Source organism: Thunnus maccoyii, chromosome 17 (genome assembly GCF_910596095.1).
Source record: "Thunnus maccoyii chromosome 17, fThuMac1.1, whole genome shotgun sequence".
NCBI lineage: Eukaryota > Metazoa > Chordata > Actinopteri > Scombriformes > Scombridae > Thunnus > Thunnus maccoyii.
In genome coordinates this window covers 858793-930533 of record NC_056549.1, presented here as the reverse complement: position 1 = coordinate 930533, position 71741 = coordinate 858793, and the positions used below count along the sequence as shown (strand labels likewise).

The 71741-nt window shown below is 40.7% G+C and overlaps 4 protein-coding genes and 1 long non-coding RNA gene across 13 annotated transcripts; 2 read left to right on the top strand and 3 right to left on the bottom strand.

The window, feature by feature from the left end:
* Positions 1-1589: 1589 nt before the first annotated feature.
* On the bottom strand, positions 1590-8183 carry myh6 (myosin, heavy chain 6, cardiac muscle, alpha). Its single transcript, XM_042389664.1, has one exon. It carries the CDS (start codon positions 7389-7391, stop codon positions 1590-1592), a length of 5802 nt encoding a protein of 1933 aa, XP_042245598.1. The 5' UTR covers positions 7392-8183.
* A 5467-nt stretch (positions 8184-13650) lies between these two features.
* On the bottom strand, positions 13651-29856 carry pak6b (p21 protein (Cdc42/Rac)-activated kinase 6b). Of its 8 annotated transcripts, none has more exons than XM_042389723.1 (12): positions 29711-29856; positions 26397-26482; positions 24984-25090; positions 23806-23869; positions 21453-21738; positions 18362-18958; positions 17206-17658; positions 16367-16500; positions 16016-16142; positions 14653-14778; positions 14408-14542; positions 13651-13898 (listed from the first exon to the last, which is right to left on the bottom strand). In XM_042389723.1, exons 5-12 carry the CDS (start codon positions 21657-21659, stop codon positions 13731-13733), a joined length of 1947 nt encoding a protein of 648 aa, XP_042245657.1. In that variant the 5' UTR covers positions 21660-21738; positions 23806-23869; positions 24984-25090; positions 26397-26482; positions 29711-29856; the 3' UTR covers positions 13651-13730. The 8 variants fall into 8 exon arrangements, with proteins under 8 accessions (XP_042245657.1, XP_042245655.1, XP_042245658.1 ...); XM_042389721.1 differs by having other exon boundaries at positions 21453-21704; XM_042389724.1 differs by lacking the exon at positions 29711-29856 and adding an exon at positions 27779-27818 and having other exon boundaries at positions 21453-21704.
* A 2582-nt stretch (positions 29857-32438) lies between these two features.
* On the bottom strand, positions 32439-45046 carry bub1ba (BUB1 mitotic checkpoint serine/threonine kinase Ba). 2 transcript variants are annotated; one of them, XM_042389730.1, is made up of 16 exons: positions 44943-45046; positions 44055-44094; positions 43186-43379; positions 41561-41652; positions 40552-40676; positions 40391-40473; positions 40159-40187; positions 39809-39848; positions 39510-39728; positions 38503-38640; positions 37725-37819; positions 37036-37191; positions 36548-36684; positions 35590-35740; positions 35384-35499; positions 32439-32645 (listed from the first exon to the last, which is right to left on the bottom strand). In XM_042389730.1, the coding sequence occupies exons 2-16, from the start codon at positions 44078-44080 to the stop codon at positions 32528-32530; spliced, it is 1719 nt and encodes a 572-aa protein (XP_042245664.1). In that variant the 5' UTR covers positions 44081-44094; positions 44943-45046; the 3' UTR covers positions 32439-32527. The 2 variants fall into 2 exon arrangements, with proteins under 2 accessions (XP_042245664.1, XP_042245665.1); XM_042389731.1 differs by having other exon boundaries at positions 39809-39845.
* Positions 45047-46565: 1519 nt separating this feature from the next.
* Positions 46566-51376, top strand: LOC121881970. Its single transcript, XR_006091975.1, has 3 exons — positions 46566-46646; positions 51010-51057; positions 51363-51376. It is a non-coding gene; the product is annotated as an uncharacterized LOC121881970 (long non-coding RNA).
* A 240-nt stretch (positions 51377-51616) lies between these two features.
* Positions 51617-59765, top strand: LOC121881898 (NLR family CARD domain-containing protein 3-like; the record flags this gene model as incomplete). Its single annotated transcript, XM_042389709.1, has 8 exons — positions 51617-51685; positions 51971-52069; positions 52252-52480; positions 52757-54560; positions 54660-54833; positions 55031-55242; positions 57434-57445; positions 58771-59765. Coding segments are annotated over 8 exons (3219 nt in total), but the record flags the coding sequence as incomplete, so codon positions are not given.
* Between the last annotated feature and the right edge of the window lie 11976 nt (positions 59766-71741).

Sequence of the window (71741 nt, the reverse complement as noted above, 5' to 3'; positions counted from 1 at the left end):
ATTACCTTGTGAAGCACTTTATTAAATTAGTCTTGAAAAAGTGCTGATAAAGGTTATTATTATTATTATTATTATTATTATTATTATTATTATTATTATTATTATATGTTCTTCATTTTATTTCTTATTTTATTTTACTTAATTATTTTTTAATATTATTATACTGCATATGTATATACATGTATATTTTTATTCTATTATTATTATAAGTGATGAAGAAACAACAAAACATCTCAGTGCTCAGCAGTGATTTTATTTCTCTTCAGATTAATGACATTGTTTATTATTTTTTTAATAATGCAGCTCCTCCAGGTGATCATGATGTCATAGTTTGATTGATCAAGTGATTTTATGATATTCTGGTATTGATCTTTCCTCCAAACTGGAAACTGGTGGAACAACTGAAGGAAAAAGCTGAATAATGTTTGGAGATTCACTCTGAAGGATTCAATTTAAAACATCTGATCACAGGAATTTAACGTCTGAACGTCTGAACGTTTGAACGTTTGAACGTTTGAACGCTGTCTGCGATGCAGAGCAACAGCTGTTGGTTCCAGGATCAGTCTGAAGTATTATATGACTTGCAAACATCATTAAATATTAAAAAGATTATAACACTCCATTTTTTTTTAGCACTTTAACTCCTCTTACTTAAGTTAAAGAGACCCTGTGGAGATTTTTACTAAAACACATCACGTGTATCCAAAAGATCTGCTCAGAGGAAGAAGATATATCAGCTTTGATACACACACAATATTTGTTAGATTAGTTCATTTTTGGTTTGGATCCAAACATGAGATTTGTTGATAAGAACAAAAATATAGTAAATCACCAGAGTTATTGTTTATATTAACTTCCTCTTCTGTTTTATGGAACATCAGCGCCCTCTGCAGCGCCACTAGTGATAATCTCCATAATTTAGTTTTCCCTCACTGTTGATGTTTTGGAATCTGTCTGGTTTCATCTGGATCAAAACCAGAGAGTGCATCTCTACTGAGCATTTGTTACCCCCAATTTTAAATGACTAGTGATTAATAATTAACACTAAAATTATTGTTAATGGTGTTGAAAAACTGTTGCTGCATGCAAGTTCCACACTGGCTTTGGTAACAATCATCCCTCCAATCGCCAGGAACAGGAACACCTGTCAATCAAAACAGATTTATGAACGGTCAACTCACAGAAAACATCCACAAATATACAGACTTCAGTTTCTCATAAAGCTGCATCAATAAACCAGACTGTGACTGGACTGAAAGGTCAGTGGATCAAAGGTATTAATTCATTCTAAGGAGAACCTGAATGTCTGAACCAGATTTCACAGTAACCCATCTGATAATTGTTGAGATATTTCAGTCTGAAAGTCTGGCTATCAATCAACATAAACAACACAACACATTGGATGAATATTCCCAAATATATCTTTGCTGTTGGGTAAAACCTTTATAACTTTAGTCTTTTATGTTGAGAATATATCTGCAGTGACCCTTTTAAACTTTAGACGCATGTTTGCTGTTCTGCTCTGTGGTGCGTCATGTTGGACTGAATATTAATCAACACACCTGTGATGTTGATGCTCTGGGATCTCCTCACTCATCCAGGCCCTTCTTGGACGATCCGTCCCTGGTCTTCGCTCTCAGCTTGTTCACCTGAGACTCGGCGATGTCGGCCCTCTCCTCGGCCTCCTCCAGCTCATGCTGCAGTTTGCGGAGTTTGGCGATGTTGGTGTTTGCCGCCTCCTCGGCCTCCTCAGCCGCATGCTTGTAGGACTTGACCTTCAGCTGCAGTTTGTCCACCAGATCCTGGAGACGAGCCATGTTCTTGCGGTCTTCCTCGGTCTGGTAGGTGAGCTCCTTGATGCGACGTTCATACTTGCGAACCCCTTTGATGGACTCTGTTCCTCTCCTCTGCTCTGCCTCCAGCTCGTTCTCCAGCTCTTTGATGCGAGCCTCCAGTTTCTGGAGCTGCTTCTTGCCACCCTTCATGGCGATCTGCTCAGCCTCATCCAGGCGGTGCTGCAGGTCTTTGATGGTCTGCTCCATGTTCTTCTTCATGCGCTCCAGATGGGCACAGGTGTCTTGTTCCTTCTTCAACTCCTCAGCCATCATGGCTGCATCAGTGATGGCCTTCTTTGCCTTGTCATCAGCATTGCGGTTCTCCTGAATCGCCTCCTCCATCTCATTCTGCAGGTGCAGAAGGTCTGCTTCATGCTTCTTCTTCTGGTTGATCAGGCTGGTGTTCTGGGAGTGCAGAAGCTGCATGCGCTCCGTTGCGTCAGTCAGCTCCTGTTCGGCCAGCTTCCGACTTCTATCCGTCTGCTCAAGGGCGGCCCTCACTTCCTCCAGCTCTGCCTGGATCAGGTTGTTTCGGCGCTCCAGGAGAGCTATGTTCTCTCTCAGGTCATCGTTGCCATGCTGAGTATCATCCAGCTGCAGCTGAGTGTCCTTCAGGAATGCCTGGAGGCTCTTCAGCTGTTTCTGGGCGTCGGCTGCCTGCCTGTTGGCTTGGCTGAGCTGAATCTCCATCTCATTGAGGTCACCTTCCATCTTCTTCTTTACTCTCAGGGCTTCATTGCGGCTTCTGGTCTCAGACTCCAGAGAGGACTGAAGCGACTCAAGCATCCGTTGGTAGTTTCTTTTGGCTTGCTCCATTTCCTCGTCTTTCTCCGCCAGCTTCCGCTCTATGTCTGCCTTCACTTGGTTGAACTCCAGCTGAGCTCGGAGGATTTTACTCTCTTCATGCTCCAGGGAACCTTCAGCCTCCTCCAGTGCTGACTGGAGCTCGACCTTTTCTTGTTCAAGCTGCTTCCGAATCTTCTCCAGTTCATGAGCACTCCTGCCGCCCTCCCCAAGCTGGTCGGTGAGGTCCGAGACCTCCTCTTGCAGGTTCTTGTTCTCTCTCTTCATTGTCTCCAGTTGATCCAGACATTCCTCATAGGCATTCCTCAGTTTGAAGAGCTCAGTGCTCAGAGATCGAGCCTCCTTCTGGGAGGCCTCCAGCTCACATTGTGACTCCTCAAACTTTTGCTTCCACTCTGCCATGACTTTATCAAATGCTCTTTGCTTTTTGTCCAGTGATGCAGAGGCTGCATTGGATCTCTCAAGGTCCAGCATCAGGTCTTCAATCTCATTTTGGAGTCGGTGCTTGGTCTTCTCGAGGGATGAACACTTTGCATTCACTACCTCGATGGCCTCTTCCGCCTCCTGCAGTCTCTGAACCAGCTTCTTCTTTGCTTCTTCAAGCTCCTCTGTTCTCTGGATTCCATCAGTTTCATATTTGGTCCTCCATGCTGAGACCTCGGTGTTGGATTTGGACAGAGCTCTCTGCAGCTCAGCCTTGGCTTCCTGCTCCTCTTCAAACTGCTCTCGGAGCAGATCACAGTCGTGACGAGCAGACTGCACAGCGTGGGCGAGGGCATTCTTTGCCTTGACTTCCTCTTCCATTTGTCTGCGTAGATCCTCGACCTGCTGGTTGTATGAGTTCTTCCCTCTGGTTAGCTGCGATATCAGACACTCCTTCTCCTCCAGCTGCCGGCCGAACTCACCGTTCTCAGTGAGCAGCTTGGCCCTCTGGGTAGTCAGATCATTGATGGCCCGTTGAGCCTCCTCATATTTACTCTTGTACTCATTCATGTTGTCTTCCATTGTTCGGCACATCTTCTCAGTGTTTGACTTGTTCTTTACCACACTCTCCATATTAGAAGATAAGTCATCCAGCTCCAGCTTCAGCTCACTCTTTTCCTTCTCCAGCTTCTGCTTCACACGCTGTAGGTTGTCAATCTGTTCGCCCAGTTCAGCGACGCTGTCAGCATGTTTCTTCCTCAGGGAAGCAGCGGTGGACTCATGTTGGAGGGTGGATTCCTCCAGCTCCCTGCGCAGCTTCTGATACTCAGCATCTCTCTTCTTATTCAGCTCCACCTGAGCTGACGTGGCTCCACCTGCTTCCTCCAGGCGCTCACTGATGTCTTCCAGCTCACGTGAAAGATCGGAGCGCTGCTTCTCAACTTTAGCTCGGACTGCACGCTCAGCATCCAGCTCCTCCTCCAGCTCTTCAATCCTTGCCTGGTTTTCTTTCAGCTTCTTTTGAAGCTGAACTGAAGCGACTTGCTCGTCTTCCAGTCTTGAATTTATTTGGGTGGCCTCAAAGTCTTTTTTCTTGAGTTTTTCCTCCAGCTGCTGCTTGTCATTTTCTAAATCCATCAAACTCTCCTGGTTCAGTTTTAGGTCCCCCTCGAGCTTTCTCTTTGAGCGCTCCAGGTCCATCCGGACTTTCTTCTCTTGCTCCAACGAGCCCTCCAGGTCGTCCACCTGCTGTTCTAGCTTAGCTTTGGCTTTGGTCAAACTGTTGGCTTTGTCTTCTTCACTCTGAAGGTCATCCAGTGTCTGCTGGTGAGCCTCCTGCAGTGCCTTTTTCTCTTTGGTCAGCTTCATGATGTTCTCATCCTGTGAAGCCATCTCCTCCATTAGGTTTTTCACTTTATTCTCTGTGGCATGTTTCTCTTTCTCAACCTTGGCTAACGTCAGCTCAAGGTCATCTATATCTTTCTTTAACTCGGAGCACTCATCTTCAAGCTTGCGTTTCTTAGCTGTGAGGTCTGCATTCAGCTCCTCTTCATCCTCCAGTCTTTCTGTCAACTCTTTCAGCTTGGCCTCCAGTTGAATCTTGCTCTTTATGAGTTGTTCACAGCGTTCTTCAGCATCTGTTAACGTGTCCTGTTCAGACTGAATTTGCAGAGTCATATCGTTCTTCTCTTGGAGAAGAGTCACAATTTTCTCCTCTAGTTCCTTTCGTCTTGCTTCAGATTTCTCCAGAGCTTCCTTCAGCTTGTTGAACTCATCTTTTATGTTGGCCATTTCCTTCTCGGACTCAGCACTCTTCAGCAGGGGTTTGATCTTGAAGAAGAGCTTCATCCAGGGCCAGTTTTTTACTCCCAGGAAAGAGCGAAGGTTCCACTGGATGACCATCAGAGCATCTCTGCGTTCCACGAGCTTAGCAAACTGTGCCCTCATGAGGATCGCCCGGGCATTGGCCTGGATCCTGGTGATGATTCGAGAGAGTTGCTCATCTCGCATCTCCTCCAGTGTCCCCAGCAGGCCTGCTTTAAAGAAGACCTTGGTGTGGCCAAACTTGTATTGCGTGTGGTCGATGTCCAGAGATCCCAGCAACTTCTCAGCACTTTTTTTGCAGTCAATAAACTGACCCTCAGGGATGGCAGAGGCATTCAGGATTCTGTACCGCTGTTTGAAGTCTCCATAGAGCACCCTGTTTGGGAAACCCTTCCTGCAGATTCGGATGCCTTCCAGGACACCGTTACAGCGTAACTGGTGCATCACCAGACAATTGTCCATGACTCCTGGAGTTTTACTCTCATTAGGAATCAGACAGCGGACAAAGTGGGGATGTGTAGTCTTCAGGTTGTTCATCAGCTTGGTCAGGTTTTCTCTGTGAAGTGCAGACACTGTCTGAAATGAGGAGCCTTTCTTCTTGGCTCCTTTGCCGCTTCCCTTATCACCACCGTCAGCTCCTGCATAGCTTGAAAACAGCAGACTGAGGAGCTTAAGAGAGGATTTCTGGTAAAGACCGACCACAGTTTCATTCAGGGGATCTTTGTTTTTGACCAGCCAGCCACCAATGTTGTAGTCCACTGTGCCAGCGTAGTGAACCAGGGCAAAATGAGCCTCTGCTTTCCCCTTTGCCGGCCTTGGCTTCTCAAACATTTTGTTCTTGCCCAGATGATTATCATAGAGCTTGGACTTGAAGGTCTGGTCACTGGCTTTGGGAAACATGCATTCTTCTTCCAGAATCGACATGATTCCCAGCGGTTTCTCAATGAGATCAATGCAAGCTTGCAAGTCCATCCCGAAGTCAATAAACTCCCAGTCAATGCCCTCTTTCTTGTACTCTTCTTGTTCCAGAACAAACATGTGATGATTGAAAAACTGTTGCAGTTTCTCGTTGGTGTAGTTAATGCACAACTGCTCGAAGGTGTTGAAATCAAAGATCTCAAAGCCGGCAATATCCAGAACTCCTATGAAGTACTGCCGGTGCTGTTTGGTGTCCAAGGACTGGTTGATTCTTACCACCATCCAGTTAAACATCTTTTCATACACAGATTTAGCCAGAGCCCCGATGGAGTAGTAGACTTGGTCCACACTCTGGCCTTTGGTGACATACTCGTTTCCTACCTTGACTCGGGGATGGCACAGCCCTTTGATGAGGTCAGCAGAGTTCAGCCCCATCAGGTAAGCTGATTTATCAGCAGCCTCTGTCCCATCAGGTTCTGCCTGCTCCTCACGCTGCTTCTGCTTGAACTTCATGTTGCCGTAGTGCATTATGGCGCCGGTCAGCTTATAGACACCCATCTTCTCCTCTGGAGTGAAGCCGAGCACATCGAAGGCGCTATCGGTGGCCATCAGCTCCTCTGAGTCATTGATGGAGGTGACCGTTACCTCTCCTTGGGAGATGTAGGAGTAGTCATATGGGTTATTCGTGATCAACAGCATGTCAAGCAGCTCTGGCTTCTGATTGGACAGGATCTGGTAGAAGATGTGGTAGTCCCTCTCGGCCTTGAGCTGAAAGGTGACACGAGACTTCTCCAGCAGGTACGTCTCGATGTCAGCGGATGACAGCTTCCCGCTGTTGCCAAAGTGAATTCGGATGAATTTGCCAAAACGGGACGAGTTGTCATTTCTCAGTGTTTTGGCGTTTCCAAAGGCCTCCAGCGCCGGGTTTGCCTGGATGATTTGATCCTCCAGAGTTCCCTTGCTGGTGTCTCTTTTGCCTCCGCCGACAGCAGCGATGCTGGCAAAGTACTGGATGACTCTCTTGGTGTTCACAGTCTTCCCAGCGCCGGATTCTCCAGTGATGAGGACAGACTGGTTTTCCCTATCAGTCAGCATGTACTGGTAGGCATTATCAGAGATAGAGAAGATGTGAGGGGGAGCTTCGGATCTCTTCTTCCCCCTGTAGGCTGCCACCACCTCAGAGTCATACACAGGAAGCCACTTGTAGGGGTTGACGGTGACGCAGAAGAGCCCAGAGTAGGTGTAGATCATCCAGGCAGCGTAACGCTCTTTGAGGTTAAACAGCACAGCCGGCTCATGGAGGAAAGTGAACATCGCCATGTCTTCGATTTTATCAAATTTGGGTGGGTTCTGTTGGTGCACATCTGTCTCCTTCACAGTTACCGTTGTTCCATCTTCCTTCTTCACAGTCACCTTCCCTCCATCTTTGCTCTGGATTTGTCCCTTCATATACTCCACCTTATCATCAACTACGAAGCATTCAACCTTGATATCAAAAGCTCTGGTCTGTGCCTCCAGACGCTCCCTGTCCGACTTTCTCAGGAAAGGAGCAGCCTTCCCAAACTCGGCCATCAGAGCATCACCCATGGTTGAGCGCTGAGTTCCTTGGCAGTCAGAAGAGAGATCCGGCTGGAAGAGTCTTTATCCTGCTGATGTAGAACTGCAGACTGTTCCCAACAGGCGGACGATTATAAAGACTCCCAGTGGACCAAATTAGGAGATAACTGCTGAAAAGAAAAAAAGTCAACGCTAAATTTGTCCCGGGATGTAGACGCACCACCAGGGCAAATTCAGGACCTTTGGCTGTTAGAGTCCATTTTAGGAAAAGCAGAGTTTCACTGCTTATCTGCCTGCTGATAGAGATTCCTGACACCTCTCCATTTAGACTCTACTCATGTGCTTATACTCTGTTTCTTCCACAGTATAATCACTCACCTGCAGCTGTTTGAGACCCATTTAAAACCTTTAAAAGCTAAACATTATTTACATAAAACAATGACTTCCCTGCCATTTGTTACTAGTTTTGATGTCATTTAAAACATTTTGTATTCCCTTCTTGTTGGTGCAGAAAAACTTCAACAATCAGTAAAATAGTCCCTGATGTAAATTTAATGGTCCATTTATTGGGATAACTTTCAAACAAACACAAATATAATAACTTATTTAGTAATATTTGTGTGTACATTAATGGCAGTAATAGTATCATTACACCAAGCTTTAATACGTTACTGAACCCTCCACTGTCTTCATCCAAACCAGATATTTAGTCTGAATTTATTTCCTTTAAACAAGCAAATGAAAGAAAGAAAACAACATTTAACCTGTTTCTTAAATACAATGAATCCCTGACATAAAGGGCGGTTTATCTTACATCGTTATCATAAAGTTAAACAGAGATTGAATCACTCATACAGACATTTATTTTGTGGGTACGTGTCTCTAAAGGCTTTTAACAGGGTGTTTCTGTCCTTTGTTTGCTTTTTTTAATTTAAATTCAAACTTAATTTCTGATCATCTGTTCTTCGTTTCTTTGTGTCCTTTTGATTTAGTGTTTCATACAATATACAGTACGTGTTCATACATGCAACAAACTCACCTTTCAGGATTATCTGTGGTGCTTGATGATTATTTTATATAACACACATATTTATGTCTTTTCCTATAAATGAATTATTCTCCAGCAGTGGCTCCAAACTTTACTCATAAGTTTATTTTAAATTCTAGTGAAGATCCGAAAGTTTTCAAAAATATCACAATCGTGTTCGGCAGACAGGTGGAATATTGAGAAGATGGCGTCTGTGGTTTGAATATCTCAGACTCTGATATGAAAAGTGTCGCCTGACTGACTGAAGTGGTTTTGTCTCTTTATCTGAACTCATCAGCTCTCAGCCTCCAAACAGAGAACAGACACTCGACCTCTGAGCTGATATCCTCCTGCGGACCAGACTCCAGGTGATTTATACTCACATTAATGTTCACCTGCTTTATTATCTACAACTATAAGTTTTCATTTATTTTGTACTTTACAGTGAAGCAGATTATTGACATCTTCTGTCTGACAGGAGATGTTTGTGGTGGTTTATTCTTACCTTATTTTACTGACACCAAAAACAACAAATATTATCATTTTAATGGAGCTGAGATATAGGGAATTATGTCTAAATACCCCTTATGTCCAGGAAACAGGAAACAAACACCAGAGCTGAAATGACAGAACATTAATTGGCAACTATTTTGATAATTGATTGTACTAAAGGACTTTTTCAAGCAAAGTCCCAAATTTTCTCTTTTTCCAGCTTCTGTTATGACGATTTGCTGCTTTTCTACTTAATATGAAAATGAACTGAATAAATAAAACGTTCTGATGTTTTATAGAGCAAACTATACATCGATCTACCAATAAGATAATTCGCAGATTTATTGATAATTGTCAGCAGCAGACCTAAAGAAAGAAAGTTTCAGGATCACAGTGAGATAATTTATTTGAACTTTTAGTGTTTTTATTCAGTTTCAGGCTTCAGTTTTGTTTTGTTTTGTTTTGTTTTATGTTTCTGGTTTGAATCTGTGATTTTGTTTGTTTGTTAGTTTTCTTGGTGAATATGTGGAAAAGCTATTAATGTGTAAGTTGTTTTATGACAAAATAAAACAAAAACAAAAGTACACTGATGTAAATACGGACCAGCTGTCCACATACTTCTGTCCAGTCAGATGAGAGAGGGGTCGATGTTTACTGGGATGAACGTGGTGACGTAACACAAACAAAATCATTTTTCTTCTTTAACACGTTTTTGTAAACAAACTAAATTCGACAGAAACCAGCAGAGGAGCCTGAAAACGATTCATTTACAGTAAGTTTCCTGAAAATATAATTTGGGACTAAAATGAAAAAAAAAAACACAGAAGAAGAGAGGAAATGACATAATAATTACTGAACTTAGACAATAGAAGAGATAAAGTTCAGCAGAGTTTATGTTGTTGAAGAACTGATGAAATCTCAGCTACAGAGAGATTAAACAACACTTTACTCTCAGGATCACTTCTCCTCATTCTGACTGTCTGATTGTAAAATTAAAAGATTTAACTTTATAATGACAGCAGAGTTAGTGTCTTCAGGCTTGTGTACAGTAATGGAGTTCCTGGTCAGAGGTTTGAGTCTCCATGTTGCATCATGTGTTTGCCTTTAATTAACAAGAACACAGACGCATAAACTTCACGTCTTTATGTTCGGCTGTGCTCTGAAGAAATAAGTCATAAATAACACATCAAACACATCTTCATACCGAAACCACAGACCAGTGACTCCCAGAACAATCTATGTGACTGGTTTTAGCACAAAAACCACTTTGTTGGGATTAAGACACACAGTCGCCACTTCTTGCCTTTTTGCCGCCATCTGTTAACTATCTATCTGGTGACTTTTTGGACTCTTCATTGAAAACACAACAATAATCAGATAAATCCAGCGTGAACTGGAAAACTGAAAATATTCAGTTTTGTTGGTCAGTTTGATCAGTTTCACTAAAACACAGATGATCAAGTCTGATTGGTTCTAAGACTGAAGAACTGATCACATGACTTTTTTTTTTTTTAAATGCTTCATGTTTGTGTAACTTAATACGTAAAATGTTTTATTTCTTGAGTTTTACACGTTGGTCTCGTTCCACAGAAACCGAAGTGTAACTTAAATGTCTTTTTAAAATTTCAGAAGATTGTTAAAAGTTGACTTTTACTATAAATAGAAATCTCAACTGCTGAAAAACATATTTTCCACTAAAGAAACTAAGAAATGCCAAAAAAGAAAAGAAAAATCCCTGTTTTTTTTGTTGAGGCTGTTACAGAAATAAAGTGCTGATATGTTTGTTGTAATTTAAGTGAACTGAGCCTTTAAGTATTCATGTCTTCTACGTATTTAGTTTGAAACCAGTCGCTTGTTTCTGTAGCTGAAGGTTTAAATCAGGGTTGAGCTGCATGTTCAGACTCTGTTCACACTGACGCTCATTAAAATAGCAGCTGATTATCTTCATGTTATCTGAGAGCAGACGACACACTGACAGCAGCTGCAGAAACACAACGACATCAAAGTTACATCTTCAATGAGAACGTTTAACAACGAGGTACAAAAACTCCTCAGTAGTAACAGACAAGAAGAAGTACTCAGATACTTTACTGCAGTAAAAGTAAATAAGTATTATGAGCTTGATGTAGTTAAAGTATTGCAGTAAAAGTACATAAGTATTATGAGCTTGATGTAGTTAAAGTATTGCAGTAAAAGTACATAAGTATTATGAGCTTGATGTAGTTAAAGTATTGCAGTAAAAGTACATAAGTATTATGAGCTTGATGTAGTTAAAGTATTGCAGTAAAAGTACATAAGTATTATGAGCTTGATGTAGTTAAAGTATTGCAGTAAAAGTACATAAGTATTATGAGCTTGATGTAGTTAAAGTATTGCAGTAAAAGTAGTGGTTTGGTCCCTCTGACTGATATATTATTATATATGACATCATTAGATTATTAATAGTGAAGCATCAGTGTTAGAGCAGCATGTTACTGTTGTAGCTGCTGGAGGTGGAGCTAGTTTACACTACTTTATATACAGTTAGCTAGTTTAGTCCAGTGGTTCCCAACCTAGGGGTCGGGCCCCTCCAAAGGGTCAGCAGATAAATCTGAGGGGTGGTGAGATGATTAATGGGAGAGGAAAGAAGAAAAAACAAAGTTCTGATACACAAATCTGTTTTCAGTTTTTTGGACTTTTTCTCTAATCTTTGATTTTTGCTGAAATATTGGATCATTTGAAGATTTATTGAAATGAAAGCATGTGAGAAGTTTAGAGGGAAAAATCAAAAACCTGCAGCAGAACTTTAACATATAAATAAATGTTCACACAACACTGATTAACAGATAAATCTCTGTATTAACAGTATACAGAGTTTTAAATCTCATGTTGGGAGACATTCCTGCACAACCAGAATAATAATAAATGAATAAATATAAAAAAAGTAGTTTAAAATGGACAGAAGCCTATTTAACCTCACAGGACGGAACATGTGTGAAGAGTCAAAAGTCTTTGTGGTTCATTAAAGTATTTAATGAACAAATATAAACAAATATAAACAAATATAAACAAATATCTCCATAATGAGATTTTGTGGGTTTTCTTACTGTTTAACTCACAGTTTGTGTATCAAGCTGCAGCAGCAGAGACGTTTTACAGATTTCAAAACCTGATTCAACAAAAATACAATCTGATATAAAAAGAGAGAAACAACAGTTAACATTTTAAAACCCCTTCAGTTTTATTAACATCTTATAAAAGACAAAATAAAAACATGTAACTCACGTGTGCAAAGTCACATTCTGAGTGAAAAATGTGCAAAAATAAATCTGTCAGTTTATAAAAGGAACAACGAGGAAAAGTCCAACAGAAGAGGCGTTTCATCATCATCATCATCATCATCATCATCATCATCATCATCAACACAGGAGCATCATGGGAAAATAATCTGTGCGTCCATTTCACAACGAAAACATGCAAACTGGATTCATTTAACAGGATCACATGGTTCACAGAGAAGAGAAAACTGCAACAATCATCTGATTAAATGATTTTCATAATCAATTCATTGTTGAAAGTAGAAACAGACGACTGACGACCTTTCACCTTTCACCTGTCACCGTCTGTAGTAACTTTAGTTTAGATGATCAAACAGACGACGGATCATTTGTTGTTTCTGGCTGCTAGCGTTAGCTAGCGTTAGCTAGCGTTAGCATTAGCACTTCCTTCATCAGCGTACGTGGTGGCAGACAGAACTGCAGAGTGAAAACGAGGCTTATAGGGAACAAATCTAAACGCCGATGGTGTCGTTACTGTTACACTGTGTCATCAACATCGACTTCATGATGAGAAGTTAAAGCACAAAAGTTGTTTATTTCCACTTTAAGTCATTTTTTGAGTAAAAATTCCACAGTTCCAGTTTCTCAGATCGTTTCTCTGTTTTCTGTCTTTATAAACTGAATGTTTAGTTTCAGACTGTTGGACGGACAAACTGAGACGTTTGAAGACGTCGGCTCAGATGTTTTAGACCAAACTGTCGATTAATTAATTGTGAAAATGTGCAGATGAAAAGTCGTCAGTTGCAGCTGTAATCAGATGGACTCTTCACCTCTCTGCGCTTTATAAAGGTTAAAGTCATGTGACGTCTTTCCTCTCTGACAGACAAACTAAAACCTCATGACCAGATACTGAAGTATATATATATACTGGTTGTACTGGTTTTATAATCACAGGTTCCTCTCCATAAAGTTGTTCTTAATACTACAAGTTTGAACCTTTTTTAACAGAATTCATCAGAAAACAGATTTAAATAAACAGTCCAGGATATTCAATTAATAACTTTACTAAGATGAAATGTCAGAATAATAATAAAAACCTCCGACCTGTCAAACAGAGCAGGAGGTCAAACAGCAAACAGGAAGCAGCATAAACGTTCACCTGAACAGGTGACCTGACAGGAAGTGATGAACAAAACTGTCAAAATAAGATGCAGGAAGTGAACATGCAGGTGAACGTTCTCTGATCACTTCCTCCCCTCTGTGACATCACTTCCTCCCCTCTGTGACATCAGCAGCTTCAGGTGAACATGTCTCAAAGTTGGTCATCAGGTGTGTTCAGGTGGTCTCAGGTGGTCTTAGGTGTGTTCAGGTGTGTTCAGGTGGTCTCAGGTGGCCTCAGGTGGCCTCAGGTGGTCTCAAGTGGTCTCAGGTGGCCTCAGGTGGTCTCAGGTGTGTTCAGGTGTGTTCAGGTGTGTTCAGGTGGTCTCAGGTGGTCTTAGGTGTGTTCAGGTGTGTTCAGGTGTGTTCAGGTGGTCTCAGGTGGCCTCAGGTGGCCTCAGGTGGTCTCAGGTGGTCTCTGGTGTGTTCAGGCGTTCAGCAGAGCGACATGCGTTTGCGGTATTGCTCCACCAGCGGCACCAGGCAGCGCGGCGAGTCGGCCTGCAGCAGGAACGGGTGCTCCAGCAGGTCGGCGGCGCTGCAGCGCTGCTGCGTGTCGCGGGTCAACATGCAGCCCAGGAAGTCCTTCAGAACCGGAGACACCTGAACACAGAGAACATGACATCATCAACCTCAACACAGCTGAGCGTGACATCATCAATCACAACACAGCTGAGCGTGACATCATCAACCTCAACACAGCTGAGCGTGACATCATCAACCTCAACACAGCTGAGTGTGACATCATCAACCTCAACACAGCTGAGCGTGACATCACTTTGGTTTTGCATCTTATTGTTTATGTTTTAACCTGAGTTTTAATAAATAAATGTATTTCCTGTAAACTCTTACATGGATTCTCTTCTGGTCGCATTACTGAGCCAGTTTGTGATAAACGAAGGCTCGTTGGTCCAGTTGGACCCTCGATGTTACTGACAAACCTGGTTGGTGACCAGTTCATGAAAGCTAAACTGAGTTTGGTTTGGATGAAAGCAGCACCTGTCCCCAATTCATTTGCAAAACTATTTGTTTAGAACAGTATATCTATATATCTATATATATCTACATGTAGTTGTGATGGTTTTGGGTTAGAAAGACAACAGAGGACAAACCCTCTGGATGTTCTTCACGCTCGGTGCTGGTTCGTCTCTCAGCTTCTTCATGGCGGTGATCGGTGTGTCGCTGAAATACGGCGGCTCTCCGTCCACCATCTCCACCACCATGATGCCCAGAGACCAGACGTCCACCTGAAGGAAACAGGAAGCAGGTGTCACAGCTGAGCTGTATTTACATCCCTTCATGTGAGACTGTTGAATGTCTTCAGATTGAACATTCAGGATGTGGATCAGTTTGTTACCTCGGTCCCGTACGCCGTTTTGGAGATCACCTCTGGCGCCATCCAATATGGCGTCCCCACTAGAGACTTCCTCTTCGGGACGTCTTTACTGATCTGAGCGCAGAAACCAAAGTCTGACAGTTTGATCTGCAGCAGGAGAGAAGAAGAGCCGGCAGTCAGCTGGTTGTTGTTATGTTTAGAGACGCAACTAACGATTATTTTCAGTATCGATTAATCAATTAGTTGTTCGGTCTGTAAAATGTCAGAAAATGGTGAAAATGTTGATCAATGTTTCCCAAGATGACGTCATCAAATGTCTTGTTTTATCCACAACTCAGAGATCTTCAGTTTACTGTCACAGAAACTAAAGAAACCAGAAATATTCACATTTAACAAGCTGGAATCAGAGAATCTGGACTTTTTTTCTTCAAAAATGACTCAAACGATTAATCGATTAACAAAGTAGTTGATAACTAATTTAATAGTTGGCGACTAATCAATTAATTGACTAATTGTTGCAGCTTCGGGTGTTTCTCATATTTTTGTTTTTCATTAACATAATCGCAGCAGTTCAGCGTCACCACCAAACTCCAACTTATAAAACTAAATACTCATCAATAATATGACATTAACTAACATTACCAGATTTAAGGTAATGTGTGAAATACATTACCATTCAATATAACAGACTCCAGCAGCACCCAGTACGACCTCAATAATAAACAGGAAGTAGAATTATCACCTTTCAGACAATATCAGCAAAAACCGAAACTTTATAAACTTCGTATATATAGAATTTATGGCAGATCTGTTGTAATGGATTGCACAGCTGTTCCTAATGACGTGGCTGGTGAGTGTTATTATTATTATTTTTATTTTTTTCAATGGAAGTGATGGAGGCCAAAATCCACAGTGTGTCCACACAGTCATTTAAAAGTCTGTGTGAAGCTTCTATTCAGCTTCATCAGTCTGAGTTAGTCATATCAAGTGGATATCTGACACATTTACAGTCTTTTTAGCATCAAATTCCCTCTTTGTGTTTCCTCGGACAGTGTTTCCCTGTTGAGCTGCAGGTGGAAGTATAGTAACAAAAAGAGGAACTTTGGTACTAAAAAGACTGTAACGTTGAAAGATATCTACTTGATTTGACTCATTTTGTGCACAGAAGGAGGACTGTGGATTTTGTCCTCCATCACTTCCATTGTAAGGTCATTATGAAGGGATCTTCTAATGGTCAGTATGAACAGGAGGAATGATTACAGCAAGAAACACAGCTTTAATGTTCATTTGATGACTGACTGCTGGTTTAAGACACACTTGATAAACTGTGAACTCGTCCTTTAAGGTGTGTGTGTGTGTGTGTGTGTGTGTGTGTGTGTGTTACCCTCCCGTCCAGTGTCAGCAGGATGGAGTCGCTCTTGACGTCTCTGTGGATGACGCCCTGAGAGTGAAGATACGACAACGCCTGCAGGACGCCTTCACACACCGTCGCTATCTGTTCTTCATTCAGCCTGACACCCACACACACACACACACACACACACACACACACACACACACACACACACACACACACACACACACACAAACACACACACACACACACACACACACACACAAACACACACACACACATACAAACACACACACACACACACATACACACACACAGTATTAAACCACACACGGCTCTGAGGTGAACACCTGTGTGTGTTCGTGTCGACTTCCTGCTCACCTGGTTTCACTGACGATGTTGGTGAGAGCGCCGCCCTGCAGGTACTCCATGATGACCCAGAGCTCCTCCTCCACCAGAGCGCTGCGGAACATCTGCACCACGTTCTCGTGCCGGTAGTCCCTCATGATCACCACCTGACATCACACAACAGGTGACATCACACAACAGCTGACATCACACAACAGCTGACATCACACAATAGGTGACATCACACAACAGGTGACATCATACAACAGATGACATCATACAACAGGTGACATCATACAACAGGTGACATCACACAACAGGTGACATCACACAACAGGTGACATCATACAACAGATGACATCATACAACAGGTGACATCATACAACAGGTGACATCACACAACAGGTGACATCACACAACAGGTGACATCACACAATAGGTGACATCATACAACAGCTGACATCATACAACAGGTGACATCACACAACAGGTGACATCATACAACAGCTGACAGGTGAACCTGCTGATGTCACTGCAGCAGGTAACACAAGGTGTCAGATGTCTGACGTGTTTGAGGACAGCAGAATTAATAAATTACTGAAACAATCAAATGATGAAATCAAGTCATTAAAATGATTATTGATTCATTATCTGTTGATGGTCTGATTGATTAATCGACTGATCATTTCTAGTTGTGAGTTTAAAATTTTATTCAAAACATCAAAAAGTGTCAAACGTCACCGTCTAAACTCTGCTTTGCTTCCCACCTGATTCCTCAAACTGACCATCTGATCATCTGCTGAGTCTTTAACCAAACTGCATGCTGGGAACATGAACCAGGAAGCCCCGCCCCCCCTCCACGCCACCTTTACCTCGTTGAAGAGAAGCTCTCGGCGCTGTTGTTTCCTCACGTCCATCATCTTCACGGCCACCTGCCGCCCGCTGAGCTTCTCTCTGGCGATGCACACCACGCCCGTCGAGCCCTCGCCGATCTTCATGAAGTTCTCCAGCGTCGCCCGCGGGTCCCCCGGGTCCACCACCATCTGCAGAGCCGCCTTGAACTGATCGTGAGTCACCTTTGGAGCGCCGCTGTCAGGCGCTGTAGCAGGTGCGGTCTGCTGCTTGGGGACCTGGGGGGAGGAGGGGCAGCGTCCCGGGGAGCCCGTGGGGGAGGGGCGGGGCTGGTTCAGGAGCGTCTGGGTTTTTGGAGAAAGTCCAATGTTGAAGCTGGAGGAGGGGCGCAGGGAGCGCTGAGGCAGCCCTCTACCTGTGAGGGGGCTGCTGGTGCTGTTCGGGGGGGGCAGCAGGGAGGGGGAGGAGGTCAGCTGGAGGAGAAGAAGAACAAATAATATCTGCAGTTATTCATCCCTCTGAGCTGTCAGCTGTTTTAGAGAACTTACACGTGTCGTGCTGCTCAGAAAACATCAACATCTAATATCTAATTAATCAAGTTGAACTGAACAGCTCTGCTCCTCTGCTCATATTCACAAAGACTCATTTATATGTTTAAAATACAATAAACATGAATGAGTCCAAATGTTGAATATAAGATCAAAAAGTTCTTAAAATGTCCTGAAATCTTGGAACAAACAAGATCAGATCAATAAAATATTGTGTCATCTGCATAGAAACGGTCGTTTTCATCAGGTAGAGACTGAACAGGTTGTTGATGTAAACACAGAGCAGCAGTGGTGTAAGAACAGATCCATGAGGAACACCTGGAGGAAACCACAGGAAGCTTTAAAGGAAGACTTTGTTCTTGCTGAGAGTTAAATGTTCAACAGCAAATTATAATTTTACACTTCAGATTTTGTGCAGAAAAAACAAACAACATGTTAATCAGAGAGCTGCTTGTTGGTGGATGTTGTTACCTTCAGACAGAGCGACGCTAGCTGTTTCCACCTGTTTCCAGTCTTTATGCTAAGCTAAGCTAACTGGCTGTAGCTTCATATTTAGACATGAGAGAGGAATCAATCTGAAGACCTGACAATAAAACTGTTAACTGTTCCTTTAGAGGACGGGTCTCACCTTGAGGTCGTAGGAGGAATGAGGCCTTCTGGGAGTTTGTGTGGAGGAGGACAGCAGGTCGGGCAGCTGGTTCACAGGTGTTTTGGGTCTCAGCTGAGGTCTGCTGTTGGTCTCCAGAGTCTGCAGGTTATAGTGGCAGGAAGTCGGCCTCTGTCTGCTCACCCCACCTGTCTGTCCACGCCCGTCTCTTAGCCCCGCCCCCTCGCTGCGGGCGTATTGTCCACCTGTTAAACCTGTCCTCTGAGGCGCGGGGGGCGTGGCCTCAGACAGAGTCCCCACCTCGCAGGTGGACTTTGCTCGTGGCAGAGCTCCGTTCAGTTTGGGGCTGCCGCCCTCGCCGCGAACCTGTCGGATCCTGTCCTGCCAGTAGGTGGAGCTCCCGTTATTCTTCCTGTCGCCACGGTGACTGAGCTCTTTGTACTGGTACGACTCGTCCTCTGCCAGTTCTCCCAGTCGGCCCAGCGACTGTGCCCGTTTCCGTGCCGATGGGCTGCTGCGGCGCAGAGAATTGGAGCCGGTGACGGACAGGCGGCTCATCTCAGCGATCACATGAGAGATGTAGTCACCATGACCGATGAAGCTGCCGCGGCAGATCCTCTGTACAGGAGGTCACATGATCACATGTTTACATATCAATATTCACTCAAAACATGATTCACAGACATCAGTTGAAACAGCTGACAACTGAACTGAGTTTAAATTAAATATAGAGATTTAGGACATTTGATTCAGTGTTTCTGTATTAGCAGCGGCGGCAGTGGCGGCGGCGGCGGCGGCGCGCGCGGGGGGGGTGTTAGTTCAGTAGCCTATCAGTTGGTGGGAAAAGCAGTTTGACAGTCTGGTGGTTCTGGTTCAGATGTTAGAGTGAGTTATGAGAGGAGGTTTAGTTCACTACATATATAAGGTTTTGGTTTGGTTACTCTGTGATCAGTTTGGTTTGTTTGATGTGAATCAGGTGACTCCTGCATTTTCACCCGATACTGCGCTCTGTCTACACTAACAGTATGTTCTTTGGCATAAATACACTGAGACTGTGGAGAAATATTATCAGCATTTATAGTAAAACTTTGATTTGTGGCAACAAACGGTGAAAGTGCAGAAGTGAATCCTGTTAATGTTTGTCGGTCTGCAGGTCTGCGGACATTCAGCCAATTTGTTTTTGCGTTTGAAACCAAAAACAGAAGTCACATGGTTTTTTCCTTTTTTCATTTTAAACCAAAAATAAATCACGTGATCTATTCCTTTTTGATTCCCAACGAAAACCCAGAAAGACCGTCCAATTTTGGTTTAGAAATCAAGTATTTTTGTCAGTTTTGTACGATAGCAGAAGCGGCTACATTAGCCTACCCATGATCCTCGGCGACCGTTGCTATGGTGAAGACTCCTCCCGCTTCACCTCTAGTACTTATTAGTGACATCACCATGATGTCACCGTGATGTCACCATGATGACGCCGTGTTCCCAGATATGGTCACGGTTGTTCTACGTGACAGAAGTGTTGGACAGAACCTGCAGATGACAGTAACAGAGTAGAGGGGGGGGGGTCAGGACCTTCTTGGGTCCGAGCTGGACGTCAGTGATGCTGGACGGGTCCACTAGGGGGCGCTGCTTGATATTCAGATTTACCGTTTTTGGGTTTTGAATGACAAATGAATTACGAATTATCCGATGACACCCGGACCTTAAACCCTGTGAACTCTACACAGGTCAGAGGTCAGCTCAGGGTCCTATCTGATGTAATGACTGTGATGAACAGCGGTTCTGATCTGTGAACAAGGTGACATCACTGTGACGTCACTGATGGGTCAGAAACACGAGCCGTCAGACGATCAGACAGGAAACAAACCAACAGTTCATCCGCTGACGCGAGGAAACAACATGACTCAGCAGAAACATCAAGTAGAATTATATTACTTTATATATCACTAATTTACTACTTTATAGACTGTTAATGCAGTAAGGATTTTACTGAGCTCTTTATTTTCTGTACGTTTCTTCATGTTTGGATCCAAACCAACAATGAACTGATCTACTAACAAGTATTGTGTGTGTATCAAAGCTGATATATCTTATCATATATATCATATCTATATATCTTATATATATATATATATATCTTATGTCAGAGAGCCACACTGCTGCACTGGATGAAATGTTCCTTCATCACCATGAACACATCGTCCTGCTGCCAGAAATACTCACTAGAGCACTGAATGTGGATTAATCCGCCGCTGAAAATAGTCCCCAACAAATGCAACGTTTCCTCCTGTTTGAGTAACGGTTGCTGAAAGCTACAGTGAGCAGCTGTGGGAGGAAATTACTGAGCCTTTTTAAAATGAAACTATATTTGTGAGCTGTTTATTAAAGATTTATGTCTCCAGTAGGAACCAACGAGCTCGGAGCTGAAAGTCAGACTAACATGTTGGATTTGGACTTTTCATGAGATTTGTTGACAATAAGAATAATATGTGTATGTTCGTTTGTTTAGAAACAGCTCAAAGACAAACAACACTACTTGTCTTCATTTTCTCTTTTCAAAGAAGTTTGACAAACCTTCTGTCTGATCGTCTGACTGCTCCTATAGATCCAGTATATACAGACACTGCTGGTTTATTTACCTGAAGGAGAGAAGCCAACTACAACTCCCAAGATGCAATTCAGCAAGAAGCATCCAATCACAGAGCTTCTAACAGCCGACAGAAGCTAAAGACTGAACTGACTTTTCATTTCTGGGTCACTTTGAGTGAATTCTGCAACTATGGCGCCGCCTTTTGTTTACAACTGCAACATCGAAGCACTTTAAATTCACTACTGCTCTGATTCACACCTTCTTCTCCATGGCAACAGCAGCTGAGGATCATGGGTACAGTGTAACGAGATGTCGTAGTTTACAGACGGAATCTGAAACATGAATACGGACTTCTCCTCCCGCTTCACCTCTAGTACTTATTAGTGACATCACCATGATGTCACCGTGATGTCACCATGATGACGCCGTGTGCCCAGATATGGTCACGGTTGTTCTACGTGACAGAAGTGTCGGACAGAACCTGCAGATGACAGTAACAGAGTAGAGGGGGGGGGTCAGGACCTTCTTGGGTCCGAGCTGGACGTCGGTGATCCTGGACGGGTCCACTAGGGGGCGCGGCCTCCTCAGTGTGTCGATGACGCTCTGCCACTGCGGCGGCAGACCCACGTAATGTCCCGTGGCGACGTTGAAGGATGTGTGGACGCGGTGCTGGAAGTCCTGCGGTGCCGAGATCTCTGGCCTGTGCTTCTTCTTCTTACGGCGGAACATCACCGCGGCAACGACGCAGCGGCTGCAGCCGAGCAGCGGTGAGACCTAAAGGAGACAACAGGAAGTAGCACGCTCAGCGCTGGAGGAACAACAACAATACTGATCGGACAAGATGGAGGGACCAAACACACACACACTAAACTACACACTGATGTCATATCAAAGCTTAGAAAAAGGTTAAAAACTGAATGTTTGTCAGACGGTTTAAACATCTTTACAGTTAGCTTCAGTTAGTTTCAGTTAGCTTCAGTTAGCTTCAGTTAGTTTCGGTTAGCTTCAGTTAGCTTCAGTTAGTTTCAGTTAGTTTCAGTTAGCTTCAGTTAGCTTCAGTTAGCTTCAGTTAGCTTCAGTTAGTTTCATTTAGTTTCATTTAGCTTCAGTTAGTTTCAGTTAGCTTCGGTTAGCTTCGGTTAGCTTCGGTTAGCTTCGGTTAGCTTCAGTTAGTTTCATTTAGTTTCATTTAGTTTCATTTAGCTTCGGTTAGTTTCGGTTAGCTTCGGTTAGCTTCGGTTAGCTTCGGTTAGCTTCAGTTAGTTTCGGTTAGCTTCGGTTAGCTTCAGTTAGCTTCAGTTAGTTTCATTTAGTTTCATTTAGCTTCAGTTAGCTTCAGTTAGCTTCAGTTAGTTTCAGTTAGCTTCAGTTAGCTTCAGTTAGTTTCAGTTAGCTTCAGTTAGCTTCAGTTAGTTTCATTTAGTTTCATTTAGCTTCAGTTAGTTTCGGTTAGCTTCGGTTAGCTTCGGTTAGCTTCGGTTAGCTTCGGTTAGCTTCAGTTAGTTTCATTTAGTTTCATTTAGCTTCAGTTAGCTTCAGTTAGCTTCAGTTAGTTTCAGTTAGCTTCAGTTAGCTTCAGTTAGTTTCAGTTAGCTTCAGTTAGCTTCAGTTAGTTTCATTTAGTTTCATTTAGCTTCAGTTAGTTTCAGTTAGCTTCGGTTAGCTTCGGTTAGCTTCGGTTAGCTTCAGTTAGTTTCATTTAGTTTCATTTAGCTTCAGTTAGCTTCAGTTAGCTTCAGTTAGTTTCAGTTAGCTTCAGTTAGCTTCAGTTAGCTTCAGTTAGTTTCAGTTAGCTTCAGTTAGCTTCAGTTATTGATGTGCAGTGTAATCACTGAAACTGTCTAAATTGCAGATTAATTTCTGTTATAAACACATCTCAATAATCCTCCAAAATGTGCAGTTTTGAAGTAAATGGATAAAACTGATCACATGTCACACGTCACATGATCTCACACACATCAGCTGATTATTAACTTAAATGAAGGAAAATGTTTCAGCACATTTATTTTTCTTTGTTTCAGGTTCAGAAGAAAAGTGAATGTTGTTGGACTTTAAATGAATAAAGAAAAATGAAATGTACAAATGAGTAAAGAACATATAAATATACATATTATGTATAAATGAATATTTAACAAATGAAGGAACGTTTTTAATGCGTCTCTCTGCTGCAGCTCGTTAGTCTGATATGTTAATGTGTTATATAATTCTTACATAATCAGCCAATCAGAGCAGCCCTCGCCTCGTTATCAGAGAGGCTGGATTAAAGTAGGACACACTGAAACTAATTAAACACAACATGACACTAATTTAACATCAGCACTAATCGTCCCCGTCATTTCCTTCCAGAGCTTTCTATCAGCCGTCAGTCATCTTCAGCCATGTTTCACAGGAAACTTATTTATGTTTTAATTAAAATGATCACAGCTCTGCAGCCTCCATCTCCATGACAACCAAACAAACTCCATCCACCGATGATGAAAACCATGTTATATGGTTGAAAGCTGCAGGAAACATGAGTAGGTGGGATTTTTTCCTTTAACTCACTGTTGGTTTTATTATTATTATTATTATTATTATTATTATTATTATTATTATTATCATTATTATTATTATTATTGTTGTTGTTGAGTCATTAGAGGAGCTTTTATCGTGTTTTAAAGTTTTTATTTATTTTATTTGTAGTTGTTTGTTTCTTTTAAATTATATTAAATTCATCTAGTTTTTACTTTTCAGTGAAAATTGTACCAAATGTCAGTTTTATAATCTGCATTAAAAAAAAACAACTATGAAAACTTAACATTTCACACATGATATGTTTTGTTTCACTAGCAGACTCTATTAATTATTTATTATTATTTTATTTAGGATCTCTCACCTGTGTCGATGTCTGTCAGGTGAAGCAGGTGACGTCCTGTTTGGTTCAGATCAGCTCGACTCGACTGGAAGGAAACAGAGAGACTGTTTGTTAACTGGGAGTGGAGGATGTGATCCGCTGAGAGGAGGAGGAGGGTCAGCTGATCTTCCTCCTCTCCTCTCTGCATGTATGGCAGGTGATCGGTGCCACAGATCTGAAGATAATCTGAGGACTGAATCGATGCTGTTTTTATGAGATAAAAGTAATGAGATTATTGAACGTTTATCTGTAATCTGAGCTTCAGGAGTCAGATGAACAAAACATAAACACATAAACACATAAACACGTGTATGTTGTCTTTTGCTACATATTACTGGTATTAATAGAAGAAGAAGAGTCCGTTTGCTAAAGTAGAAAAACAAGATGAGAGAACAGATTCATGTTGTTCATCAGTTTTTATTCAGCAGATCAAATTATGTTTAATGTGAATTATAAACTTTATTCTAATGGCTGCTGTGATGTCATTGATATGTTTATTTATCCTTATTTGTCCTGTTCTCTCCTGTTTTAGTTGATTCATGATATTTACTTTCCTGACGGGATTCATGTCATGATTTAAGACATTTGTGTTGACTGGTTTCAGTGGGAAGTTACCATTTAGACAGTTTATGATGGTGTAAACAGGATCCCAGCTGACAGGTTTGTTTAACTCACCTTGCAGCTGTTGGCTTTTCAGCCAATCAGTGAACAGCAAGACTAAAGTGTTCCTGTCTGTGTGTTGTGAACATCAGCTGCTGTTCAGTCATTTAATACACAGCAGCAGTAATTTACTCTCTAAATATTAAAGCTTTATCCTCCTGCCGGTGTGAGCTCTAGAGCTGTAGAGCTGTAGAGCTGGAGGTGGGACAACCCCCTGCATCTGCTTCGACCAATCAGGTAACATCACCTACTCCCGCCTCTTGGGATAGCTGTGACATCATCAGGCATGTGACACATGTTCCTCCAATCAGAGAAACAGGTTGACCACTGGCCTAAAGATGTGTGAAGAAGTCTTTCCTCAAAGTAAAGTCTGAGGTTGTAAAGTCAACAGACCTCATTATTTGATGAGTGGCATCAAACCACAAAAACACAAGATTTCGTTCAGTTGCAGGAACGTGTTTTGCAGTTTAAAGTATCGTTGTGCATCGTATCAAACATACTGTGTTTGTCCATCTTTCCTCCTCCAGAGTGTCAGACCTGCACAGGTTGATTCTGACGTTGCTGAAACTCTGATAAACCTCGTTCTCTGCTGCTCCTGACGAAGGTTCTGAGGGTTGGGAAGCATTTAGGTTTAGATCTCTGTTCTCCTGTTTCTGTTAAGTGAGGAGTTATGTCCCAGATTTGTTTGTTTGTTTGTGTTTGAGAAGGTAATTTTAGGTTAATTAGCTTCAGTTCTGTTTGTTGTTTTGCTGTTGGCCCAACCTGAAAATGCCCTCCGTTAAACGAGGACGGGACAGAGAGGTCAAATAAGAAGCTAATTTAATGCAAAAGTTAAAACTCACTCGTCCAAAATAGGTAACGAGTTCAAAGTAAGGAGGCAGAAAGTCAGGTGATAAAAGGGTAAAAAGGTTCAAACTATAGGATCAGATAGGACCAGGATCAGATAGGACCAGGATCAGATAGGACCAGGATCAGATAGGACCAGGATCAGATAGGACCAGGATCAGACAGGACCAGGATCAGATAGGACCCGGATGACTAGAAAGTCCCATAAAGAACAACTGGTTTCAGTGGTATGAGGACAGAATGAAGTGATTTAAATATAAAATGTTTATCTCGTCTATGAACTTTCCCTTTAAATGATCTCCAACAGTCAGAAACACTGAGCGACTGTTGACATGTGATACACTGACAGCCTGTAGGATGGGTGTACACGGAGCTCTGGGATTTAAAACACACTGACTGGTTTCAGTTTACAACAATCTGATCCCAGTCAGACTACCAGTCACCAAACTGGGAGAACAACAAACACTAAACCAGAGTTCACTGACACATGACAGAGTCTGTTAATCAGTTTTATAATGATTACATGCTTCAATGATGAATGATGAAGATAGAATATTATTATTATTATTATTATTACATAGACTCCCTGATTGATAACATCGATATGACATCGATAATTCAAACAGCAGCTACTTTAACTTTAACACTCAGACTGTCTCTGATGATTCAACAGGAAATCATCTTTAAATCTGACCAGTTTCAGCAGATTTAGCAAGTTTTCACATGTTTAGATGCATCAACACTGTCTGTAAAATCTGCTTCATATTTAGTCACATCTGTCTCGTCTGAACACTGAAACACTGCGATCAATACTCCTGATCACACGCCGCTCTGCGAAGTGATTCACATACTGACTTCCTGTCATGTAAAGATGAATCTAAACCTTCAGCTGACGTTAATGAGGCTTCATCTTTTAAACAGCGACGCAGTTTTAGTAACAAATTCATACTTTATAATTCTGTTTCTGTAACACAACATACAAGATTACATTTACTACTAAAGTGTGTGTGTGTGTGTGTGTGCGTGTGTGTGTGTGTGTGTGTGTGTTCAGGGTGTGACTGACATACCTGAGGAATCAGACCGACGCGCTACATGACCAGACAGCTCCGCTCTGACTCGTCCGCGTGGCTGTAAATCATCGCAGCGGTTCGACCTGAACCAACAAAAACTCAACTTCAGACTCTCAGTGATTCACAGAAACACTCAGCTGATCGTCTGCTGCTGGTCGAACCTGCTGTGACGTCATGACGACAACGGCAACCATCGGTTCACTGACGAATCACATGAGACATTTCACTCTGAAACACTAAAGCAAACCTCATGGTGGCGCTACAGGAAAGGTCAGAGGTCACCAAAGTCAGTAGGATTCATCCTCTGAGGAACATGAACGTCTGAACTAAATGTGCCAGTCGATCATGTTGAGATAAATCCAGAGCTGCAGCGATTAATCAATTAGTCGATTGACAGAATATTAATATTATATTATGATCTTACTTTGAAGATCAGTTACTCGTTTCAGACATTTTTTAAGCAAAAATCCTCAAAATTTTCTGGTTTCAGCCTTAAATGTGAGTTTCTGCAGTGAGTCGAGCATCTTTCAGTTTTGGACAAAACAAACAAACTAAAGACGTCACTGTCGGCCCGGAGACATTTTAAATCAATGAATCAATAATGAAAATAATTGTTATTGCAGCCAAAACGTTGACCTGAAAGTCAGTAAGATTCATCCTGAGGGAAGAGTGTTTACTGTGTTTGTGGAGAGAAAATACATACAGACGTTACAAACCACAATGTTAAACTGGGAAGTGGTTTGATGCGGTTTTGGGCATCATCAGGGACCAGGACTCCCCCAACAGCCAAACACAACATGAACCTGCTGTTACTGAAACATGCAGGACTCTGAATCTGTATCTTTGCAATGAGGACAACAACTCCCATAATCCCACGCTACTTCATGACATCATCAACCTCCGTTTTTCGTTATTGTTCTGAATGAGACGACTAACAGCAGAAAATGACATATTGTGTGTTTCAGGTTCAGCAGTTCAAACTTAACGTCTTTATAACATCAGTGTCACAAAGTGCAGATTCACTAAAGTCTCACAGCTACTAACTGCAGCTGGAACTGTTGCTAAGTTAGCTGAAGCTAACGTTAGCATGCTAATATCTGAGCTGTTTAGACTGAAGAGTGAAAGAGGTGATATGAAATATGGCCGACTGATCTGAGCTCACACTTTACACTCAGAAAAAACACAACAACTCAAATTACTAAACCAATGACATCAGACTGAATGAGCACACAACAACAGTTAGCTTAGCATAATCTCACTGTAAGCTGTATGAATACTACTGATTCTGAAACTCACATATTTCTGCAGGTATAGTCACACCTATAATCACAAAGGATTAAAGGTTCAGTTTATTTCATCTTTTAGCTCCTAAAACTTACGCTACAGTCACTTCCTGTTTACATAGTTGGTTGTTTCTTACTGGACGCCGCCACATGTTTCCTAGCAACCGTTTACACATGACTAAAGTGTTTACGTACTAAGACGTTTAACTTTTAATGATGCAACCTGATTTAGTAAATCATCAGTATGAAACTAGTTTGTTGTTTCTGAGAAATTTTAGACTTTACAGCTACAGGTTACAGGTAACAGGTAACAGGTTACAGGTAACAGGTTACAGGTAACAGGTAACAGGTTACAGGTAACACGTTACAGGTAACAGGTTACAAGTTACAGGTAACAGGTAACAGGTAACAGGTAACAGGTGGGTCAGATCCTGCAGATGAGGAGCAGTGAGAGACTCAAAGTGTTGCTCAGGTTTACGTCATCAACGTCCAGCGAGAGCGTTTGAATATTTACAGACAAAACAACCAGCAGAGCAAAAACCTGTGAATCAGCTTCACTAAAACATACAGCGGTCACCATTAAGAGAAGAAGACCAGGTTTGGGTCTGTTTTTCTTTATAGTTTCATCACAGACACACGAGGTCAAAGGTCAAACTGAAGGATGTGTGAGCTGTACAATTGAAGCAGTGACAATCATCCCAGATATCACTGCTGCGAGGTTCAGGCTCTTCAAGAGTTTACAGTCTGAACTGAAACTGTTCAAATCTGGAATAACTTCTAAAAATCATGTCTGCTGATGTTCAAAGTTTAACAGTAAAAAGAAGAACAAAAGTAGAATTTTATTTGTGTAGAATGGAACCAGAAGTCCTCACAGCAGAGGACAAAGCAGGTAATGAGGCTGAACTCAGGTGGGTCAGAGCCAAACTGTCTCAGGTGTTCAGGAGGAAATACAACATCAGGTAACACCAGTATGCATCCTCTTCATCACTAAACCAGCCCTGCAGGCCGGCGACAGCGACAGGACACTCTGATAGACTCAACCACGTCTGTGCACACTTCCCCACATACCCCCCCCCCCAGGACTGATGAGCAGGTCCTCTGCCTAACAACAGCTGAGGCGAGGAACACTGTCTCCAGTGTGAAGCCTCACAAAGCAAAGGACACCTACACAAGTACGCTTCTTCAGCTCTGCCTTTAGTAACATCATCCTGCAGAAGCTGATTGAAAAGCTGAACCTTCTCAGCTTCAACAACACATTATATTGCACATTATATTCTTTATTTATATATTATATGTATATCTTTATATTTTTAAACCTTCATTTTAAGTTCTTGTTCAGTTTAAATACTTCTTACATGTACGTTACCTTTGTTCTAACCTCAGTGGAGGTTCTGTGTCGTGTCTAATTATTTAAACCTGGTTCTGTAAAGAACCTAACTGGGTCCCTTTATGGTTCTTCATTCATCTTCAAATGAAGGTTCTTAATAGAACCATTTGAACCTGGTTCTACAGAGAAGCTAACACGGTTCTTAACCATTTCCTGGTACTACATAGAACGTTTCTTCACTGAGTGGACTGTTACGTTTTCATAATGTCTATGATGGTTCTTGATGGTTCTCTATAGAACCATTTAATCCTGCTGCTGAAGCTTTTCAACAAGTTCTATAAAACAGCCAAATAATTCAGCACACGATCCTAAAATAATCTTTCTGGTTCTCTGTAGAACCTCATTTCATTAAAGAACCGACTATTAAATTAAAGTGTCTCTTCACTGTTCAATAAAGGTTCTACAGCCTGGTACTGTAGAACCTTTATCACAGCGTTCTTTACATTCACAGTCTCAGTATTTGACAGAACAAGTTACATAAACTCATAACTGATAAACTGGAGAGTTTCTGATGCAGAACAGACCGGTTTTACCTTCTTAAAAGGTTCTTCACAGTTTAGAGAAGGTTCTGTGAGGAACCATTTCAGTCTGGTTCTGTAGAGAACCGGACTGGTTCTCAGCCTGCAGGAACATGAACTCACCTGTCCAGCAGAGTCCAGCTGCGTCCAGGTGTGATCGCTCTGTCCGGTTCCTGCTGCCGCTCTCCTCCTCCGACACTGACTCTCTGTCTGCTGCTGACTCCTCCCCCTTCACACACACACACACACACACACACACACACACACACACACACACACACACACACACACACACACACACACACACACTCACTCACCCCTCCCCCACCTGGCGCGTCCCTGTCTCACCTTGTTTCAGGTATGAAGGCGGAGTTTAGTTTGACTGACAGTTTGTTGCTTCTGTCGCTTCAAAATTCAAATTCAAATAAACTTTATTAACACGACTGTGGTCAGTTTAATCATTAACAAACAAGTAAAACTAATAAAACACTGAGTCTGCAGGAGGAGAAACAAACAGTCAGACCTGAACACAGAAAACTGAATGAAGGAAAAGTTTGACCAGTTAGACATGAGTCACTTCTTAAAGGTGCAACCAGATCTAGATGTGAACCACAGTGTGTCTGTGAATGTTTTTACCATCTTTGGAAGGTTTCATGTTTTAATGTGGATTTTCTGACACAAAAAAGACCCTTAAAAGTAAAAATAAAGCAGATTATCATTCATTACAAACACTGTGCAGCTAAATGTTTTCTGATGCTGTTAAAGGTTCAATCAGCAGAAAAAATTAAGATGTTTCTTTTGAAACTGAATGTATACAGTTAAAAGCACTTCTGATTTGTTCTTACAGCTTATAGATATAAAACTCTGCAGTCTGAAGATGAAGGAGGTATTCTATCTATCTCTCTCTCTCTCTGCAGGCTGCAGCTTGCCTCGCTCGGCCCTCAGGCAGAAAGACGGTGACTCACAAAACAAACCGACTCTTCAGTTTAACTCACAGCAAACATCCAAATGAATGAAATAAACCAGCTTTAATATGTGGAAACTGCAGGTTTAACATGAGATATAACAAGTTTATCATGTAAATCTACTTTAAACTTTACTTTGTGCTTCATGTCATGTAGTTTCCATGGTAACAAGTAATATTTTAATATGAGCTTTAACATGCTGAACTCACATGTAACACTGATGTTTCCTCAGTGTGTTCAACCTAGTAAAACCCCCCTCTGGGCTTCAGACTCTCTGACAGACTACAGGTCCTTTATTTTGAGTGGAATGATCCTTTTAAAGGACACTTCCTGTTGGTGGCTGCATGCAGAGCACCCTCTGCTGGTCTCAGTGAGCAAATTCATACTCAGAAATTTTATATCCATCATCCATGTGGAGCTTTCTTACCTAAAACACTTCTTCATGTCATCTGGTCATAATTTCAATATCAAATGCTCTTTCTCTGTTTTACTCTCTCAGTTTATTTCATTGTGATGTGATGTTGTCTGAGTCACATTTATCATTTTCTGTTTTCTCCATAATGCACCTCTTCCTCCCGCTGCTGACTGCTGTTCACTCGTCAGCAGCAGCGTCATTAATCACGACTCATTATGGAGTAAAGAAGCAGAGCCTTCAAACCTTACTGCTGCCTCAAAGTTCAGCTTCAACTTTGACCTTGTTTGTTGGAGACGTTTCAGATCACAACACATGAGAAGTGTCCTGTTTCTGTTTCAGAGTCCCTGAACGCCACATACAGACCAGGACTTTGGCAGGAAGAAGCAGTGAAGGAGAATAACAGTCAGAGGTTCAAAGAATCTGCACTTTCATGTTGATGATGTAAACTAGAGATTTACCATTTCTACTATAAACTGCAGTGAAACATGCTGACGGTAACACAGCAAATCATTCCCATCACCATCATTATTGTGGTTATCGTTGATCTCAGACACTGAACACACAGCAGCTCTCTGCTTCATTAGCAGTTATTGTTATTTAGCCATAAGCGGCCTGTAAAGCCCCTTTAACACCTGCAGTCCTGCTGGGATCAATGTTCAGGGGAATCTGTAACACCAACTTCCCACATAAAGAACCAGTAACATAACAGGGAAAATGCAGCTGTGTTGTGAATGAAAGCAGCAACATTACAGGGACGAACACGTTATAACTGTTATTTAGGTTCTGTGAGCATTTACAGATTTCCCTGCTTTTAAAAATAAGTGTAACTGTTAACACCTACAACACACCCTAACATTTAAGAGTTCTTGTTCTCCAGAAATCAATCAAAACTTAGTGGATTTCCAGAATATGAACGTGTTGAATCTGAGAGACATTGAGCTGCGTTTAGTGATTTATTGTCTGAAACTTTGAACCTGCTTTTGTTTACAATGTTTATGATTTTATTTCTCAGAGTCCAGTGAAGCTGAAACATACAGACCGCTCAGAACTGATCATGGTCGAGTCATTTAACTGTATTTTATTTTACTATTAGTAACATTTCGGGATTATCGTGATACTGTTGACTGTGATATTTCTACCTACGATAATAATAGTGTGAATATGTGATACTGACACACCTGCTGTAGATCTACTGCCACTGAATCCAGACCTTCATCCTCTGGACCTAAAGACTTCAGATATAATGTGACATGTTTACCTGTCTGAGTTCGCTGAGCCTCACGTTTCCATGGTGATGAATCTAAAGTCCTGTAACCCATCAGACACTATTTCTGAACAGTTCTTAACGGTACTGACGATTATAAATGTATTATCTGTATTATTATTATTATTATTATTATTATTATTATGAGCTTCTCCTGTGAACTTGTGTGTGTGTTGTGATGTTTGGATATAACAGCACAACGCAAAATCCTCTAAAACATCCTTTTTATTTATTTAGTTAGAAAGAAAAACACAGATATGGAGACAAACGAGCAGACAGAATAAATAGACGATGTTTCAGTGGTAAAGTGTTGACAGCAGCTCCGTCAGCTCCGACAGGATGGACAGCGATGAACGACCGCCGGCGTTCAGCAACGACCGGAAAAACCTCCTCCACATCCTGGAAAACATGTCGCTGCAGAGAGAGAAGAGTTACTGCAGACACTCAACTTAAACCAGGTTTAAAGTGTGAAATAAACCAGGTTTAGTTATGATATAAACCAGGTTTAGTTATGATATAAACCAGGTTTAGTCATGTGATTTAAAACAGGTTTAGTTATGATATAAACCAGGTTTAGTTATGATATAAACCGTTATGATATAAACCAGGTTTAGTCATGTGATATAAACCAGGTTTAGTTATGTGATTTAAACCAAGTTTAGTGATGGTATAAACCAGGTTTAGTTATGATATAAACTAGGTTTAGTTATGTGATTTAAACCAGGTTTAGTGATGGTATAAACCAGGTTTAGTTATGATATAAACTAGGTTTAGTTATGTGATTTAAACCAGGTTTAGTCATGGTATAAACCAGGTTTAGTCATGGTATAAACCAGGTTTAGTCATGGTATAAACCAGGTTTAGTTATGATATAAACCAGGTTTAGTCATGTGATATAAACCAGGTTTAGTCATGTGATTTAAACCAGGTTTAGTTATGATATAAACCAGGTTTAGTCATGTGATATAAACCAGGTTTAGTTATGTGATTTAAACCAGGTTTAGTGATGGTATAAACCAGGTTTAGTTATGATATAAACTAGGTTTAGTTATGATATAAACCAGGTTTAGTTATGTGATTTAAACCAGGTTTAGTGATGGTATAAACCAGGTTTAGTTATGATATAAACTAGGTTTAGTTATGTGATTTAAACCAGATTTAGTCATGGTATAAACCAGGTTTAGTGATGGTATAAACCAGGTTTAGTCATGGTATAAACCAGGTTTAGTTATGTGATTTAACCAGGTTTAGTTATGATTTAACCAGGTTTAGTTATGTGATATAAACCAGGTTTAGTTATGTGATATAAACCAGGTTTAGTTATGATATAAACCAGGTTTAGTTATGATATAAACCAGGTTTAGTTATGCTTTAACCAGGTTTAGTTATGTGATATAAACCAGGTTTAGTCATGTGATATAAACCAGGTTTAGTTATGATATAAACCAGGTTTAGTTATGTGATTTAAACCAGGTTTAGTTATGTGATTTAAACCAGGTTTAGTTATGTGATTTAAACCAGGTTTAGTTATATGGTATAAACCAGGTTTAGTTATGATATAAACCAGGTTTAGTCATGTTATAAACCAGGTTTAGTCATGGTATAAACCAGGTTTAGTTATGATATAAACCAAGTTTAGTGATGGTATAAACCAGGTTTAGTTATGATATAAACTAGGTTTAGTTATGTGATTTAAACCAGGTTTAGTGATGGTACAAACCAGGTTTAGTTATGATATAAACTAGGTTTAGTTATGAAATAAACCAGGTTTAGTCATGTGATATAAACCAGGTTTAGTTATGTGATATAAACCAGGTTTAGTTATGTGATTTAAACCAGGTTTAGTTATGATTTAACCAGGTTTAGTTATATGATATAAACCAGGTTTAGTTATGTGATATAAACCAGGTTTAGTTATGATATAAACCAGGTTTAGTTATGCTTTAACCAGGTTTAGTTATGTGATATAAACCAGGTTTAGTTATGATATAAACCAGGTTTAGTTATGCTTTAACCAGGTTTAGTTATGTGATATAAACCAGGTTTAGTCATGTGATATAAACCAGGTTTAGTCATGTGATATAAACCAGGTTTAGTTATGATATAAACCAGGTTTAGTGATGATATAAACCAGGTTTAGTTATGTGATTTAAACCAGGTTTAGTTATGGTATAAACCAGGTTTAGTTATGATATAAACCAGGTTTAGTCATGGTATAAACCAGGTTTAGTCATGGTATAAACCAGGTTTAGTCATGGTATAAACCAGGTTTAGTTATGATATAAACCAAGTTTAGTTATGTGATTTAAACCAGGTTTAGTGATGGTATAAACCAGGTTTAGTTATTATATAAACTAGGTTTAGTTATGTGATTTAAACCAGGTTTAGTTATGTGATATAAACCAGGTTTAGTTATGATATAAACCCGGTTTAGTTATGATTTAAACCAGGTTTAGTTATGTGATATAAACCAGGTTTAGTCATGTGATATAAACCAGGTTTAGTTATGATATAAACCAGGTTTAGTGATGATATAAACCAGGTTTAGTTATGTGATTTAAACCAGGTTTAGTTATGGTATAAACCAGGTTTAGTTATGATATAAACCAGGTTTAGTTATGATTTAACCAGGTTTAGTTATGTAATATAAACCAGGTTAATTATGTGATATAAACCAGGTTTAGTTATGATATAAACCAGGTTTAGTTATGTGATTCAAACCAGGTTTAGTTATGGTATAAACCAGGTTTAGTTATGTGATTTAAACCAGGTTTAGTAATGTGGTATAAACCAGGTTTAGTTATGATATAAACTAGGTTTAGTTATGATATAAACCAGGTTTAGTTATGATATAAACCAGGTTTAGTTATGTGATATAAACCAGGTTTAGTTAAGATATAAACCAGGTTTAGTTATGTGATATAAACCAGGTTTAGTTAAGATATAAACCAGGTTTAGTTATGTGATTTAAACCAGGTTTAGTCATGGTATAAACCAGGTTTAGTTATGGTATAAACCAGGTTCAGTTATGATATAAACTAGGTTTAGTTATGTGATATAAACCAGGTTTAGTTATGTGATTTAAACCAGGTTTAGTCATGTGGTATAAACCAGGTTTAGTTATGATATAAACTAGGTTTAGTTATGTGTACCAGGGTTGGTCTCCGCTGAAATGCTCTGCCGTCCAGCCGTCGTCATCCTTCACTGGAACCATCCTGCTGTTGGTCAGGAGCAGGTGGACGGTTTCGGCCACGCCCACCAGGTCCACCTGACAGGAGGAGATGGGGAGAGGGGGAGGAGTTAGTATCTACCAAGCCCAGTGAAGGAGGCGGGGTCTGTGCAGAGCGGGCAGGTGTACCAGCTGAGGAGGGGCGGAGGGCTCCAGGACTCCCAGGCTGATGTAGGTCTGAGCTGAGGGGAGCTGCTGCACCGCCGTGATCCGCTGGAGGTCCAGGTCCACCGAGGACGACCAGTCCACCGGGAACACCCAATCAGGACTCAGCAAACCTCTGACACAACAAACAACCTGCTGGTTAAAACTTTCACAGAATTCATACGTGACAACCAGAACTTGAAAGTAGTTTTTGCCCTCTTGAAATATGTTTCAGGGCAATTTTTTTAAATGGTGGGAAATATCTGAGATCTATGTTGTATGACAAATCTATATTCAATGACTCATTAAAAACAGCGAAGGAAACAAATTAACTTATAATTAAAGAACATTTAATGGGTAAAAATACACAATTATAATCCCAGTTACAGATTATAACTGTGAGGATTTTTATACATTTAATGCAGATTTTATTTTCAAGAGTAGAAACAATAAACACGTTATATAACAACGTCACCGTTCAACATCTCAGCAACATTGTTGACTGTCTGTGTGTTATGTGACTCTGTGGTTTAGAATAACAGGCGCTCTGACAGCTGTTTCAGACTCAGCGACGTTCCGCATTTCTGACCTACTTTCATTTCCAACTGATGCTGACTCAGCTGAAGTGTGACAGGTTTGAATTAAAAAAACACTCCATGTTGATAAGTTTACTGTTGGTAGCTGTTGCTGCCTCACAATGCGGGGGGAGGGGGGGGGGGGGGGGGGGGGGGGGGGGGGGGGGGGTGCAGGTACAGAAGTCCAGCTGTCACAGACGCACTTTCAATACAGAACATCTGGACACACTACGCTAAACATATGAAGTCTTTGTTTAACTGTTTATTTTACAAGGACATTTAAAAGCCCCGTCATCCTAATTCCACAGGTAGTTATACTTTCTTTATACCTCGAGCCCCCGTTAACCCCCCCCCCCCCGCTGACCTACCTGTGGCAGCAGATGAGCAGGTGTGGCTGCAGCGCTGCATGAAGCAGCCTGCAGGAGTGCAGCTGTGACACAAGCTGCAGCAAACCGACAGCTTTATAACCCACCGACGCCTCACTGGGAACACACTCTGTCAGCTCCTGACACACACACACACACGCACACACGCACACACGCACACACACACACACACACACACACACACACACACACACACACACACACGCACACACGCACACACACACACACGCACACACACACGCACACACACACACACACACACGCACACGCGCACACACACACATACACACACACGCGCGCGCACGCACGCACGCACGCACACGCACACACACACACACACACACACACACATTAACTGTTATTTCATTTGAGGTCACTGATGTGAATAAATCCTCTGTGTCATACTACTGTCTGTGTGTTTAGATCATATATATACCAGCAGGTTGCGTGACGGGCAGAAAGTGACTCACGGTGAACACGTGATCCGGCGGGCTGGTGTAGACGGTGACGCAGCCATCCAGGAACAGGAAACAGCTGATCAGAGGAAGACTGGCGGCGGCGGAGGAAGAGTTCTGCTTCAGACGCTGAAACAGGTGGAAATCCCAGAGGACGGAGCAGCCGTCCACCTGCAGCGCACGCACACACACACATAAACACACACACACACACACACACAAAGACTGAGAGCAGCTCTGACCTGAACTGTCGACTCAAAGAAAGAAGACTTTTTTCTGAAGATTCAGGAAACATCAGCTGCTGAATGATCTACTGCAATAATATCAGCTCCATATTTTAACAAAGATGACACAACTACATTTCCCATGAGGCACTGACTGTTATAATAAGCTTTGATTTAGTGTGTATGTGCTGCTTGTGTCGCTATTTAATAGATTTTATATCCGGCATCTGGACACGACTTCTCAGTATGTTCACACTGTGGATTTTGGCCTCCATCACTTCCATTAAAGCACATTTGAAGGATCTTTTAATATCCAGTATGAACAGGAGGAATGATTACAGACACCTGACTGCTGGTTTAACACACACTGGGAACACTGGGAACTGGTCCTTTAATGCTGCTGAGTGTTTATCAGCTGCAGTCTGTCGTCAGTCAGATATAACGAAGAGTTTCTTTATTAAACAGCAGCGATTGGTTCACCTTGATGACCACGTCGTCGTCCTTTGTGGCTCCTTTATAGACGGAGAAACTTCCTCCGTCCAGAATCCTGGAGAAGATGTGAAACACGTCGCCCCCTGGTGGACACAATCGATAATCAATAGCAATCATTTAGCCAGATTACAGATCAGGAGCATCCGACAGAGAAATGATACTAATACTGACTGTCCTGCTGTGGTATTTATACTGCAGCAGTAGAAGTAGTACTAGTAGTATCAGCAGTATTAATAGTATTAGTAGTAACAGGAGTAGAGCAACAATTCTGAATCTTTTAAAGTCATTTTTCAGTAAATGTCAGTTTCTCAAATGTTTCAGATTTTCTGTCATAATAAACTGAATATTTTGGATTTTAGACTTTTGTCAAAGACGTCTCCTCAGACATCTTTCAGTGTTTTAGGTTTTAGAGACTAAATTATTAATCAATAATGAAAAATGAGTTGCAGCAGTAACACTTTATTTGTCTTTAATATTCAGTCTATAAACAGGTAATAAATGTTTATAACTCAGTATAATGTCATTATAAGCAGATGTTCAGTACTTATTATAACTTCTATGAAGTTTATCTGTTTTTAAAGCAGCAAACACTTCAGTGTGTCCTCAGGAGGAGTTATAGTTATTAATACATTAATAAATATTTATATGTGCTGACAGCTGCATAATAAACCAGTTATTAACTCTTTATAAACTGATTATTAATATTAGAGACTTCAGCAGCCGTAAATACGATAATAACCTGATAATAAATAAATAATAAAGGTACCGAGCTGCAGACAGCTGTGCTCCTCCACTGTAGGGAGGGGGCGGGGCTCTGAGTGGAAGTCTGGAGAGGAAGTGACATCACAGAGGTCCAGCAGCCGCCGCCGTACGTCCGGGTCACTGGGATCCACAGCGCCCCCACCTGGAGCAGAAACATCACAACTCAGCAGTCAGTGTTTAACCTGCTGAGTGTCAGACCAGCAGACAGCAGGACTCCGGTCACACGTTGCCAACAGCAGCGACGCTCTGAGTATAAACGTGCCGTAGTCGTGGCAACAAATAGACTGAAAGATACTGAGAGATTTGTGCAGCTGTTTCCAGCAGCTGGATTAACATCAGTCCATCATGTAGATGCTTTTATATTAAACCAGTCAGAATGGAGTCTGTCTCATGTTTCACATTTATACAATAACATTACAGGTTATTTACTGCAGCATTTGGTTAAATGATAATTAATTATTAAATATGTCCAACACATCTGATCTAATTATGTCTCTAATGAAGCTGTTTGGATTTTTACTGATCAGTTGTTGAATAGACGGTGACAGAGCTTCATAATTTGTGTTATTTAATTTATCATTTAATAACTTGGTGTTTAATCTGTACATTAAACTAATTACTACTGCAGCCGACTCTGACTTTGTGTTGAACATACTGCAGGTCACATCAGACCTTTACATGCTTTTATAATGAAAAAACATCCAGCGTATTTCATAAAGTGTTAATCGACTGTCAACACATCTGACTATTGATTAAAGAAATTGCTCCCTACTGTAGATATTTAGTCTTTTTAAAAGAAGATGATGTTCCAGTTTAGAGACGTAAACTGTTGTGTAAAAGAGTTTTTCAGTATCTTGAAAACATTAAATAAAATAAATGTTTTATTATATAAACAGAAAACTTTTTTCTTTAAGAACCAGAACGATAAAAAATGAAGTCATGAGCTTCAGTTTCCGACCTGACTGTTGTTTTCTACACACTGAATCTGTAAAAACCCGTCAGACTCCTCACCAGGTGAGGGGGCGTGGTCCATGTCCTCCTGGTCCTCCTCCAGAGGACTACAGTTCCCAGCAGACATTGCTCCCAGTGAGGTCAGAGAGCTGGCCTCCACGCTGGTCTCCTGGATGGGACTCAGCTCCTTCCTGGTTTTTAACACTGGTTTCTGGGAGACGGCGAGGGGGCGGGGCTCCGCCTGAGTCTGCAGGTCCTCCGTCGCCCCCTTCTGATGACCTGAGACCAGGAACACGAGTCGTCAATAAATCATAAAACTGTTCACTGATCAATATAATAAAGTTTGCTGCTGAACTCACCTTCAGCAGCCTCGTAGACATCAGACTGCATCACTTCCTGCTGAGAGACAACATCTGTGAAACAGCTGTATGATGTCATCTGCGGCCTGATGATGTCACAGTGAGTCCTGCAGACATCACTGTGACATCATCCTGCAGGAGGCTCTGATGAAAGACACCATCCAGGTGCATTATGGGAAGTGTAGGCTCAGTGTAAAACACTAAAAGTCAGATTCTGCTGCTTCCAGTTGAGTTTTATCATCATCATCATCATCATCATCATCATCATCAGGTATGATGATCAATGGTATAAAACAGTCTGACAGGTGACAACAAACTTACAGGTAAATGAATCTGAGGTGAGAACAAACCTGAGAGTGTTCAGACGGAGTGACGCCACCTGAGAGAAGATCAATCAGAAAATTAATCTGCAACTATTTTACTAATCAGTTACATGAACTGAACATGTTTGTGTCTGTTGGTCCAATAAAACTAAACGTTTTAACATGTCAACCTGTGACACTTACACAGTTTTCTATGAATCAGTTAATGAAGATAATGAACTAATCAATAACAAACTAATCAATAATGAACACATCTCACCTGGATGAGGATACTGGATCTTCACACTCAGACCTTTCTCGTCAGGTCGGAGGAAAACGTCGTCCAGCAGCTCGTTTGAGTTTCTGTTTGATGACAAACATGAAGTTTTACTGACAGCTGTTTCCATCTGATCACCTGACTGCATGAGGTGTGTTTATTACCCAGAAGGCAGTGCAGCGGCGGCAGCGGCCGGCTGCGACTGAGACTCATCAAATATCTGGAAGGAGGCGGCGCTCGGTGGTCTACCTGAGTCACAGATCTGAGGGGCGGAGCCTCCATGAAGCACCTGCAGAGAGACGCAGTCAGACTGTGGATTTTGTCCTCCATCACTTCCATTGTGAGGTCATAATGAAGGATCTTCTGATGGTCAGTATGAACAGGAGGAATGATTACAGCAAGAAAAACAGCTTTAATGTTCATTTGGGCTCCTGAACGTTGGTTTAAGACTCAGTGGAAACACTGAACTCGTCCTTTAAAACCTGCAGACTGACGGCTGATCAGCTGTGTTGTAGTTCAGACCATTAAAGTCCAAATAAGGAAAACATGTATGAAAAATACCAAAAGGAAGCAGCAGTAGCATCAGTGTCAGTACCAACAGTACCAACAGTTCTAACAGTACTAACAGTTCTAACAGTACTAACACTACTAACAGCAGTACCAACAGTACTAATAGTACTAACAGCAGTACCAACAGTACTAACAGTACCAACAGTACCAACAGTACTAACAGTACTAACAGTACTAACAGTACTAACAGCAGTACCAACAGCAGTACCAACAGTACCAACAGTACTAACAGTAGTAACAGTACCAGCAGTACTAACAGTACCAACAGTACTAACAGTACTAACAGTACTAACAGCAGTACCAACAGCAGTACCAACAGTACTAACAGTACTAACAGTAGTAACAGTACTAACAGTACTAACAGTACCAACAGTACTAACAGTACTAACAGTACTAACAGTACTAACAGTACCAACAGTACTAACAGTACTAACAGTACTAACAGCACTAACAGCAGTACCAACAGCAGTACCAACAGTACTAACAGTACTAACAGTAGTAACAGTACCAGCAGTACTAACAGTACCAACAGTACTAACAGTACTAACAGTACTAACAGTACTAACAGTAGTACTTGTAGTATTATTGGCAGTATTAACGTACCTGCTGTGATCTTCTGAGCTGCAACAGTCTCGTCTTCTCCTCCAGCTCCTGATTCAGCTGCTGCTCCACCTGCTGCAGCTGCTTCAGCCTCTCTGCAGAGACACTCACCAATCAATCAATCAATCAATCAATCAATCAATCAATCAATCAATCAATCAATCAATTGATCGATCAACTGATCAGCAGAAACCTGTAGCTGATGTCAGTGAACATGTCACATGTCAGTGAGCCTGTCACGTGTCAGTGAACGTATCAGTGAACCTGTCACACGCCAGTGAGCGCGTCAGTGAGCGTGTCACGTGTCAGTGAACGTATCAGTGAACCTGTCACGCGTCAGTGAGCGTGTCACGTGTTAGTGAGCGTGTCAGTGAGCGTGTCACGTGTTAGTGAGCGTGTCACGTGTCAGTGAGCGTGTCACGTGTCAGTGAGCGTGTCAGTGAACATGTCAGTGAGCGTGTCACGTGTCAGTGAACGTATCAGTGAACATTTCACGTGTCAGTGAGCATGTCACGTGTCAGTGAACGTGTCAATGAGCATGTCACGTGTCAATGAGCGTGTCACGTGTCAGTGAACGTGTCAGTGAGCATGTCACGTGTCAGTGAGCATGTCACATGTCAATGAGCATGTCACGTGTCAGTGAACGTGTCAGTGAGCATGTCACGTGTCAGTGAGCATGTCACGTGTCAGTGAACGTGTCAATGAGCCTGTCACGTGTCAATGAGCCTGTCACATGTCAGTGAGCGTGTCAGTGAGCATGTCACGTGTCAGTGAACATATCAGTGAGCATGTCACGTGTCAGTGAGCATGTCACGTGTCAATGAGCCTGTCACGTGTCAGCGAACATGTCAGTGAGCATGTCACGTGTCAGTGAGCATGTCACGTGTCAGTGAGCATGTCACGTGTCAATGAGCCTGTCACGTGTCAGTGAACATGTCAGTGAGCATGTCACGTGTCAGTGAGCATGTCACGTGTCAATGAGCCTGTCACGTGTCAGCGAGCCTGTCACGTGTCAGTGAGCCTGTCACGTGTCAGCGAGCCTGTCACGTGTCAGCGAGCCTGTCACGTGTCAGTGAGCGTGTCAGTGAGCCTGTCACGTGTCAGTGAGCCTGTCACGTGTCAGTGAGCCTGTCAGTGAGCATGTCACGTGTCAGTGAGCTTGTCACGTGTCAATGAGCCTGTCACGTGTCAGTGAGCGTGTCAGTGAGCGTGTCAGTGAGCATGTCATGTGTCAGTGTACGTGTCAGTCATTGACACGTGACACATTTGCTGACTGGCTCACTGACATGTGACACGTGTCAGTGAGTGTGTCAGTGAGCATGTCATGTGTCAGTGAGCCTGTCACGTGTCAGTGAGTGTGTCAGTGAGCATGTCATGTGTCAGTGAGCGTGTCACATGTCAGTGAACGTGTCAGTGAGTGTGTCACGTGTCAGTGAACATGTCAGCAAATGAGTCACGTGTCAGTGAACATGTCACATGTCATGGAATGTGTCAGTGAGCGTGTCACGTGTCAGTGAACATGTCAGCGAATGTGTCTAGTGTCATGGAACGTGTCAGTGAGCATGTCATGTGTCAATAAACATGTCAGTGAACGTGTCATGTGTCAATAAACATGTCAGTGAACGCACCGTCCATCTGCTGCTGTTTCTGCTGGTTGTATCTTTCGGCTCTTCGCTCCTCGAAGCTGAACTCAGTTCCTCCTCTCCTCAGCCCGTCTTTACAGTACGCACTCTGCTGAGGGAACCCGCCCTCCTCCTGAAGCCCCGCCCCTCTGCTCAGGTGTGTCTGTGACGACAACAACGACTCGCTGTGATTGGCCAACCTGCAGCCAATCAGGGAACAGATGGAGCAATTAGTTCTACTGCTGGTACAGAATTTATCTACTAAAAACATTTTTTTTCTGTCAGAAGAATTAATAATAAACTTCATATGTTTATTTGTGTCACCTGACCCATGAGTGACCAAAACATGAAGAAATATTACTTTTATGTATTAATATACATATTTCTTTATAATAAATTAATCTTGAGATCATGAAATAACTTTTTCATGATTACAGGAAAATACAAATGAGAAAAATCTGAAAAGGGATTGGTTTTTTGTCTGCTGTGTGTGATCTAGAGCTGCAACTAGTGACTATTTTCATCATTATTATTTTTATAATAGTTATTTTATTATTATTATCATCATCATCAATTAACTTGCTGATTATTTTCTCAACTAATCAGTTAGTTGTTTGGTCCAGTAAAAGTCAGAAAATGATGAAAGTCCAAGACAACGTCATCAAATGTCTTGTTTTGTCCATAAAGATCTTCAGTTTACTGTCACAGAAACTAAAGAAACCAGAAAATATTCACACTTAAGAAGCCGAATCAGAGAATTTTTTTATTTGCAAAAATGACTCCAATCAATTAATTGATTGTCAGAATATTTGGCCACTGATGGATTAAACAGCTAATTGTTGCAGCTCTGATGTGACCTGATGATGAACACTTACTGTCTGCAGGATCCCACCTCAGCCATGACGTCACCTGGATCTGACGGACCAATCAGAACACACCAGTCAGTCCGAAACAGTTATACAGCAGCAATAATCAATAATCACTCCAAAACATAACAACAGGCCTAAATATGTCTCTCTGTGATATTAATAACACGTCTGAAAATACTTTGACTTCTACTAAAAACAGAAGTCTGTTTGTTCATTAAATGAACTTTTTAAGCTTCAGTTCAGTTGTTTGTTTCCTCTTTAACACTGAATCCTTTTACATTGTTGCTCAGATTAAATATGTTCATTTGTAATTATTAAGACATGAATGTGTGTAAATCTTAGACATGTGATTCAGTATTGATCATCATTTCGTCTGTTTATAAACTGTCCCATAGTTTGATTAGAAAAGTTACCAGATAAACCAGATTTCTGAAAACAGGAAGTTAACAGCTAAACTAGAACATTTATTAGCTGTTAGTCAGAAGTTAATCTGTGATAAACGTCTCAGAGCTGAACATAAAGCTGCTGATCACAATGTTCGATCAGCAGAGAACTGATCAACACACTGAGGAATAAATCACATAAAGTCTGTTTTTATCCAACCAGCAGCTTCTTGGTTGTTTGTCTCGGAGCCGGATTAAAGCCGGATCTTCCTGTTTCACATAAAGTCTGAACCCGTGTTGTGTTTCTGACACACTTCTGCCGATAAGCGAGTTTCACATAAAGTCACAAAGTTTTGAATCGAGTTTGTCGAAGCTGTTAAACGTTTCTAACGTGTGTTGAGTCAGTTAGCTTCGTTTAGCTTTAAAGCTACATGTTCATATAAACATGTAAATACACATAATCCGCGTCACAACAACAATATTTAACCAATAAACTGTTTTTATTTCTCACCTTTTACAGTTTTCAGATGTTCAGAAATCAAAACAACATTCAAATCGACCCGCTGTCAGAGCTGCTTTTAAACTTCCTGCGGCGGCTCTGATTGGACGATTAGAAGACAACAATATCGACGTCACTTCCGCTCCGAAGCTCATGTTGCCACAGCGCCGCTGCAGGCCGGAGTCTGTACTGCACCCTGATAGTATTTCTATTACACTGTATTTATTATAAAGAATATATAACAGAATTTATTATACAGTATTTATAATAAACAGTGTTTATGTGTCAACATTCTCATTCATTTTATTTCTCTTAGTTTTATCCAGACAGCTGCTGGGTTGTATTCTTCAGGATGTAATATTTTATATGACTGTACTGCAGTGTTTTCACTCTATTATTGTGATGTATTCATGAGACATGATATATTTATGTGTTATGTGTTTTATGTTGTTTGTCTGTAATCATCGTTGTTGCTGCCGCTCTCAGCCAGGACTCTTAAAAAGAGGTTTTTCATTTCAATGGTTTTACTGGTTAAACAGAGTTTAATGTTTGTCTCCAGTGTGTCTGAGGACACAGATGTTATAATAATGAATCATAATAATGAAGACAGAAAAAACAATTAATTTTTGCACATATCACAGAGATACAACAGACTGCATTAATGCATCTCAGCACTTTTTATTTCCTTGTTGGAATAAAAGACAAACATCAGACTTTATGATCCAACTGATAAAGATTCATCCTTTTATATATACTATTTTATATATAAACTACATATCAGGGGCATCACTAGAGATTTATGGTTAGGGGTCTAAGCCTTTACCAGGAGGGCTGGGGGGAGGATTTTTTTTTTAATGGCCCCAAATGGTCTGTTTTTCATGCATTTTTATGCCTAGTATGAGTGTAGGGGGCTGTAGTCACTGGCATGCTACAACCTGATATTCCTGGCCTCTGTCAGAAGGTTTAGGCAACTTATTCGATGAAGAAAGAGCTTCCACGGATTGTGTTCGTTCTCATTGTCAGCATACTTTACTGAAGGGTTGTTTGTGGAATATCATCAACATGTACAATGTGTGGTACATCTGAAATAAACAGGGGAATGGAAATACAATGAATAATAATCTCCAGGAAACTGATTCCCTTTATATACGCGAGGGCATAGAATACATACGTTGGATAATCCAAATGAAGCAATAATGCCCTCTAGTGGCCAAACACACTAGGATGACATGTACTAGTTGAACCATCCACTACACAATCAATGGTAATAAATGGTGTTAAATGTCATGAAAATATGCAGATAATAAGTAGTTGACGCAAGTAATATTACAATGTTCAGGCTAGTATGACATAAAGAGCAGTAATGATAACATAAATTAATATATCATCAAGAAATAATTAACTAAAGGCTTATAACAATATAGGGTAGCCAGATGCTTCTTCAACCTTGTGTACGCAAAGCTACGGGATGTGAACGTCGCCACATGTACAACAGATTTAACATATTTATCAACATAACACATTAATTATTTCCTTGATTAGTCTGTATGAATGCTGAATACTGCCTTGTATCCTCCTGAACTAGCACAAACCCATGAAGTTTGTGGGTGTGTCAGTTACATGTTTGTTCCTCTTCTGGTTGGTTTCCTGTTGAAGTTGCTGATTAATTTCATCTTCACTCATCAGCTTGATTCAGATGATTTTCAGCATCTAAAGGTAACGTAACCAACAGTTTCCATCATGTTTGTGTTAAGATGATGTGATAACAGTAGAGATGGTTGTTATAGTGATGAGTTATGTTGATTTGTTGGCTGCATTCAGGGTTTCTGGGTTCATTAAAAAGTCTGAAGTCCAATAATCTGAATTTTAGCCCTTAAAATGTCTTAAAAGGGTTTTGACGGATAAAAAAATTGATCGGAGAGTTAACGTTACTTTTATAAAGTTGTATTAACTTCAGCTTCACTTTTAAATGTATTTCTGTATTGATCACGCGGTAATAAAACTATAAAACTAAACCAGCATATATAGGAGCCTTATCAATGCAGCACGTGCAGAAATGCATCGTTATTATTCATTTATAGCAAATAAACTTATCATCATACAGTCAGTCAGGTGACCATATTTAAGCAGCTTATATCAGTGATCATTAATATTCTCATTAACTGATAAAAACAAGTAATAAAGGTCAGAGATTTGGTTGATGGAATGTGTCGCTGATGGATCAGAGCGGAACCAAAGAGTCTGAATTAACACACGCAGGCTCTTCATGTTGGTTTCTTATCTATAAACATCATTTCTCTCCCCACAAATATTTGATATGGAACAATTAAAATATCAAATATAAAAATAAGTCAATCTTTAATGACAAATGGGTCAAAAACAATATTTTGTTGATTTCGCAATTGATTAATGAGAAAAGTAATTTACTTACATGCACAGAATTCTTAAAGACATTTGGTATATAACACCTGCAGGAGATGATAACATAGTGTTTGATCCAATACCAGCATGTGTTTAAGACTGTTGCAAGGCAGCAGTTTATCTAATGAACAGTCAATGTTTAAGACAGATGTGTCGTTAAATGGCATCAATATAAATGAACAGATTGATGACACGTTGAGACATCGGCCGTTTTTCTTTTATTTTTTATTTTTATTTTAACCCAAACCGTGATCTTTCCCTAACCCTAACCAAGTGGTCTTTGTGCCTAAACCTAACCAGACCTTAACCACAGTGTTGTCACACCATAAAACATCATTGTTAATATGCTACGTTTGTAGAAATGTTGATATGATACGTATTACACGTGTTGAAACGTATATTCAACATTCAACTGAATAATCCGTCAACAGAACGCAGTTTGCCGTCGCTTTAATTTACTTTACAGTCGACTAATAATATTAGAGTTTGATTCAGGAAGTGAAATGATAAAAGCAGGAACAAACCCTCAAAAAGGGCCTTAGGTTTTGTTCTAACTCTTCCCGGTTTGAACAAACATGACCTTGTTTTTTCATAACTTCGTCCCTGTCATGAAATGTTTGGTCGTAATTTTTCTTTTTACTGCTAAACTCATTAAATTCATTAATGAAGTGATTAACCACATATAAAAACAGTGCAGAAAACCCCTGCCCTGAAACAGTTAATCCTATGTCATTTTCTACCAGCTGGTTGTATTTACATCATATTTGAACTGATGGTCTACAGGTAGTGATACAGTCTATGGTCCCGACACTCCAAAGCAAACAGGATGTCAAAATATGGTTCTATTGTGAATCAGCAGGCTTTTATATAAAGCCTCATTATATATATATATTAAACAGTTAATTTTTCAGAGAAATACTCACTTCTAACTCTAATCTAATAATACTGTAATCAGTTTTATGCTAATAATTCATTTTAGGTAATCTCTTACATTGTATTATCAAAAACAAGTTACAGCTGAAATATCAGTTTGTCTCATCAGGTGAGAAAAGTAATTAAATACCAGAGACAGTATTCTGCAGTCTAACTGCCTTTAATGAATCATTGAAGCGTCTGCATTCAGGCTCCCTGAACTCTGCAGCAAAACACAAACACTTTATACTTTCAGTTTCTGCCCAACTGTTAACACAACTGTTCCATCTGTCACGTACGCACCTCCTATGTGGTCACACTTCACTGTTTGTAGACCCGTTTCCTGTAAGATAACCAATAACAACTCCATATATGGTGTCATGCTTGTCTGCAGCTTCCTGTTCTTGCATTCAGTTCCCCTTCTAACCATCACTTCTTAGAATCGGGTTCATCATGTGAATCATGTACTTCAGATATTTCTCACACTCAACACTCGCACCTCTGCACCAGATAAAGTACGTGATCTTGGTGAGACCTCAGACTTAAAACAGAACAATGAACAGCAAATAAAAGGTCATAGATGAGGTCAACAGTGTGTCATCAGTTGGATACAACTATATATTATAGTCATTTCTCCAACAGCACATTTCTAATATCTTTTTCTTCCTCCACACAAGTAGTAATAGTTTTCCACTGAGCACTATTACTGTGACAATCCAGTGAGTAGAACTCAAAAAACTACACAAAATGTCTTGTAACAGAGAAAACTATGTTGATCCCTTGTTTTATATATACTGGTTGTATTTATTTACTTCATATTAGCACTGATGGTTCTCAGGTAATATCTGTAGACCTCAAAGCAGCAAGAAGACAAAATATTGTTTTATTGTGAGTCAGCAGCCTTTTATCTATAGACTATAAATGGCAATGTATGTATTTATGTATCTATCTATCTATCTGTTTAGTGAAATATTCGCTTCTAATTTATAATAATATTGTAGTTAATATGTATCTATGTTAATAATTCACTTTAGATAATCATGACATTGTTTGACCAAAAACAAGTATTAGCTTGCCACTAAATGCTGTGATTGATGAGCCAGTGATCAATATCTGATACTATGTCAATTATAAACAGCTGATTAGAGATCAAATAGCCGCTCTTCCATGTGACATGTTGCTCTGCCTGCTACAGCAGAGTAAATTATAAATATATATATAAATTATCTATCGAGAAAAGTGCTAGACTAGAGCAGCTGGAGGGACGATTTACAAAACTCTCACAAGATTGTATGTTAACCATAACTTAAACCCGATCCTAACTGCTGGAATAATTCAATTTTATCAGATGAAAACCTGATAGGGATCCCTGAGACCACATCCCATCAAATATGCGTCTGCCGGCTGATGTACATCAATTTGGGGTCCTTGATGTTATGGAATTTTACATCTTTAGGGGTTACAAATTAGGTTTCACTTGGTCAAGCCTGGGCCTTGAGGTCACACTGTAATCCTTAAGCAGGAAGGAGATATTTTCTCTTCTCCTTGAGACTCCAGCTGTCTGTGATGTTTTGGGGAAAGCAGAAACCTCTCTGATAAAGGGTAAATCAGCATTGCCGTGGTCACCAAGGTCAGAGAGGGCCTTCCTAGACAACACAGATTGGTGGATGCATAGCCAGAATGTGCTGACAGTGACCTGAACTGATACGGGTAAAATGCAGTTCCTTATTTAGAAACTAGTGAACCAATTAGACTAATTTTTCATATTGTAGGCTGATCTGCTGAGGTTAAAGACTAATAGTAAGACTTTCAGAGGGCAGAACGGAAAGAGACAGCATCCGAGTTGCAGATGACTTCGATGTTCACTATTTCAGTTCTCTTTGATCAAGTATGTCAATGAATTTTTTCGGCTTTAAGACATCAAGGGCTCGTGTGTGCTTTTCTCCACTGAGGTGCTGACCATCGCTCAAAATATCCACAACACTTGACACCACAAAGGTTGAGAACTACTACTGTAGAGTGTCTGAAGTTGAGTTAGTGATTAGAAACATTCAGTTTCCTTTTAATAAACTTCTGAGTTGAACATCTTATTTTACTGTTTAATATGTTTGAAGGGATTTTATTCTGTGATTCATCAGTGAAACATTCTGGAAATTCAGAGCCAGTGAAACTGGGTGTTAAAGGGTTAATGTACAATGATACTGATTTTTACATGTTATCTTAATAAATATTTACCTTTAAAATATCATTTAAAGTAAATCATGTTGTTTAAATAAATGCTTTGTAGTCAGTTAATTAATTGATCATAAAACAGTAAAATCTGCTGCAAATACATCAGCAACAGTATTGCTGGGCAGCAGTTTCATGACAAAGTGGAGATAATGTATTTTGGTAAAGGAAGGGTTAAAGCTTTCAGTGTTTAAATATTCCACATGTTTTGCTCCTTTTTGTCCACATTAGACAGACAACAATGACATTAGTTTGTGGACAGATGAACATCAGTTTCCAGGTAAATCAGAATACTGCGGCACTGTGAGATTGTTTAATGTCCTCACAGAGAGTCTTGGCAGGTTCCTCCTGTGTGTTTGGAGCTGAACTCTGCTGCAAGGTTCACTGGTTTAATATCATCTTTATGGTTTTGGACTTTGACTGTGAAGTTATGAGAGAGTGACAGCGTCCTCAGATTGATGATGAAGGACTGATGAAGGAGAATCAGCTGCAGCTTCTCTCTGTGTTTCCTCTACAGGTGAAGGTAGAACGACTCTGTGACCAGATGTGGATCTGAATTCACCTGGTGAGTATTTTCTTCTTTCTGCCATACAGCTGAATAAAAATATATCATGTCATCAGTTTTTAAGCAGAAGTGAACTATAACTTGCTGCATATGAGTCTCTAGTGGACAAAAATACAACTGTATAAAAAGGAATATAGTTAATGCAGTTTCTTCAACATGTATCCACAGTGGAAATCTTAAAGTAATGACTGACTTTGGCTTCATCTGGTGGTAGAATAAAGAATGACAGTGTGATAGACAGCAGTGTGGCTCTGTGATGTGCAGCTTGTTGTAATGAATGAGCTTGTTGTTGTGTTTGTGTGAAGGTGTTTCTCTGCTATGGGTCAAAGTCAGAGCAGAGAGGAGGGAGTCCCTCCCTCTAAAAGCTCTCTGTGTGGGGAACATGACAGCCAGACCAAAGCTCAGAGGTGAGATGAGGATCTCTAACTGTCCATCACTGTTCTCCACTCACATCACTGCACCATCATTATTCACACTCAAAGCTCTGTGTGTGTTGTGTTGAAGCCCAGAGCAGCAGCACAGACCAGACTCTGCTGGACCTGGACCTGGACCTGAACCCAGCTGTGTGTCCATGAAGAGTGACCGGTCTATGGGTCACCCTGTTACCTTCAAACATGGACGTCAGTCTGTTGATCAGAGGTCAGACTGTAAAATGTTTGTGTCTGTTATTATACAACTCTCATAAGAAGACATATCATGGATGTAAAAATTAATTCTTGACCTTAGTGACTAATACTGTTTTTACACTCAATGTTCTCATAACTACAAACACACACACTCCTCATACAGATGCTTTCCTAAAAACCACAAACTTTATCTGTATAAAAAAAAGACAGAACAGCCAAGTGTTTTATGTGGATCCACTGTGATAGAACACAACACCTTTAACACTGATGTCATTATTTATTCTAAGACTTCATCTTTTCTTCACAGAGTTCATCAGCAGAGCTCAGAGGTTCTCAGTGGTCAGTCTGTCCAGCAGCATCAAACACACCTGGACTCCATATTTATGGTGTGTAAATGTAAAGTACAGCTACTACTGCTAACTACAACAGCCACAGACTAAATACTAAACTACCATCCTGGTCCTAACAGTCTCCATGCTGCACTCTGTAGACCAGCAGGTTTTCAGTCTGTCACAGATGATCTGATGTTGACTTCTACCAGTTAAATTTACATTTTATTCTGTTCCAGCTGCTGGAGGAGAACATCATCAGTTTTGTGAAGAACGAGATGAAGAAGATGCAGAGGGTTGTGAGTCCAGATTACCCAGAATGCTTAGAGAGTCAGAGTGAGGATGAGGAGGTGTTGGACGGTGAGGATGAAGAGCAGAGGAGGAGCAGCAAAGAGGCATTTCTGAAGATCACACTGCACTTCCTGAGGAGAATGAAGCAGGAGCAGCTGGCTGACCGTCTGCAGAGCAGTAAGAGGATTTTAACAGATTTAACATGATGGAGAGGAAATGGAGGCAACATGGGAGAGGTTTATATTTCAATCTCTGCTGTTAATATGATGCACACATCTGCATCAGATCTATGAATTCTTCTGAGCTGAAAACAGTCAGAAACTGTTTGTCCTCAACTGATGAGCTGAATAGATTTCATAGAGGAGGAAAATATAAACATCTGCAGTTTAATGTTTACATTCTACCAATTTACTGTAGAATCATCTGATTGATTTAATTTGTTTGTTCATTCAGGAACTCGTGCTGCAGAGTGTCGATATAAACTCAAGTCTAACCTGAAGAAGAAGTTCCAGTGTGTGTTTGAGGGGATTGCTAAAGCAGGAAACCCAACCCTTCTGAATCAGATCTACACAGAGCTCTACATCACAGAGGGAGGGACTGCAGAGGTCAATGAAGAACATGAGATCAGACAGATTGAAACAGCAACCAGGAAACCAGTCAGACCAGAAACAACAATCAGACAAGAAGACATCTTTAAAGCCTCACCTGGGAGAGATGAACCAATCAGAACAGTGATGACAAAGGGAGTGGCTGGCATTGGGAAAACAGTCTTAACACAGAAGTTCACTCTGGACTGGGCTGAAGACAAAGCCAACCAGGACATACACTTCACATTTCCATTCACTTTCAGAGAGCTGAATGTGCTGAAAGAGAAAAAGTACAGCTTGGTGGAACTTGTTCATCACTTCTTTACTGAAACCAAAGAAGCAGGAATCTGCAGGTTTGAAGAGTTCCAGGTTGTGTTCATCTTTGACGGTCTGGATGAGTGTCGACTTCCTCTGGACTTCCACAACAATGAGATCCTGACTGATGTTACAGAGTCCACCTCAGTGGATGTGCTGCTGACAAACCTCATCAGGGGGAAACTGCTTCCCTCTGCTCGCCTCTGGATAACCACACGACCTGCAGCAGCCAATCAGATCCCTCCTGAATGTGTCGGCATGGTGACAGAGGTCAGAGGGTTCACTGACCCACAGAAGGAGAAGTACTTCAGGAAGAGATTCAGTGATAAAAAGCAGGCCAGCACAATCATCTCCCACATCAAGACATCACGAAGCCTCCACATCATGTGCCACATCCCAGTCTTCTGCTGGATCACTGCTACAGTTCTGGAGGAAGTGTTGAAAAGCAGAGAGGGAGGAAAGCTGCCCACGACCCTGACTGAGATGTACATCCACTTCCTGGTGGTTCAGTTGAAACTGAAGAATGTCAAGTATGATGGAGGAGCTGAGACAGATCCACACTGGAGTCCAGAGAGCAGGAAGATGATTGAGTCTCTGGGAAAACTGGCTTTTGAGCAGCTGCAGAAAGGCAACCTGATCTTCTATGAATCAGACCTGAAACAGTGTGGCATCAATATCAGAGCAGCGTCAGTGTACTCAGGAGTGTTCACACAGATCTTTAAAGAGGAGAGAGGGCTGTACCAGGACAAGGTGTTCTGCTTTGTCCATCTGAGCGTCCAGGAGTTTCTGGCTGCTCTTCATGTCCATCTGACATGCATCAACTCTGGAGTCAATCTGCTGGCAGAAGAACAAAAAACACCCTGGAAGTCTAAAGTCATGGAAGAAAATCCTGAACCAACACATTTCTACCAGAGTGCTGTGGACGAGGCCTTAAAGAGTCCAAATGGACACCTGGACTTGTTCCTCCGCTTCCTTCTGGGTCTGTCACTGCAGACCAATCAGACTCTCCTACGAGGTCTGTCGACACAAACAGGAAGTAGCTCACAGACCAATCAGGAAACAGTTGAGTACATCAAGAAGAAGATCAATGAAAATCTGTCTTCAGAGAGAAGCATCAATCTGTTCTACTGTCTGAATGAACTGAATGATCATTCTCTAGTGGAGCATATCCAACAGTACCTGAGATCAGGAAGTCTCTCCACAGATAAACTGTCTCCTGCTCACTGGTCAGCTCTGGCCTTCATCTTACTGTCATCAGAAAAAGATCTGGATGTGTTTGACCTGAAGAAATACTCTGCTTCAGAGGAGGCTCTTCTGAGGTTGCTGCCAGTGGTCAAAGCTTCAAATAAAGCTCTGTAAGTGGATGTTATTAATGTGAAGAATAATGTAAAATATGTTTAATCTTTATAAATGACAAACAATTCTGTTTGTGCTAATCAATAATTCTTCTTCAGGTTGAGCGGCTGTAACCTCTCAGAGAGAAGCTGTGCAGCTCTGTCCTCAGTTCTCAGCTCCCAGTCCTCTAGTCTGAGAGAGCTGAATCTGAGTAATAATGACTTGCAGGACTCAGGAGTCAAGCTCCTCTCTGCTGGGCTGGAGAGTCCACACTGTACACTGGAAACTCTCAGGTCAGGATACAGCGTCTATAATTTCGTTGTCTTGAACACTGACAATAAAGCTGATTCTGAGAGAATTTTCTTACAGTTGATCATTTGCATGTTGTTTTACATTCAGATTAATGCCAACTATTCTGCATCACATCTGTAGGATTCTGGTACTTTTATGTCTAAAACACACTGTCTTATCAACCTTTTTATATTTCAAGTCTGTCAGGATGTCTGATCACAGAGGAAGGCTGTGCTTCTCTGGCCTCAGCTCTGAGCTCCAACCCCTCCCATCTGAGAGAGCTTGAGCTGAGCTACAATCATCCAGGAAAGTCAGGAGAGAAACTTCTGTCTGCTGGACTGAGGGATCCACACTGGAGACTGGACACTCTTAGGTATGGACAGGTTGACACTGTCAGGTATGGACAGTCAGGTGGACATTCTCAGGTTTGGAGAGACAGGTAGACAGGTGGACACTCTCAGGTACGGAGAGACAGATGGACACTCTCAAGTATGGACAGACAGGTGGACACTCTCAGGTTTGGAGAGACAAGTAGACAGGTGGACACTCTCAGGTATGGAGAGACAGGTGGACACTCTCAGGTACAGACAGACAGGTGGACACTGTCAGGTATGGACAGTCAGGTGGACATTCTCAGGTTTGGAGAGACAGGTAGACAGGTGGACACTCTCAGGTACGGAGAGACAGATGGACACTCTCAAGTATGGACAGACAGGTGGACACTCTCAGGTGCAGACAGTCAGGTGGACACTCTCAGGTTTGGAGAGACAAGTAGACAGGTGGACACTCTCAGGTATGGAGAGACAGGTGGACACTCTCAGGTACAGACAGACAGGTGGACACTGTCAGGTATGGACAGTCAGGTGGACATTCTCAGGTTTGGAGAGACAGGTAGACAGGTGGACACTCTCAGGTACGGAGAGACAGATGGACACTCTCAAGTATGGACAGACAGGTGGACACTCTCTGGTGCAGACAGTCAGGTGGACACTCTCAGGTTTGGAGAGACAGGTAGACAGGTGGACACTCTCAGGTATGGAGAGACAGGTGGACACTCTCAGGTACAGACAGACAGGTGGACACTGTCAGGTATGGACAGTCAGGTGGACATTCTCAGGTTTGGAGAGACAGGTAGACAGGTGGACACTCTCAGGTACGGAGAGACAGATGGACACTCTCAAGTATGGACAGACAGGTGGACACTCTCAGGTGCAGACAGTCAGGTGGACACTCTCAGGTTTGGAGAGACAAGTAGACAGGTGGACACTCTCAGGTATGGAGAGACAGGTGGACACTCTCAGGTACAGACAGACAGGTGGACACTGTCAGGTATGGACAGTCAGGTGGACACTCTCAGGTTTGGAGAGACAGGTAGACAGGTAGGTGGTGTCCCTGAACTCATCAGAGGAGAGTCCATCTATTGTTTTATTATACTGATGTATTTATTGTTAATTATAAAGAAGATCACTCGTATCAAGAACTTTATCAAGAACTTTCTAACTTCTTGTTGTTGCTTCTCATTGTGTCTTTCAACTATTGTCATTATTATTATTATTATTATTATTATTATTATTATTATTATTATTATTATCATTATTATTATATTCAAACCAAATGAATGAACAAATTAATATAATTACACTAAAATGTTTTGCTGCCATAAAGGTGCATTTATTCTCTAATTTCAAAATTATTCCTTAATCTTCACCTTGAAATCTTCTTTCAATATTGAATTATTGTATTGAACAGAGGAGGTCCGTCAGGGCCTTCAGGACCTTCTCTGCAGGCCCTTCCATTTTTGAGAGGTGTAATTTTTAGTTCATAAAATATTACAAATTAGTAATTATAATGTTATCGTTAAATCAGGGTCCTTGGCTGCTCATAGAAAACATACATGGCACAAATAAATAAATCAAAATGTGATTTGTGGTGACTGGGACACCCCCAGGTGATGTCATCATATCAACCAATAAGAGCAGGTATTTCTTCGTGCTGTGGGGCACGCTGGGCTCACGCGGGGCTCACGCAGGCAGCCATTACAGAAAGTTTTCAAGTGACTGGTGAGTCCTGCTGTATTAATTATCTATAGAGTTGATTAAGATTGTTGTAATTTCTATCTTTCAGAGAATCTTTCCTTTATTGTTGGCTGATAGTTGAGCATCATGAGTGAACGTTTAGCATCGGAAGACCAGGTTGGCAGTTTAGCTAATGCATGTGTGGGAGAAATAACGAGGTTAGCATAGTTTCAGCTTGTTGAGCCGGTGCTTTGAGTTCATGAGTTAACAGGTGTCAGAAGGTGATTTTGTAATGGATTTATTTTTAATGACGTAGTTTTTATATTTTTTAGATGTTAGTTGTTGGTGATGAGTGCACTTTAGCCTCTTTGACACAGCCCGTTCAAAGCGGGAATACTGCGCCTGTAATCCGCCTCGCTGTTCTGTGTGACCATAGACTGTATATAAATATAATAATATAATATATAATATAATAAATATAATCTTTATATACAGTCCATGTGTGTGACAGCCGGCACGGCAGGACCGGGAGCTGACGCTGTTGTTTAGCCCGTATTCAGACCACATCAGGCGGCTTACAGCTGCAGGGTTGAGGAGGTGTGTGGGGGTGCAGGTGTGTTTGTGCTTTGGAAAGTAACCGCTTGATCTGATTGACCAGCTTCCTCACTAACATTACTAGCGCTCCCTCTCTCCATTCACTCTGTAGCTCACTCGACCACAGCTGCTCTCTCTCTCTCTCTCTCTCTCTCTCTCTCTCTCTCTCTCTCTGTTGTCTTTTTTAAATGAGTCTGGAAGCTGAAAGAAAAGTCTAACTGAACTTTTAACGTCGTCAAACGAAGAGAAATGTCCTCCGCTTGTCCTTGTAACGTCTTTGTATTTATGGCAGAGTTTTCTGCTCTGATCAGTCTGATCTCCGTCACGTCTCTGAATCCGGAACGCCGGTATGCTGTGTGAAAGCACACGGAGGCGGCTTTATGCCGGCTTTGTGTGGTTCACTGTAAACAATCAAAGATGAATCCTCTTTATGGCTATAAAGCGGATTCTCTGTATAAAAGAGGCTGTGAGTGTGTGTGTGTGTGTGTGTGTGTGTGTGTGTGTGTGTGTGTGTGTGTGTGAGCCTCAAGTTGAAGTTTGTTACAGATCAAATTTTGTAGTTTGACTAATCTGTTGATATGTTACTGTAGTTGTGCAGTGATGTTTAGAAGAACTTTATGACTTGTTGTTTTATTTAGATATTATTATTATTATTATTATTATTATTATTATTATTATTATATTTTTTATAATTGCATTAAAATGTTTTGTTGTCTTATAGCTGCATTTATTCTCTGATAACTTAATTTTCACCTTGAAGTAAAGTCTCCTTTAATATTGAAGTCATGACAGGCTCTATCCTCAGCTCAACATGCAGAGGTCAATATTTAATATTCTCATTCATCATGTCTGAGGACATATTTGTACATCACATCTTCTTCTTCACGTCTTTTCCTCTCAGACTTCAGTGAAAGAATCCAGCAGACAGTTGAGACAGATGAGTTGCAGCCTGTTTCTGTGTCACTCTGACAAACTGAGGAACACTGCTTCATGTTGAACAGCAGTTAGGACTCATGTTGGATAGAAAATCATTCTGACTGTGTTTCTTCCTCCAGGTTGGACCATGGTAGAGAGCTCAGGTCAAGACTTTATCTGAAGAAGTGTAAGTGTGGATTTAATTTGATTCATGACAACTAAACAGCACACATTCAGTTTCTCTTTAAATACAAAGTTGGTCTTTGTGGTTTTTATTCATTAAAACATTACCGACAAAATGTGTCATTAAACTTTATAGAAATGAACAACAGATCAGAACTTAAACAGAGAATAAATCCATCAAGTGTGTCAGATGATAAACTGCTGCTGTGTTGTTTCTTCTTCTCTTCATCAGATTTCTGTGAACTCACACTGGACACAAACACAGTACACAGACTCCTCAAACTGTCTGACAACAACAGGAAGGTGACACGTAAGAGAGAGGATGAGTTATATCCTGATTGTCCAGACACACATATCTTCTGGGAAAAGCTGCTGTGTAGAAATGTTCTGACTGGTCGCTGTTACTGGGAGGTCGAGTGGAGAAGAAGTGTTGATATATCAGTGACTTACAGAGGAATCAGCAGGAAAGGAAACAGTTATGACTGTTGGTTTGGATGTAATGATCAGTCCTGGAGTCTGAGATGCTCTGATTATTGTGGTTACTCTGTCTGTCACAATGGCAGAGTAACATCCATCCCCTCCTCCCCCTCCTCCTCCTCCTCCTCCTCCCCCTCCTCCTCCTCCTCCTCCTCTTCCTCCTCTTCCTCCTCTGCCTCTAACAGAGTAGCAGTGTATGTGGACTGTCCTGCTGGCACTCTGTCCTTCTACAGAGTCTCCTCTGACACACTGATCCACCTCCACACCTTCAACACCACATTCACTCAGCCTCTGTATCCTGGGTTTGGGTTCCTGTCTCCTGGTTCCTCAGTGTCTCTGTGTCGTCTGTCTGAGGAAGAGTCTCCTCCTGTGTAGACAAACAGTCACACTGCTGACTGAAGACAGCTGCTGAAATCACTGTTCACTCTGTTCACCAGTGAACAACAGAAACTGGAAGTGACAGCAGCTTCCTGTGTTTAAATGTTGATGGTGGACGAGGTTTCACTCTGGTTTCATTTGGATCACTGACTGTGCTTTAATGTCAGAATATTGTTTCTATTAGAAGTAGTGAAATGATCTCCTCTGGGCTGAATTTATGTGTAAAAACTGTGTTGACTCTGATTGACTTCAGTAAAGTTTTCTTGGAGCAGCATCTAGTAGCTGTTAGTGGCTGTTAGTTATTCCATTTTATCAGGATCTTAAAGTGAAGTTTTTCCTGAAAATGTCCAGCAGACATCCCAGTCTGTTTGACATCAGTTCAGTTTGTGTTAAATCATGAACATCAACGTATGTTTCTATCTGATGTAATGTGTCTGACATGTATGTATATAATAACATGTATGGGTTGTTTTCCTTTAGTTTTTCTTGCCTCTGCGGGTGATGTAAATATTGTCTTGTAAGCTCATGTTTGCTGGGCAGCTTTGGCTGTTTTACACTTGAATAAAAATATTCATTCACTACTTATTCAGAGAACATCACTTGTTTTTTACATGGATGTGTAATGTTATACTACTTCTACTTCTACTACACTACTTGTGTTTTTCTCTCATTAGAACATTTATGACAGAATGAATTCAGCAAACATGATCTTTACAGATGTTACATATATTTCTCACATTGTGATGTTTTATAGTCCTTCTTTATTTGACATTGTTGTTTTTAATCATTAATTAATGTTTAAGATAAAATGAACAAAGAGAGAAATAAAAAGAGTCTGTCAGACGTCCAATACGTTTTCTCAGGAAACAGGACTGAGTTCACCTGTACTGAAACATCTGGCCCAAGTTTCCTGTATGTTGGTTAGCTTGTGGTGATTTGATGAAACACAGCTGTGTTTGGGAAGTCGCACCATGTGAGCAAAATATAACCTATAAAAATAATCAGAGCTCTTGATGCTTTATATCCTTTTTAAATGTGGCCGAATCATTAAACATTTAAAGATCAAAGAAATACAATTATTAATTAGAAATATAACAATATTTTTTTACTATGAATTTTACAATTTATAATTTAAAAGCAAAGTAATTAACTCATTATAATGAAATTACAATTAAACACGTTAAAGACTTTAATTTAGTTTCTAATAATTAAAGTTCCACTTTCCACTATTTTAGAAACCAGTGATGGAGACATATCCACGGCCACCAGGGCCCCAATTCATCAATATTCATATTTATTTAAACATGTTTCATTTTCAATAGAATTATAACAGGAAGTTTAGATTTTACAGTTAAAATATTCAAATATGTCACTAACATCATGCAAGTGATAATAATAACTTTATTTACAACATGTTTATTTACAATAAGTACAACATGTATAAAGAAATGATTTACAAAAATGTATTTTCCACATTTTCTTTATTATTCATTCTGTTATAGTTTGAACATGAAGTTAAAATAGTTCAGTTTTAGTTTATTAATAGAATAGTGATATATGTATTAATAGTGTATAAATGTCCACACAGACAAATAATAATGTATTTTTACTGTTTTACATGAAGACATATTGTTATAGATTTATTGATTAGATAAGTGTGTGTGTGTGTGTGTGTGTGTGTGTGTGTGTGTGTGTATGTGTGTGGTTGTGTGTGTGTGGTTTAAAGGGACTCTGAGCTCTGAACAGTAGATGAAGTTTGATCTGCCGAACCTGCGGACGTTACGGCAGCTGTTACAGGGTGTTTCTGCTGGTAATTGTGGTATGTTTTGGGGGTTTTGTGGTTTTTGGTGTTTTTGGGGTTTTTGGGGTTTTGGTGTTTTTGTGGTTTTTGGTGTTTTGGGGGTTTTGGGAGTTTTTGGGGGTTTGTGGTTTTTGTGGTTTTTGGTGTTTTTGGGGTTTTTGGTGTTTTTGGGGTTTTGGGGTTTTTGGTGTTTTTGTGGTTTTTGGGTGTTTTGGTGTTTGGGGTTTTGGGGTTTTTTGGTGTTTTGGGGGTTTTGGTGTTTTTGGGGGGTTTTGGTGTTTTGGGGGGTTTTTGTGGTTTTTGGGTGTTTTTGGGTGTTTTGGTGTTTTAGGGTTTTATGGGGTTTTGGGGTTTTTGGGGTTTTTGGTGACTTTTATATCCTGTAGAGCACTGGGCCCAGCTGCTCCACATCTGGTTGGATAAATCAGCTCCTCTGACCTCTGTAAAATGTCCTAAAAATTAACTGTTGAATAATTGCAAATTACTCAGAACATTTCCAGGATGTTAGTATACGGGGAGCTGTTCAGTGTTACCATGCAAGCAGATCTCATCCATCAAATACACGTCACACGTGTTTCAGATTAGCAACTCAAACTGATCTTGTGTAGGTGAGACGGACGACTGTAAAACATGAAACAGAGTAAATAGGAGGTAAACAGGATTTACAGCTGTCTGGTGTCAAGTTTCTCTTTAAAATCTCATAAAGATCCTTCAGCTTTTGTAAAAATGACACTGACATGCATGAAATCAGTTTATTACAAATGACGGTGATACAAAGAAATCCTGTTGATGATGAACACATGAGAGTCCAGATATCTGCAAATCAAAATCATTTGAACTCAATAAATAAATCAGCAGGTTCTACTCCAGTAGAAACACGGGTCGACTGCAGGACCATCACATGATCAAATGCATAAAAAAGGTTTTTGGATACCAGGATACACACAGAGTAAATATGAACAGTTTGGTTTGCTTCGTCTACTCAGCCTGTTTCTACAGCTCGTCTGTTTCAGAGGTGCATGCACTGTAACAAAACACTAAATGCAGGTAGCCCAGATGACCACTCACCTGTAGCAGCAGCAGTTACATCATCACAGCAACAGCCAATCAGGTTTGTGTTCTGGGCAGGCGATAAATCAATACATTCTCAATGGCTGCAGAGCACGAAAAATAAAACCCCAAAAACCTCAACTCCACCCACTTTCACAAGGTGTTTGTCAAATGAAAAAAGTGCACATTTGGTGAACTAGCCTCAAACTCTCACCTGCCTCAAGCTACAGGAAACATGCACTTTACAAAACAAGAGTCTGAAACATCCTGTTCCTCCCACACTTCAGTGAGATCCTCTGGTTCTCTGGTCTTTGCTCTGTGCTGGACACACAGACGTGAGACGTGACTGAAGACAAAGAACAAGATGATTTCAGTTAATGTTTGTGGTCTGTACAGCACTCAGCGCTTTAACACACCAAGGAAGTAAAACAAACTTCAGCTCAACATACGTCGACTACAACACAGTCAGCAGCTCAAACACACAACACACACGGATCTATGAAGTAAAGGTCGAACCCGCTGAAAGTCTGTTCACACAGCAGGTGACAGATCAGTCTGAGGGTTAAAAAGCCCTGCGGCTCGACTCACAGACACTGCAGCTCATCTTCACCCTTTGCGGCCGGCAGAGCGCCCTCAAGGTAAAGATGTAAATATTTTACTCATATAGAACTTTTCTTTTCTAAACTCTACAACTGTGATGGAAATTAAAAGAGGTTTTAAGCATGTTTATAGAGGAAGGTTTTTACAAGAAATTCAAGGGTCAAAAACAATCAGCTAATCTTTTACACAATCTGCTCCAACATTTAGAGGCTGTGACAGTAAATACTTACTAACCAGCTTATAAAGAGTTCCTGTCAATTCCAGTAAAGAGTTAAATAAGTCTAGTTGAGAAATTCAGAACTAAGCCCAGACTAAGAATGATCCAGCATCAAACTGCCTCCGTTTGTTGGTTCAAACCCAAGAAAATGACGTGTAAAGTCCATGTAGTTGTTCTGAAGCAGAATGATGTGTAAACACTGCAGCTTTGTCTCATCTGTGTGTCGTGCTGACTACAGGTTTTACATGTGGTGGATTTTTATGACGTATGAGTAGAAAACTACGGAAGCGTTTTTCATTCTCAGGCCTCTGCAACTCGTGTTTTAAAGTTTGTGATATCAGATGTGACTGATCAGAGTTCAACACAACATGACAAACAAACAAACATGTCATTGTTTTATCCATCAGAGAGCAGATTGTCATGTTTGTCGAGGTTCGTTCATTGTGATTCAGAGAGGCGATGCGTTTAAGGACCCATGTTAGACCGGCGGATTCCTTCTGTCATGTTGTGCTGATTTGTTTGAGTTCAACAGAAGTTTCACAGAAAACTTTCAACATTCAGCTACAGTGAAGCTGAAGCAGTTTCACAGTTACACACAATCACAGCGAGATGGCAAATGAAACGAGCCTGACTGTCACTCAGAAACATTCAATAAAATATAACATTACATCTTTTTAACTTTTACAAGACGAGTGTGTCTGTAAGGCCGAAGCATCGAAGCAGCTCAGGACCTTCTGATGGGCAGATAGCTACGACTTTCGCTTCATAAATACAGACATAAAAACTGAGACGACCTTCGCAAAAAAGACACAATCTATAATCTGTTCAAATGCAACGCAACAACAGATTATCAAAGCACAAAGTTAATCAATATGCGTTTGTATATTACCCACGTACTACTGCGGCGCGAGCAGCTGCAACTTCTTTTGTAGCTTTGACCAAATTTGTTCAGCTTGTGCGAAATGGAAGCAGTTCTACATAGTGGTTCTTAAAGTTATATTGTTGCCATTCAAAATGCATTTGTTCTTACTGACTGAATCATTGGATATAAACGACAGCTTTGTTTTGGACAGTTTCTGTGCATCCACACCAGCTGCAGTTTTCTACAGAGAAGCTGCATTTCTTGATTTTTTCAGACAAGGGAAAGCAAACCGTTATCACACAGCGTCCTGTCCGTCACAGCAGCAAAGCTTTGTCTTCCATTTTGGGGGGCGTCTCCTTCATAGGATCTGATATATAAAGATGGAAGGAAGCCCTTCAGGCTGCTACGTTGAACTAGTCAACAGAGGATTCATAAAGTTACAGCCAGTTCCTGTCCCTAACCTCAGAGATCAAAACTATATCTGCCTCCTAATTCCTGACAGTAACAGACATTTTTCACAGCAGACATTTTAACGTGTCATACCGGGAAGAGCACAGGTGTAATAACATGAATCATGGCTGCATTTCATTTCTGTGTGCAGGTTTCAGGGCCCTCGTATTGTGCATGTTGCCTCACTGGCTTAAAACAGGACACGGCTTAAAGAGCTTTTGCAGAATATAAATAAAAACAAACTGCTGAGGATCTGAGAGGCCTCACTGGTTAATAAAAGCATTTCTGATAGACAGACTGGTGCAAGACCATGCATAAACTAATAAGAAAAAAATCAATGTTAATTAAAAACTTCAGGCAGCATCCAGTTTAATGGAGTCTGTTAGTGTGACTTCATGTTGTGTTACCATGGTGACTGACGTGCAACACAAACACACGTGTTCTTCCGTGTGTGTGTGTGTGTGTGTGTGTGTGTGTGTGTGTGTTTGTGTAGTAATATTCTGGTGTATCCAGCAGAGGGCACACACACACACACACACACACACACACACACACACACACACACACACACGCACACACACACACACACACACACACACACATAGATTTTGGGTGGACTCTCCCTTCAATAAACTCTTCTTCTTCCTCTCCAGGTGTTTCCAGACCCTGGTGAGTGTTTTCCAAAACTCTCCAGGCATCTGCAGTCCATCATGGTGGAGCCGACAGACGCAGGTGAAGTGGAGAGCAGCGAGCTGCGCTGGCCTCCTGATGATGTCAGCAGTGACATCACAGAGGACCATAATGCCCAGGTGACAGGTGAGGTCATCACAACACTATAGAAACATCCCAACAACTTATCTTCATCCCTCAGTAAAAAAACAGGTGTGTGTACCTGCAGAGGAGGCGGAGCCAGCAGAGCCGCTGATGGGCCGAGTTAAATCCTCCTGATGATGTGGCTCTTTCATTCTCAGCCAATCACTGTGAAGGTCTCTGTGATGAAGGGAGGGGGCGGGACCAGCTCACCTGTAGCCCCACCTCCTGACCAGGGGGCGGAGTCAAATCAGGAGAGACTGAACCACTGAAAGAGGAGATGATCGATAGACAGATCCATGATGAATCCCAGAGGATTATGGGACGGCGAGCAGCAGGTGAACATATAAATATTAAAAACCTGATCAATTGAAAACATCACTGAACTCAAACACAACATCAGATCTCTGCTGGTCTGCATGTTTCCATCAACTTTCAGTCATCGACCGGCTGCCTTTCTAACAGGTTCAAACTGATCAACTCAACATGTTTTTAGTCTCAGAATATAAGTTATAAAAACTTCTCTGGAGGATGATGTGTCCTGCTTTTGTTAGAATACATATTTCATCTCAGACATCTTGGATTTAGTGATTTGGGTTCAAATTCAAACCTCCTTTGTGCCTTATTTTCATCCTTTCTCTAATTGAGAATGTTGGTATTGGCAATGGTGGTAGTTTTCTCTGACCGCTGGAGGAAAAAATGGAGGTTTTCCTGCTGCTGATGGAGGAATGTTGGGTCTCTGTAGATTAAAGAGTTCAGTCTAGACCTGCTCTATGTAGAAAGAGCCCTGAGATGAAGAATACTTGAGTAAATGTACTTTTCACCATGTGGTATTAAGGAGGTTTGTGATTTCCATAATTACATTTAGCAGGTTTGGCGTCTGCTTCTCTGACATGAACTGCTCACTGAACCAGACAGTGATGACAGTTATCTGTCAGTGAGTCCAAACTGACGGCTTCTAGTTTCTAACGGTGTTCCTCAAGGATCAGTCCTGGGACCGCTGTTCTTCTGTATTTATATAAACTCTCTTTGTCAATATTTTTACACAGATATGCTGTTATTTACTGCACTGCACCAAACTTAATTCACTTTAAACACTGTCCAAAAACCTCTGCATGACGTAAAACTCGTCTTGATGCTAAAAAAGGTTTTATGGTATTAACATATTCTAAGAGGAAACTAGTGGATCCCTGCTGTTGTTTTTATTGTCTTATAAACACTTTATCCTTGATGACTCATGACATGACTGGAAGTTTTCCTTCCTTTGTTTAGCTGTCAGGATGAACTGTACATACATGCAACTTCTCAGTATAGATTCCCTGGATACTGTATATCATGGAGCTCTATACCCGGGTCGGCTGCTCCTCTTTAACCTCTATAAAGTCATTCTTGGGTTACAGCTGCTCTTTGTTCCCAGGACTCATATTTATTAATTTATTATTTTATGTGTATGAATTTTCTGCAACTTGATTTTCAAACAGTAAAACTTGTTTCCTCCTCAGGAATTAAAATAATTGCTGCACAATCTGTGTGTTGCTGTTTTAGAGGAATTTTACAGCTGAATGTGTCTCATTGAGTCGTTGTTTCAGGTTGATTTTATTCATTTTATTTCTCTTAGTTTTATCCAGACAGCTGCTGGGTTGTTTTCTTCAGGATGTAATATTTTATATGACTGTACTGCAGTGTTTTCACTCTATTATTGTGATGTATGAGACATGATATATTTATGTGTTATGTGTTTTATGTTGTTTGTCTGTAATCATTGTTGTTGCTGCCGCTCTCAGCCAGGACTCTTAAAAAGAGGTTTTTCATTTCAATGGTTTTACTGGTTAAACAGAGTTTAATGTTTGTCTCCAGTGTGTCTGAGGACACAGATGTTATAATAATGAATCATAATAATGAAGATAAAGAACAATTTATTGTTATTTAACAATTCATATTGTCTGTTAATATTTAACTTTTGTTCCAGATTCTTCATCCCAAAGTTCAGAGCTGCTTTTCTGTTATCAGATTTCCTTAAAGACACTTCAGGTTAAAGATTAATACAGAGAGTTGAGACTGTTTGAGAATCAAAAGACCTTAAAAACTTCCTGCTGTCAGTTACATGTTTGTTCTTCTTCTGGTTGGTTTCCTGTTGAAGCTGCGGATTAATTTCATCTTCACTCATCAGTTTGATTCAGATGATTTTCAGCATCTAAAGGTAACGTAACCAACAGTTTTCATCATGTTTGTGTTAAATGATGTGATACCAGTAGAGATGGTTGTTATAGTGATGAGTTATGTTGATTTTCTTTGCAACCTGAACAGTTTTTCTGGCAGTTGTAGCTGAAATCTTTGTTGTTCTACCTGACTGTGGTTTGGTATCAACTTCATTTCCACTGATTGGCATTTTCAAATCTCTGGGTATCTTTTTATATCCTTTTCCTGGTTTATAAAGTTCAACTATCTTTTCTGTTGTTTTCCTCGTGGCTCAGTATCCAGTAAAGTCAGAGCAGCTCTGGATGAAATGTGCAGAAACTCACTGACTATTTATACACAGACACTAATTACAGGTGTAGAAACTTACCCTTCATAGCCATTTAAACCTGTGTGTTTATTATCAGGTCAAACATTCAAGGGGATGTAAACTTTTGATCAGGACCATTTTGGTGATTTCAGTTATCATTATGATTTAAAAAGGGCAAATACAATTATGTGATAATAAATGACCCAAAATAAAAGAAAAGTTTTCAGCATGATCAGTGATTTTTTCCAAAATATGGCCGATATTTCACAAATTCTACCAGAGTATGTAAACTTATGAGCACAACTGTATAAAGTACAGAACACAACTGTCACTGGCTGTTAAAGGGTTAAAGGTACAATGACACTGATTTTTACATGTTAACTAAATAAAATGATCAAAATATGCGAGTTAGTTCTGTTTAGTTTTGGTCATTAAAAGTAAACTGTGTTGTTTAAATAGATGTTTTGCAGTCAGTTAATCTATTGATCATAAAACAGTAAAAATCTGCTATAATTAGCATTAGCAACAGTATCGCTAGCTAGCAATGCTTTGATATCAAACCAATCTGATCAATAAACAGTTTGATCAGCTTTCAACACTGACTGACTGTACAAAGTGATGTGATTATTTACTGACAGATTTTACATAAAATCAACTCAAACTGTTTCAAACTGTTTTAAGTTTGTTTTTTAAAACCTTTTCTTGAAGTCAGGAGTTACGTGTTCCATTAATTTCATCGTTAGAGAAGTTTCATGACAGTATGAAGAGTCACTTCCTTCAGTCAGCTTTAAACTGGTTTAATCACCAGAGTCATTAAGTCCACAGTCCAGCAGGAGTTTGTTTCACAGGAGGCCTCGTTAGTGATTAACTGTAATAAAAGGTCATAAAATATGTTACAGTTAAAAATCTCTGATAATGTTTTAGTCACAGAAATACTGTTGAAATCATCTTTTCATCTCTAATATTCAGTTATTTAACCTCTTCCACTCCCCACAGGTGACATTACTGTCTTTCAGAGGCTGTAGGAGGCTCAGTTTTAAAGCTACAGTGAAGAATATTTGAATATATAATATATGAAACTAGGTGAACTAAGGAATCCATTGGTACCGATGAGCTCCAACGTTAGGCTAAATTTTGATGAGGGGAAAAACTGACGTGGTCCCGTGACCTCTCACCTCAGTATATCTGAATAAAAATAGGTTCTATGGTTACCAACGAGTCTCCCCTTTACAGACATGCCCACTTTATGCTAATCCCATGCAGTTTGTTGCATGCAGCATAACTCTTTCTGCATACTGGAGTCCCTAAACAGTCTTGGAATTGCATAAATTGGGTCTGACTGGAAAGCTGAGACTCTCATGGTTTCAATGAGTCCAACTGTATTCATGTGTGATGATATTAGTTCCCACAGTAGCCATTTCATTGTAGTGAGACCATTGTTTGAAACTTGACCTGACTGTATAAAATGACCTATAGTGACCTTTGTGATAATCACAGCCTACTGAAACTTTACAACCACAAACTAGAGACTGAGGACATTCAGAGGATGTTTGGCTTTCCTGGGTATATTGACAATAAGGAGTTACAGAGCAATTTCCAGAACAGAAGTCACCATCCAACTCTTACAGAAATCTCCAAATGTCAAAAGTTTTTGAGACCAAATCACAGCATGAATTTTTCTGTGGTTCCTCAAGGTCTTGGTGTCTTAATGTGGTATTTTGGAGGGATTTTTAACCAATTGTGTAACAATGAAACTTATGGGACATAACTGTGCATGATAATGTCCATCATACTGTTCTAAGCCTTTTTACACTCTCAACTTTCAAAATTTGAACAGGCCTCTAACCAAAACACAATGTTTATTACAGATTCATTACTAGAAAAACTTGACACACAGTGCTGAGCTGCATCCCAAATTAATCTTCAGGTTCCCAGCCTTCAGGTGATGTATCACCACTTCTATGTGTCAGATACTGTTGACCTGCTGTCCCCCCTAAAGATCCCCTGACCCCCTAAAATGGGTCTATGATGGGGGGGCGGGAGTGGAAGATGTGTTAACCAGACATTTTTGTCTACTGTAGCTCTGCATTCAGTGTTTAGTTTGACAGATTTTACATGTTCACTCTTGTTCTCTTAGTGGTTCATTTTTCACTGTAGATGATCCAACACTGGATAAAGGGCAGATAAGATTAAGAAGAAATCATAAATATAACTGACAACTATTGTCTGCAGTGATATTTATTTTTATTGCATCAGTAACTTTATGTTTATTCAGTAAATGATTGTTAGAAACTCATCATGGCCCTGAGTGTGACATGTACAGTCAGGACTGATTTTAGGCATAAACAAGCCAGCTGGAACGACACCAAAGAGGAAGAATGATGTCCAATGCAGGACAGTAAAGAGCTGATACTGAGAGGAGACTAAAGGCAGAAACTTCTGGCTGATACTTAATAAACAACCTCATTATGTCAGAATCATGAATGAGAACCAGGTTATTGTTCTAAGCAAACATCATAATATTCTCCACATGGATAACACTCATAACCAGCATATGGACGATATGTGTCCTCAACTGGAGTCATGCAGGTTCAACAAAAGATAACCTGATGATAAACAATGATCTACGTCCTGAAATTAAAGTGAAATAATTGATTTTCTGAGCCAATCAAATGAAGGCATTTTGATGATGTCATCTATAAATCCAGATGTTTGATCCTGTAATGACAGATGTCAAAAACGCCTCTCTGTGCTCCTTTAAAACCCCTGAAGAGACAACGATGTGAATCAGTGAATCAACAATATATAATATTAGTAAACTGTATATATATAATATATTTTATTGATATGACAGCAGCAGCAGCAGCGATGCAGCAGCGTCGTTTTGCTTCCATTTTAGTGACATTTTGCAGGTGAACCAAACCTCTAAACAGCTGCTGTTGGTGGAAAACTTCAGTACTTCATGAATGCTGAGATTAACGAGTATCTGTCTAAATCCTGTGTAAACAGATTAACACTGACATCCTGTAGAGATTATAGAAAATACTACAGGACACTGTACACAATATACAATTATAGTCATATATTCTTTTAATGCACAAGCACTCAGCTGTAAAACATCTGTACTGTTTTAATGATTGTGCACAGTAAGTTGTATAATGATGGAAAAATTAGAATTAAAATAAATATTAAATCATAAAACAACTGCACTTCTGCAGCAGATGATGAGAGGAGTCTGTATCACTGGACTCCAGAAGGTTTGAGGTGGAAACACTTTAGTCCATGATGGATATGAAGTCAGTGATGTGGTGCTCATAGAAAATATCACATTTATAACGGGACCCAGATGCTGTGCAGCTGGATAGCCAGCATGGAAACATAGTGAGTACTGCCTAAAGGAAATCCACAGTTCCTGCTGTGCTAATCGAGGTGTTCGACAGAATTCACAAACTGTCAGACGTCTTTACACCAAACACCCAGAGACACAAACAGAGCCGGCACTGATAATGATTACCAGGTTTTATTTTAATCTTCCATCATCAGTGAAAAATGCAGGAAGTGTCAGAACTGGTCAGACAGCTTTGATCAGCTTCACTGAGGTTTATTGACTGTTAATCCTCCAAGTGTTCAAACAGCCATCTTACAACACTGAGACTGACTCTGTTTAACTGAAGCTCATTTTAAACAGTTCATGTCTAAACTGTCCCAAAGGCTGCAGAATCCTTTCTAGCTGGACCAGATCCAGCCCAGACTGGAAGAACTTAGAGGCTGTTTAGGGCCCCTCAGCCATCAGGGCCCCAAACTAACAGAACATGTGAACTATCTTTGGGTTTCTCTGTTCAACTTTTGTCATAATTTAAATTTTTTTAAATAAATGTAAAGATTTAAAACACAGGCCTTTATTATCTCTTGTTACTAACTAACATATTCAAATCTTTAAATTGTATTTTGTGGTTCAGGATATAAGAAAGCAAAAATTTGGAGCAAATTTTGACATTATAACAATTTTGAATATTATTAAACATTTGGAGGCATCATTATGTTTTAGTTAG

Coding starts and splice junctions, on each gene's coding strand:
- myh6 (XM_042389664.1), bottom strand. CDS start 7,391: ATGGGTGATGCTCTGATGGCCGAGTTTGGGAAGGCTGCTCCTTTCCTG.
- pak6b (XM_042389723.1), bottom strand. CDS start 21,659: ATGTTCCGCCGTAAGAAGAAGAAGCACAGGCCAGAGATCTCGGCACCG. Junction 18,959..21,452: donor TCCAGCTCGGACCCAAGAAG/GTCCTGACCCCC, acceptor CCTCCTGTACAG/AGGATCTGCCGCGGCAGCTT. Junction 17,659..18,361: donor ATTCCTCCTACGACCTCAAG/GTGAGACCCGTC, acceptor CTTCTCCTCCAG/CTGACCTCCTCCCCCTCCCT.
- bub1ba (XM_042389730.1), bottom strand. CDS start 44,080: ATGGCTGAGGTGGGATCCTGCAGACA. Junction 40,474..40,551: donor GCCGCTGCACTGCCTTCTGG/GTAATAAACACA, acceptor GTCATCAAACAG/AAACTCAAACGAGCTGCTGG. Junction 36,685..37,035: donor CGCCGGATCACGTGTTCACC/GTGAGTCACTTT, acceptor TGTGTGTGTCAG/GAGCTGACAGAGTGTGTTCC.